Source organism: Paramormyrops kingsleyae, chromosome 22, assembly GCF_048594095.1.
Source record: "Paramormyrops kingsleyae isolate MSU_618 chromosome 22, PKINGS_0.4, whole genome shotgun sequence".
Taxonomy (NCBI): domain Eukaryota; kingdom Metazoa; phylum Chordata; class Actinopteri; order Osteoglossiformes; family Mormyridae; genus Paramormyrops; species Paramormyrops kingsleyae.
In genome coordinates, this window is record NC_132818.1 from 12,180,062 (window position 1) to 12,244,882 (window position 64,821).

The following is a 64,821-nucleotide window of genomic DNA, read 5'->3' on the forward strand; positions in this document are numbered from 1 at the left end:
TGCTAAAATAAATAATATAGAGAACCATCGCTTCTTCTTATGACAGTTGCAGATATTCACATCAACACTGTCATCCCTTTCCAACTTCTCAACTTAAAATATCTGTACATTATGCACTTTACTGCTGCACTGAATATCCCCGTTTCAGTATCAATTACTCACGCTGCTTTGTAGAAAAAAAATGTGACATATTCATACAAGGTAGTAGCTAGATATCCCCAACCGCCTGAAAAAATGTTGCCTATGGCCCCCTACTTGGGTTTGGCACTTTCAATCAATCAGTTGAATGCGCTGAGGAGGGGGATTTTGGAGCCCCTTCAAAGTACTTGGCCCCCTGAATCTATCATGATATCCATGTTAATTCCTTTCTATGCTCCTGTACACATATTGCAAAATTGTTCCACTGCTCTTAAAATTCTTGCACTTCGTTGAGTTGAGAGATGTATTTTCAACAATTAATTATAAAGAATAATTAGGAATCATTGTATTTTTACAATTACTTAAAAATCGAGTTAATATTAAACACATTTTCTTTTTCTCATTTTCTTTTTTTTGTATGGTGCTATGCCATACAATAGCGAAAAACAAAGTTTATTTATTTTAAGTATTTTGTATTATAATATGGGCAGAAATGTGGCATTGTGGCTACGGCTTCTAGAATAACACTGAGAAATACGGCTGTAGTGCGGATTGGCAGCCATGTGATTGCGTTCCAATTTATGACAGAAGAATCGCTAGGTTAGAGATGATTATTGTCCCATTTCGGACACCGTGCGCACCCTTTCTTTGAAACGTGTTTCTATGACAACCTTGTCCGCGGAGCCAGCGTGCTGTTTAGTAGATACGCGGCCTGAACTTCGTTATAAATATAAGTAAACTATTCTGTTATCTTTAACTAATAGAAAGTAAGGTTGTTAAATTGAAGAGGTGGTCAGTATATACGATAGCAGAACGACGGCGTTGTTTCTTGTACTTTATTATGTTGCAACGTGTAAATCTTTGTGAATTTTACGATGTAATGGGCAATGATTCTGCCGTTTGTTTTTGTGCTGCTTTCGTCTTCGAGTATTCTCTGCATGTAAAATATTTGTATTAATGCACCAAGTTTGTGCGTAATTCCAGTCGGATTGTTAGGTTACCCGCAGTTATTTCCATCGAGTTTCTGTTGTCAAGCGTCAATGTAGATGGACCGCAATACAGAAGAGACGAGGATAATGACGGTAAGCTGGATAACATGTTGCTCAAATATACGGTCTTGTCTGTGAAGTACGCAAAACAAACCATCCACTGCAGCGTCATTTCTTGATTAGCCTTGTGGCATTACAGTTTATCGACGCAGATACTGAGCAGTAGGGGCTTCCGTAGAGAGTAGCTTTATTTGTTCGATTCACTTCATGTTAACAGCTGATGATCCTTATAGTTGCAGGTAAATTGTTTTTTAGCACAAGACACTACTGTGGTAAAACTCGATTACTGCTTTACCACAAGGCAGCAGTAGTCTCATCTTACCCATAAGCAAGGCTCTGAAGAGAAGAGCAGGACACTACAATGTCAGCCTGGTCCTCTAGAACCCCCAAGCAACCCACGTTTTTGCACCATCCAACTCAAAACACACTCTCAAGAGGCTACCACTACTGCTTATCCATACTGCTGATAAATTTGCCACAATGCTGATCAGGAAAGGATACTGCTGTGTTTGGCTTTATTCTTACCTAGTATGTGATGCTTAGTATTTGTGCTGCTATACTTTGAATGCAACCACTCAACTGGGAGCAAAAACATGGGCCGTCTAGAGGTCCCCGTGGACCGGTGTGATAAACACTGGTCTGTGTGATTGTCAGGAATGTCGCATAAATCATTAGATAATTGGTGTCCTTATGATATGTACATGATATATTCTGACATTTTTAATGAGATTTTATTATTTATGCTTAGTGAATTTGTGAGTGCATTAAGTGTATTGTTGCAAATGTCGCGTAAATAAATAGCTGTTTTCCCTCTCACCCTGGCAGGCAGTGTCGCCCCAGTGGTCTCTTTCGCTTCCTCTTCCTGCAGTATTATTGATTGCAGTGAGCATTTACATGGTTCTCCTGGTGGTGGCACTGTGGTGTCGACATTGTCTCAAGGTACAGTGACTGTCAGGCTTTCTGACAATCCCACAATAACTAGTTTGTTCGGAATAATGTGCCTAATATGCATATGATTCTTGTGCATGTGGACCTCACACTACCCTACTAATACCTGTGGGCTATTGTGTTTGTATTTTTCCTATAACTCAAAATTCAAATTCAATTGAAATCTGATCATAATGTGACATATTATTATTGTTTTGATAGATTACTTGCTTATACTTAAGACAGTTACATTAAACATATTTTTGTGCGTGAATGGTGTGCATCCCCTGCCACGGGTTGGCCCCCCAATCTGGGTTATTCCATGCCTTGCACCCATGGCTTCCAGGATAGGCTCTAGACCTCCACAACCCTGCATAGGACAAGCAGGTATAGAAAATGGATGTGATGAATTGTAAATAATTTATAGTTCTAAAACACTGTTTGCTAGAGTGACAGTAATTACTCTATTTCTAGTTTCATGTTGCATTTTTAACTTAACTATCCATCCATCCATCTTCCAATCGCGTATACAGTACAGGGTTTTGTTGGGCTACAGCCTATCCCAGGCAGCACTGGGCATAAAGTCCACCCAAGATGGGATGTCCGTATGCTTATATCATCTGTTACAGAAGTGTGCCTCTTATAGCATCGTAATTTTGATGCTAGATGCTACAACTGCTTTAGTGTCTCAAAAACCATGGGTAGCGCTGTTTGTCATGTGTGCTTTCTGTGTTACAGGCTCAGTGCTCGTCACAGTGCAGCGCCTGCTGCACCAGCACCAGCCCCTGTGAATACTGTCTAGTGTGCGCCGAGACATGTGATTGCCGTCTGCCACCGCTGCATATGTGCCTCGACCAAACCTGCCCCTCCCCTTCAGTGAGTCATCCCTCATCCCTTCCATTCCTGTGCCCTTTTTAGGCTGTAGCAAGCATGAGTAGGATGTGATATCGTCAGTGTTTTGCCACAGGATGTTTTGTTATTAAGGGTACGCATAATAGTGGTGTTCAAAAGATTATACTGCTTATAATACAGAATTTAAAGATAAAGATGAACTTAATTGATCCCAGTGATAATATTTTGTTTGGTAGTAATTATAGTCATGCTCATTTTCATGGCGACATTACTGCAGTGTGTGTGAGGTGCAGTCCGACCCACTGGTCTGTGTGAGGTGCTATTCGCCCATTTGGTCTCTGTACGGTGCCATCCCCCCAGTGGTCTGCGTTAGGGATGGGCGATACATCGATATTAAATTGCGCGTGCGGAATGAATACCAGGGCTTCCGATGACAGGTGGAACATTTGGCCGGACATCAAATTTATACAGATTACTAACTTTTGGGTGTCACAAAACACATCTCAGTAATATTTTAGCTGTACCACTAATCTGCTTACCAAATTATGGGCATAAATAAACTTGTATAGTACCAAAAAGCTGGTGTCCGGCCACATGCTTTGCCTGTCATCTGAAGCCTTGGGTTTATTGCACATGTGCGATATAATATCGTTATATCGCCCAGTCCGAGTCTGTGTAAGGTGCCTTCTGCCCCGGTGGTCTGTGTAAGGTGCCTTCTGCCCCGGTGGTCTGTGTAAGGTGCCTTCTACCCCGGTGGTCTGTGTATGGTGCCTTCTGCCCCGGTGGTCTGTGTAAGGTGCCTTCTGCCCCGGTGGTCTGTGTGAGCTGCTGCCCGGCCTGGTGGTCTATGTAAACTGCCATCCACCCCCCCACACCGGTGGTCTGTGTGAGGTGCCGTGTGGTCTTATATGAGGTGCCTCACCCCCCTCCCGGTGGTCTGTGTGAGGTGCCACAACCCCCCCCCCCCGGTGGTCTGTGTGACATGCTCACCACTCTCCCTGTCTCCCTCAGTGCTCCATGTGGGACTGTGCCTGCACCTGCCAGCCCCCTGACTGTGACTCTATCAACTGTCTCTGCTTTGAGATCAAGTTCCGGTAGGACAGGACTCAGTCCACCTCCAGAGGCCCACAGGCAGCCAGATCTGTTGAGTTGGTTTTACTGACCTCACTCTGCAACCTTGGTGTTCCCACAAGCATCCTTATGTCAATTCCAGTACCACCCTTCTGTGACACCACATTTTTCCATCTCCATCTGCAAACTTCACCAATGGTATGCCTGGACTTCATCTTGCAAGACAACAGAGAAATCCTCTGGAAAGTTGCCCAAAATACTCTACACACTTTACGCTACGCTACAGGTACACCTTAAGTTATTTTTATGAAAGAAGCTTAAACATGATTTACATTAGTGTGTAGTTTCAGTGATTTAATTTTTTTTGTAAGTTCAGAGCCTCGTAACTCCTGCATCCTTTCAATTTATTTTTTTAGTTTCAAACCTAGTAAGGACTATTTTCTTCCAAATCGAGTGAAAAAATTTTACACCTCCCCCACATGCCTAAAAACGGAAACTTGTACAATTTTGGAGGTCAGTATTGTACAGCAGTACACATGCATGTGTATTTTATTATAATAAATATATTTATTTTTTGCAACCTGGGGGTGTAGAAAAGGCCCTATATCTGAGAGATTTTTTTTTATAAAAATGTATGTGAAATTCACATGCCAGACTTCATCAAAATCAAGAATGGTGAATCAAACTCTTTTTTGGAAATGTTAAATTGAAATAGAATGACTCATAGGGAAACTTAAGACATCCTCTGTTTTTCTATGGGTTTTTCAGAAGACGAGGCCTTCATAGAGTAGCTAAGAACAGTCTGTTTATGAGCAGAACAGGCACCTGCCAAGGCAGCTTCAAAACAGGAACATGTCTGATTGTCCTGTAGATTTGAACTATTACACCCACCGCTAAACATTTGTTTGTTCAACTTTCTGACAAGATTTTTTATCAGTTTTTATCATGTTATTTCATTTTTTGTGTCATCTGTAGCTTGTCATTTTCATGTATTTATGTCATTAATGTTAAGTGCCCAAATCTGTACTTTTTTTGTTTTATTGTAAATGCCTGTTTTTTTTTTTTTTAAAGAAAAGTTTTCCTTTCCACGTGTGCTGGCTGTTAGCAGGATGTTGGTTAGCACTGTTGCTTCATACCTTGTGGGTCGTGAGTTTGATTCCTGCGAGAGACTGACATCCCATCCAAGATGCTGCCTTTTTTTAGTACCCTGTATATCCTGGGATAGGCTCCAGTCACACTGCAGGCTGGCCCTGGTAAAGTGAGATCTGCTCTATGAGCCGAAAATGTATTTGGTGAAAAAATAATTGTGCAACCTAGCCATTAAGAAGAGAAAAGCATAAATGATTAGCACTAATGGTGTTTTTTGTAAGAATCAATAAAATGTTATTGTCCCTTGTACAGAGTAATAAGGTGTATCTGTTACTTCTTGCATTCTGCCTGGTAATGATTCGGATCCATTCGGTGTATAAATGCATCTTGCTGAAATTGGGCCGCCCTGCTAAGCATTAGGAGAGTCTCAGCAGGTGATCAAAGTGCCTTCCATGCATTTCCTACATTCTTTTCCACATTAATTCTTTGCTCTACCATCCTCTGGTGCTGTTTTCCTTTTGGCTTTGCCCTTTGACAGTGCCTGACCGCCCTTACTGTTCTCCCTGAGAATTTCTTTGTGAATGTCACAGTCCTTCTCCGGTTGCTGGCTGGCGCTAAGATTAGCCAAGCCGTTCAAATGTGAAGGGTCAGAGTGGGAGGATAAATACTGGCCACGCTCAGCTGCCTGTTGCGGGTGTCTCTTCTGGATCTCCTCCTGCTCTGCTTTCCTCTCACTTCTTTCCCAAAAGCTTGCCTGCTCTCCTCTCTCTTCACTCCTCAGCAAAGGTAAGTCTCAAAGAAGACATTTTTCAGGCTCTCGCTTCTCAGAAAGGAATAACATTGATATATGCTTTAATACTCTTAATAATTACTTTCAACATACATTCAAATGTTTCTGAGTCACACAGACACAGTCGTGATAAATCAGGTCCTTTTTGATTATTATGTAGTGTCTATGTGCTGTAACAGTTGTGTTTATTAATGATGCAGTTAAGCCTGACCCATGATCTTTAAAAGAAAAGGGCAAAGAGCTAAGAAGCACGTGGGTGTAATGCAGAAGAAATATCCACAGACATGACCAAACATGAGACGATATGTGAAATGAAGCAAAAAAGCCAGATGATACTGCCATTATCCATGAGTAGTAAAGAAAAATTAATAACGATTGATCTACATACTCTCCCTACTGACAAAAATAGCCTAAAGGATAGTACTTCCACATTTCTCGGACACCACAGAGGTCACATCATGAGCTGCCGCATTTTCAAGAATCTATATTTACACCTGTGTTAAAAATGGGACTGAGGACCAGGAACTTTAGGAATCAATACTATATGGAGATCACCATCATCCTTTATTTGCCATTTGCAGAAGCATGAGTACAAGTACATTGAAGTTCTTTTCTTTGCCTACCCCGTCTTACTCTCCATAGCTTGGGGGTCACAGTATAGGGTAAGCCACAGTACAGCACCCATATAGCTGGGGGTTAAGGGCCCTGCTCAACAGCCCACAGCATGCAACTATTCAGCCTATATATATATATAGCTGTGTGTGTGTGTGTGTGTGTGTGTGAGAGAGAGAGAGAGAGAGAACAAATGAAAACTACGTTTATACCAAATGGAAATGGAGGTGTAGTTGAGAGTGTTGCACTATTAGTTTTTAGCCTGCGACAAAGTAGCGACTTTACATGACAGTTTAAGGTTCGGTTTATTGAGCATAATTCACCATACTACCAAGTCTTTTTGTGGTTATGTTGTTCATGAATACTTATTGTCTAATCTATAATTAGCTATCTATAGCTTAAACAAGGTTGCGATTGACTTATTGTAATTATAGTGCTCATCTTCACGTGATGGGATTGTTCTGGAAAAATAATTCCGTTTATTTTATATTCTGTTGTTGCGGGTTAATAAAGGAGGGTGACGTGCGTCCCCGCTTGTGAGAAATTGTCCGATTTTTCCTTCCAATTTCCACATTTTGCATAATTTCCAATAATCTCTATTGCAAGTTTGGTAACACTTTGCTTGGCAGGGCACAAATAATGTAGTATTATATTATTACTTGTGTATTAATTAAGCACAAACTAAGTTTTAGTTACATACTGCTGTCACGTTAATCCATCATTAAATAATCGTGACGTTTTATCTCATTTAATATAATTATAATTATATCTGTTCATTCTGTAAACCTTCGTGAACTACGGAAGTAACTACTGAAGGAACAAGTGACGAATAACACAAGTAAATATCTGATCTCATGTTTGTTCGACATTAATGAATCGTGACGCATCTTTTATCTCTGAGTAAGTTTCTGTGCTCCGTCAAGTGTTGTCACAAGTTTTATTCCCATTTTTACACACACCCATCACAACCAGTTTGTGGATCACATATTAGTGTTGGCAGCGATAGCCCATATTGGCTCTTTTTTAAAATTGTCATTATAATCATTATCAGAATCTGATATATTCGCCATGTACAATCCGAATTTGTTTTGGTGTAATTGGTCACACTGAAGTGTAACAGATAGTTTTTGCTGTAAAATACCATTATAACACGTCCCTGTCACGTTTTGCAAATGGAAAATGTAAAAAAAAAAAAACTATACCGTCATCCGCTTAACCATACCATGCACGTACCGAAAGTGTGCGGAGAATCACGTACTCCTCATTCCGTATGTAATGTACGCCCCCCCTGCTCGCCCCGCCCCTTGCGCAATCTAACCCACCCCTCTGCGTTTGCCTTGTCAATCGTAGACCTCACGTCCATCATCGTGCGTTTGCTCTGCGATTGAACAATCCACCTAAATCGCATTTTAACTGACCAATAAAATCTTAAAGATGGTGACAAGCGCCCTCCCTACTTCCCGTCCGTCTCTCTTTGGGACCATGTGAGTTTCTTCCATATCGGTCTTAAAGCGATTACATTTCACTTCCTCTGTTCTCTTCGGGACGCTACATCGACGTTTCCTCTTTGAGCAGCGAGTTTATTGGTGAGTCTCGGCATCTTTTCGTACGCATAACTGTTTTTCTTTCTAAAGGGCGGCATCTTAGGTAAAAGCATCTCAGTTCGCTGAGAAGTGTTACTGTTTTTCCACGTCTTTTAACTAACGGTTTCAAGCTTCAACTACCGGAACAGGATAACAAGGTCATACTGATGCAATGCCAAGGGCAGAGGCGTATTTATTTTAAAAAAACATCCATATGTATAAATATATATATATATATAGTAAAGACATATAGCAAAAACATTAATACACGTAAGACCAAATATATGTTTTCCACATCCATGGAATTAGATAATGTTCGTTATCAACACAAAAAAAAATAATTAAGAAAATTCACATTTTAATATAACTTTAACATACAATATGAATATTTGCAGCGAAATGTAATTCAGTATTGTACACTTAGGAAGAAAATAATACCTATACCGCCTCTTTAAAAGATTTAATACGTTTAAGCCGAAAGAAATCGGGACTGTCCCACATTAATCACCTGTTTCGGTATGTAAAAGTTCGTGTCATTCACGAAGTCATACAATAATCTTGCCCGCTGTGCGGTCGACCAGGCGCTAACGGGGCATCATTCCCACCCTCAGGGTCACCATGCCGCACGCCTACCCCTTCCTGAGCACTGAGCAGAAGAAGGAGCTCAGTGACATTGCCCAGAGGATCGTGGCCCCTGGGAAGGGCATTCTCGCCGCTGATGAATCCACGGGTAAGCAGGCGATTAACACTGGTCCTGGATCCGTCCATTAATGATGCCATAACAGAACGAATGCAAATAAAAAAATTAACGTGAAATCTTTTTAAGAGTAACTTGGATGGCAGGCAGTCTTTCCTGATTTGAAACCTTATTTTCCCACAAGGAAAGACACTGACTCAGGATGTGGCAGCAGATTAGGTTCTTTATTTCACTGCTTAGTCTTTGCATTTTCCTCTAAGTGATTTAGAGTTTGATTTCCAGTCAAATGGATATTTTGATGGAGCAGCTTCCAGCAGCACCGCCCCCCTCTGGCCGTGCTCAATTCAGCAGTCAGACGTGTTTAAGCACTCCACCCCCCCAGTATCCTTGTCACATTTCAAGTAGAGATACCATTGATGATGTGCCCCCTACAGGCAGCGTTGCCAAGCGCTTCCAGAGCATCAACGCCGAGAACACGGAGGAGAACCGGAGGCTATACCGCCAGCTGCTGTTCACCGCCGACGAACGCGTCAACCCCTGCATCGGTGGGGTCATCTTCTTCCACGAGACGCTGTACCAGAAAGATGACAGTGGCAAGCTGTTCCCCCAGCTCATCAAAGAGAAGGGCATGGTGGTGGGGATCAAAGTGGACAAGGGCGTGGTCCCCCTGGCAGGCACCAACGGCGAGACCACCACCCAGGGTGAGACGGACCGTCTGCATGTCCACACTTCCTCTCTGCTTACGTAACTGTTCCATCTCTGCTTAGTCATGCATGCGAAGCCATGCAGCCGTCATACGAAATGTGGTGATGGTAACATCTCGGCTTCTCCTAGGCCTGGACGGGCTCTATGAGCGTTGCGCTCAGTACAAGAAGGATGGCGCCGACTTCGCCAAGTGGCGCTGCGTGCTGAAGATCACCCCCACCACACCGTCCAGCCTGGCCATCATGGAGAATGCCAACGTCTTGGCCAGATACGCCAGCATCTGCCAGATGGTGAGTCATACATGGGTGGCAACCAGGCAGAACCCGACTGAAATTAATGTAGAATTGAGTAAGAAATTAAAAAAACAGCAGAAAGCATAAAGCCTTGACTGGTGGCCCAGCTGCTATTTCAGCCCAGAGACTCACTTGAGAAGGACATAGACAGCAGACATTGCCCCCTACTGGTCTTCCATGCCAAGGGCAGTGGAAAGACAGTCCAAACATCATAAACTAGTAGAGCCATCCGTTAACATATGCACCGTTCTGTGTCTGAGTCTGATGTGCCCAGATCTTGTGACCGTTGCTTCGATTCCCTCCTCAGCATGGCATCGTGCCGATCGTGGAGCCCGAGATCTTGCCTGACGGCGACCATGACCTGAAGCGTTGCCAGTACGTGACGGAGAAGGTCCTGGCTGCGGTCTACAAGGCCCTGTCTGACCACCACGTCTACTTGGAGGGCACCCTGCTGAAGCCCAACATGGTGACGGCCGGACACTCCTGCTCTCACAAGTTCACCTCTCAGGAGATTGCCATGGCAACCGTCACCGCCCTGCGGCGCACAGTACCCCCTGCAGTTCCTGGTGAGAGTCACACACAGGCTGTGCCTTCATACATTGACACACACACACACACAATGTGTAAAAGACAGAAGGATCAGAACTGCAGCAGACTGAACTGGTTTCATGCCTCTTTCCTGTTCCAGGTATCACCTTCCTGTCTGGAGGTCAGAGTGAGGAGGAGGCTTCCATTAACCTGAATGCCATCAACCAGTGTCCCCTGCGCAAGCCCTGGGCTCTCACCTTCTCGTACGGCCGTGCTCTGCAGGCCTCTGCCCTCAAGGCCTGGGGGGGCAAGAAGGAGAACGGCAAGGCTTGCCAGGAGGAGTACATTAAGAGGGCCCTGGTATGTCACACTCAGGCATGGGTGTCCAGGGTCACATGACATCTGTCAGCTGACAGATTGGCTCACCTGCGTCCTTCTCATTGTCCTCACCCACCTTTTTGTGTTTCACAGAGTAACAACCAGGCTGCCCTCGGGAAGTATGAGACCTCTGGGGACAAAAGTGCCGCAGCAGGAGAGTCCTTGTTTGTGGCCAACCACGCCTACTGAACCCGGAACATTCCACGTCCGAGTCCAGCCGCCACACTCCTCCTTGACTCAATTAAGTGACTCCTTTTCCAAAGCCTGCCACCCCATTCCCACTTCCTGTTTCATCCAAGTGTGGAGTCACTATAGCCTCTTCTTCCTGTTTAGCGGGAAAGGGTCAAATGTTTCACATTATGTATTTTTTGAGATAGCCACTTCCATGCGTCCTGTCTGTAAATGCGTCCAGGGTGTGGACGTGCTTTCTGCCAGTTGTGACGTTTCACTTGCAGTGTATGTAATTCCCTAAAGCATGTGCCTTCTTCTATTGCCCAGAAATCCATTGTGGGAATGTATTTTACCATAAGACATTGTATACTGTACACTGGAAAATAAATTATTCTTCTCCCCCATCCACTGTGTTTTGTCCTTTTATAATACTTATTTTTGTGGCATATTGTCTCTGCAAATGTGAACTCAAACCTCTCGGAATTTGCTGGATTACCCATTGATAGGGTGTACTCTTGCTTATGTTTGCTTTGGCAATTGTACCCCGTTCCACATTCTTTGTGTGTAATATATGGAATGATTATTGTTAAGCATATGACATTATTTGACGTAATGATACAATTGTTAGTTTTATTTCCTGTTTTTATCGCGTACCTTTTGGCTACAAAATTAAGCGGAACCAACATTGTGAGTGCAGCACTTTCGTCGGACGCATTTCGAAGATACGCCAACCCAAGTCAGAGACTGTTTACTAGCCGGATGACTTTATTTAATTTTCACTTATAAAAAACACTAAAGGAGAATAGGATAAGAAATGGGATGTACTAACACGATGCGTGAGACTTCCACTCAATATCGTATTCAGTTTTGGTGATCGGAGATTTTAATTTGTCGCTGCAGGGCACTGCGAGAAAAGGAAAGCCTTTTCAATCATGGACAGATTAGAAAGGCTCTTTGACGGTGAAGGTGAGGTTTAACATGTCTCTGGGTGTCATCTGGGTAATGTCAGTGCCTAATTTGCTGTCATGCGATTCTCACATGGATGGATGGCAAGGTTTATGTTTTTAACGTTTCACAATTTTATGTGTCGTTGAAAGGTCGCTGGATATCCTGGAGAAATATAGCTGGGTTTTGGTGAGGTTTTTGTATTAATATGTATATGGAAGCGAAGTGTGCTTGTTCACATATCGGGATTAACTTAATTACTTCGTGACGAACATGCATCGTTTCTGTGCAGGTGGCTCGGGCTGTGCAACAACTTCGCCTACGTGGTGATGCTGAGCGCGGCGCACGACATCCTGAAGCAGCAGGAGACCAACGGCACCGAGCCTGTACGCATCTCCGTGAACTTCACACGTGCACAGAGAAATCGCTATTTTATGGAAATTTCGGTTTGTCTTCTGTATCATTTGACCATATTTGTACCTACGTGAGATAGCCACAGTGAAGTGCTGTGGGAAGGACAACCTGTGTCTCATGGGTTCGTTGTCTTACTGATATTTCAGCAGGGTTGCCAACTCTCACGCATCTGTCGTGACACTCACGCTTCCAGACACTCACGCAAGAATCTATATTATAACATTATAAACCTAAAATTAGCTATATCGAAATCGTTGAGGTAGTTTGCAAACTCTGTAGAGTATTTACAATATAACGAGACTGTTACATACATGTAAATGTGTGTGCAGACTTGTCTTGAACAGAAAATCTTACGCCAGCCAGCTGACCAAAGTTGGTAACCCTGTTTCAGGATCTGTTTTTCTTATGTAATGCTTTGCTTAAAATACATGACACATACGTACATGTTAAAAACACGTATCTCTATTCTGGTGGAAAGGATTTAATCCCCACTTCTTCATGGCCTGACTTTCAGACAGCTGCGCATTCCTATCATCTGGATCGCGGAAATAGCAGCAGCAGCAGCTACGACTGTAACCCTGTTTCCACTGCGGTAAAACTCCTGCACTCTGGAAAGACATTGCGTTGAAGTTCCAGGGAGCTACACTGTGGGATCCATTTTCATGTCTGATTTATTCATTTCAGGCGGTACTTCTGGCTGACATTCTTCCCACTCTCCTCATCAAAGCAGTCGCACCCTTCTTTATCCACCAGCTCCCTTATGGGTAAACCGCTTTCCTTATTACCATTTAGCTTCCCTAATTGTTCAGTCAGTCACGCCTTGACCATAATCTTCATATTTTTCTTGAAATCTCTAATTCGACAGGTTCCGTGTGTTGATGTGTATTGCCACGGCAACCGCCAGCTTCCTGTTGGTGTCTTTCTCTTCCAGTGTGGCCATGAGCATTCTGGGTACTGTTGCTCTCTCTAACTGTAAAATTAACGCTCCACGATATCACATAGCAATGAAATATCCTCGAGTAATACTGCGACGTTTATGAAACGGAGCGAAATGAATTTACCCGAACTACATTATAGCCAAATAGAACTTGTCTACCAATAGAGTGTGTAAAATAACTTGGTGGTCTTGTCTTGAGTTGTGCTAATAGACACAAAGCTTCTGTGAAATGCGATGTGATTATTGCGCATGTGCACTAATTATCGCGCTGCCCTAAAAGTTATACCTGTAGTGAGAGTCATGTGCTCATGTAAGCCTGCTTTGTCCCCTTCAGGGGTGGTGTTTGCTAGCATTAGCTCGGGGCTGGGAGAGCTGTCTTTCCTCTCCCTCACAGTCTTCTTCCCCAGGTAGGTTACTGCACGTCATTTAATCTATCTAATTCAAAATGAGGCCTATTGGAAGAATTATGAGTGGTTCTAGTTTTTCTGAAGCTTAATTAGTAAATAGGTCTATTGATTGATGGTAGACAGGGTAGCTCAATGGGTAGCACTGTTGCTCAGTACCTGTAGGACTGGGGGTTCGAATTCCCCCCTCTGTCCTATGTGTGGAGTTTCTTGATTGTCATTCTCTCTGCTTCTCCCTAACGCGTCCGTCCATACCTTCCCTGTCAGGTTTGTGCTGGGGGGCTGGGGATCCGGTACCGGCGGAGCAGGGGTGGCTGGGGCACTTCTGTACGCAGCTTTTACTCAAGCTGGCCTCTCGCCGCGGGAAACCCTGCTGGTTATGCTGGTGGTCCCCATTATCATGGCTGCCAGGTGAGCTGCTGATCTTAGGCTTGTCACCCACATAGAATGTGGGAGCATAGAGCAGCTTTCCAAGATCACTCTAATGTACTGATTTCTGCCCTTCCTATATCTTTGTCTCAGCTATTATTTACTGCTGGTGTTTCCGGCCTCGTTCCCACAATGGCATTGTGTGGTAGAAGAGGGTCGTACGCCGAACACAGACCAGGAGAGACGCCCCCTGGTGAGTGGCGAGGAGAACGAAGAGATCAGGGATGGGGAAGCACCAGGTAAGTGGGGCTCTCAGGAGGTGGGGGGAGTTTGAAAAGCTCTGAATCATCCTGTGACCTGTGCTTTACCCCCCCTCCCCCCATAGCAGAGGACAGCCGGGGCCCGCTGACCTACAAAGACAGACTTGCCATCTTGAGAGTAAGTCCCCGCGAGGATGTCTGTGCCGTCTCGCTTTGCCGGTTTGGTGCACTGAGCCCTGCCTCTGTCTCCCGCAGGGTCTGCTGCGGTTTATCATTCCACTGGGTGTCGTCTATTTTGCCGAGTATTTCATCAACCAGGGCCTGGTGAGTTTGCCGTTCAGCTGCTGTCTGCGTTATTCCGTTCGGGCAGGATGGTGTCTCATGAGGGACTGGGGACATACAGTGAAATGTCTGTCTCCTCTTGCAGCTGGAACTGCTGTACTTTCCAGGCTTTTCCCTGTCCCACGCTGAGCAGTACCGCTGGTCAGTACCGGTAGGCCTTCCCACTCCGTTTGCTGGATGCTCTGAAAAGGTCCATTAGTCACATCGCCGATCTCTGTCCCAGGTACCAGACTGTCTATCAGATCGGTGTGTTCGTCTCCCGCTCCTCCCTGTTTTGTGTGAAGATCCGCGGGGTGTGGCTGATGTCAGTGCTGCAGGTGAGACCGGTAGGCTCCTCCCACTCCGTTTCCCATGTGCCCCCAACGCCATTAATCTCCCCGTCCGCCTGCTCCCTTGCAGTGCATCAACGCCTTGCTGCTCTTCTTCGCGGTTTATTACCACATCCTGTCCAATGCCATCCTCGTCTTCGTGATAGTCGCTTACGAAGGACTTCTGGGGGGCGCCGCGTATGTCAACACCTTTCATTTCATCAGCAAGGAGGTCAGTCTCTTTTTCCCCTCCCCCATCAGTTACTTTATCAGCTACTTAAGGTTGCGTCTGTAGTTTGAAATGCTTGTGGGGACTGTCTTTTTCCCACCGACTCTTAGGTGTGTGTGTTTGTATGTGTATATATATATTGCTGACTTGAGGCACTTCAGTGAACATTTATAAAACCAGGCATGTAGCTGGTGAGTGGTTTTGCATTAAAATGCCGGCCATCTTTCCCAGTGGGCAGAATGGTGGCTCTGAGAGTAGGGCTCTGTTCTAGCAATCGGAAGGTTGCTGGTTCGAATCCCTCGAATGTCAGGAGTGATTTTACTCCATTGGGCCCTTAATCTGCAATTGTTTTGTCCTGGGTATGACGTTTCTCTACATCCAGCCCTGCAAGGAAGTCCTTTCGAGGTTGATGGTAGGATTGGGACTCCAGCCCTCAGAAAAAGAACTCACACTGGTCCATTCGGACTAGTGTAGTGCTGAGGTATCACCAACTGCCCGGCTGCACTCAGATTCTCATGCCTGAGGTGGTTCATCATGTGGTGCGTGCAGCAACGTGCTGTAATCAGCGTGTGCTCCTTACCTCTGCTCCTCAGTTTTTCCCCGTGAGTTCATTTACCGGCAGGCTGTAATTCCCCACAGCGCTGGTTACATGAGTGAGCTGGGCCCAAAACTTAAGTTACCCAGGGTGCCAGAGGCTCGGTGGCACCACATGAGCAGCCGCAGGTGAAACTTGTGGAATGACCTAACATCATTTATATTCTCTATGGAAAATGAAAGCTGGATCGCTGGCCCACATATGCTAATGAGTTAGGAACATGCCATTGGCTGGTACTCTGAGCTCCGCCCCTCACTGATGCCCGGCAGCATGACATCGATCATGGCGTCAGTGTTCACCCTCACTCTAATGGCACCGCCCTCCCCCCAGACTGGAGACCGGGAGCGGGAGTTTGCCATGGCCGCCGCCAGCGTGGGGGACAGCTTCGGCATCGCGCTCTCAGCTGCCCTCTCCTTCCCCGTCCACAACTACTTCTGCTCGCTGTGACCCGTGGAGTGAATTTACCACGCTGTCCTGCCATTTACTGTTTACGTTCTGTGCAGCCAATTGACTAGCAGGCTGCTCCCTGTTACCCACTAACATGCTGCTGATTCTCGATTCTCTGACTAATTAAATTAATGTTCTCTTAGCACTTTGAAGCATTTTTTTTGAGGATGGGTGATTCCGTCCGAGTCTTTTATGTTCAAACAAAACTCTGATCACACAATATAGAGAAAGGTCTCTGTTGTGGAATAAAACGGCTGTCTGTTCCCACTAATCTGCCTTTGCTGGTGTTTATTACTCTCTACATCAGTCTCCCAACAGCTGAACTCTGCATTTTGGAGGTGAACAGAACTGCCCAAGGTTGGCTCTTCCTTAGGCAACATTTAAATTTATTGGAAAGGACTATTCCATTTAAAGACGATCCATTATCCTGCCCTTGCCATTTATGAACAATATTGCCCCCTCCCCCATCATGAAATAGCGGAACATCTCAACTAACAGTGATGGAGGTTAAAAGCTACTACGACTGAAGATGGTGAACCAGACAAACAGTCAGGAAAATGTCTGTATTCATCCTTTATTCATTATTTTAGCCGGTGACTGGTAACCATCTTGAGCAGGACGAATGTTCACATTAACCAGTACAGATTACAAACCATGGAAACAAAGACGTACACTGTCTACATGCACATGCACACAAATGTTTGACAGGCGCCTGTCTATGTATCCACATATACCCAGTTATGTTGATCTCAATATCAATTTTGCATCTGGTTTGAATGATGGAATGTGTGAGGCTTAAATGGCCGTGACATTCATCACATCTAACCAATTAGCAAAATGTCCTGATTCCAAAAAGCGGCCAGTAGGGGGCAGCTCGAGCATGGCCATCACACAGGGTTACAGTTATGCTGCTTACAGGTGGACACACACACAACCTGCCACATTTCCCCGGTTCTGACCTTTGTCACTTTCACAGTGTCTGGGCAGTTACCAGTGTGCTTGTCTTTCCTTGGCAACCATCTCCAGGAAATGGGAGTGACTGGCATAGTAAGAAAGGGTGGAGTCAAAGTCCATCCAGGTCACCTGACCTGCGTCATCCCCAGCTTGTAATGGTAGCTCGCTCACACTGTCCCCTGGGAGGTGACAATGACAGTCATTCATTAATACAGCATTAATAAGTAGCTTTATAAACACAACAGCAAATTTCTTGGACTTTTTTAGAAATCTGTACTTTTTACGACAGTAATCCAAAGTCAGCCATTATTATAAAAAATATATACATATAATCTAATGACCTGTTTCATCATGAAAGTTCACAGCCACCGTTTCCATCCAAGCATTGTCTGTGTTTCGGGGGTCATCAACATAACCTTTGTAGACCTGTGATGGATGGAACAGAAATGTAACAAGTGCAGATGTGTGTGAACATCAATGGAAGGCGCACACGAGGCTCGCTGCCGCCACCTGCAGGCCCGGGGAACTGAAGAGCTTGTCGATGCGCTGGCGCAGCAGCGCCCTCTGCTGGGGGCTGGCAGCCAGAGAGTTCAACGCTTCCTCTGAAAACTCACGCTGCAGAGTGAGGGAGACGCGCTCCCCCGGGTCAACCATCCCCTGGAAGAGAGCCAAACATCAGCACGGCGCTATGATCAAGGCTCAGTCTCACTCACACAAATCACACAGCCGGGGTCAGCATCGACCACAGGGACCAGAGCACCGCCCAGTCCCCTGAGGCTATCCGTCATATGCGGGCGGACGCTCGTAGCGGCTGTCATCCCCACATGCACAGTGACAGAGGACAGGCAGACTGACCCCAGGAATAGCCCATTCCCCGCAATCCTTCCTCATGATGGAAACAAACTGAAGAAGCGGGAGCCCAGAGCGGGGATTCACCACGGGCTGGCCACCCCCATCCTTCTTCCACCTGTCAGACACAGAGCATCGCGGTCAGCGCACTGTTTTCCCATCAAGGAGAGTAGGGTTAGGGGGAACGGCGCCTCCACCTGGTAACTATCGGGTCAGCTGCATGGTTTGGACCCCAGCGTCCCAGCAAGCCTCTCCCAGTCAATCCAGTGCGGCCATGCGGGTTTCTGCAGAGGAAAATTAAGAGGAGCTGAGACTGGGCGGCCATATGGTGGCGCTATGCGGATGTATGAGTGCAGGGAGTACGGCACCTACAGCGGCTTTCCGTCCAGCACCCTGTACTCTCCCTCGTGGCTCCTGCGCTCTACCGATCCATCCAGGATGTTGAACTGCGGACAGAATGATCTATGGCGAGAGAAGCAGGCTAAACTATGGCTGATCATCAGCCGCCCCGTGAAATAACAGCCGTTCCCCTGGTGCTCACCCTACGTCAGGGTCAGCCCACTCCGGTTGAGCTAGCACGGCCGCGGCGGTGTAGACGGTCGGCCGGTACTCGGGCCACTCGGTCTTCCACTTCACTCTGTCATCTGGCACTGGGAACCTGGAGGTCTGTGAGCCAGGATACACTGGGCATCTGGATTTGATGTGTAGGGTGGACGACATGGAAACCTGAGTAGGCGCCCAGGCGCAGTCACTTGGGACGGTAGTTACGAGGCTCTTACGGAGAGATCCGGGGGAGATGGCACACCAGAGAGCAGGGCTGATTCGAACAAAGGGCGAGAAAGAACAGAATGGTACAGGTACGCCACCGGTTAAACGAGAACTACGCGTACGGGACGCTGTCTTTAAGACAGATCAACAAACCAGACATTTCAGAACTGGGTCGATGATCTGTACCGAAACGTTAACAGATATAATGGTGTCATAAATTACAAGCAAAGCATCGATTAAAACAACACAGCTAAACGCCTTGTCAAAAACACACGCAGAGGTTTGTGCTACCCGTGTTGAAAGGGTTCAGCTCGGGTCGGTCGTGTTGTTCTTACCTGCCTCCAGCCGAGTAAGCAGAGCTCCGCAGGGCAAACAGTGTCGAAAGAGCAAGTCGAACCGAGCCGGCCCACGACGCGCTGCCCCGTATCATCACCCACCAACACACACTATACGAGCCGCCCCGCTTGTTTGCATTCACTAAGGAAGCTGAGCGATGCTGTTCAGACTACGCCTCCATTAACGTCATGTCAACGCGGGAGGGCGCTTGAGCAGCGATAGCGTGCGCTTATGGGTAATGTAGTTCTGCAGTAGTTATTGCCGGATGTAATTTTGTATTTTGCTAGAAATGTGTTTTTTCTCATTAAAGTTGGAGAGGACGTTTAAATATGAATGGCACTGTTACAAGAGACTTATAGGTACAGCGTATCAAATAATCAGAGAGATGTACAGCCATAGACTAATAACATCCGTAGTGCCAAGGTAAACTTCATCATTACAGAGGCCCAGTGCACAAACATGCTCCATACAAATCCCTAACATTTGTTGTCTGCTGCTTTTGTTTAATACGTAAGATGATGAGATCTGTAGGTGGCATAGTGGTTACGGATGCAGGTTTGACACCTGAATGGGGCTCAGCAGAGCCAAGCCAGTACAGCATCCTGTTTTGGAAGGAGGTGCGTTTTCTCAGCTTGACACCGTCTATTCCTGCTTCCCACCAGCTCAGCCATGGGCATTATTAACAAGGTACGGATGGCCATCAAGAAGACCAGCCCATGTGAGCACCATATTTACCGCCAGTGCGCACTCTGGGGGATCAAGGTCTTGCTGCCTTTCACACACGAGCATGAGGGATGTGTATCTTTCTGTGTCCACTAGGTGGCAACAGTGGCCCTGTTCAGCTGCTCTCTGTTCAGCGACTTGTGTACATTACGGCCAGGCTCTCTGGCAGCCTTTAATTCTTTATTAATATCCATTTCTAGCCATCTTTGCAGAGCACTGATCTCCGCGTTATTGATTGTTGTTTCCTGGTTGGGGGTTTGTTTCCTTGACTGAAAAACTCATCCAGCTGTTTCACATTAGCATTAGTGACACATGCATGATTATAGGAGACTGACCAATCAGCACGCAGCAAGAACTCTGTTCTCAAGTGAAATCCAGGTCCTTTTAATTGAAATGGTAATTTATAATTCCTGTCCTAGCTCAGAGTGTCCTCCCTGACATGGATTATCTGGTCACCCTATCTCTCAGCAATGGCCCCCACTCAGGGTCCGCACAAAATCTGTCCATTCACAGAGGGGGCTCAGTCGGTTCGTGCAGGAGAGCCTGTCTATTTTTCCAGGTTGTTGGGGGGGGGGGGAGCGATCAGATTTCCGAGAATTATAAACAATTGCCGGTTATTGCACAATACCTTTGAGTACTTTCTTTTCCACTTTCATTCTTGGAGGAAAACAGATGCTTGTGTTCAGATTTAAAACGGAGTTTGTTTTGAGAAAATGCATGATGATTCTGAACAGGAACACAAGCGTTTCACAAAAGAACTGGAACCTTTTAGGCCCGGGAAAGTGCAGAAGTGGTGTCATCCTCAGGTCTGGGGCTGGGACTGGGACTGGGACCTCCTCTTCCTTCTACTCTTCCTGTCCTTTCTCACAAGCTCTCAAGCTCTCATCCCAGAACCTGCGGTTGAGGCGCAGCCTCTTCCCATCGGTCTGTACTTATCTTGTTTAAAATGTGAGAATATCAGTATGATCCAAAGGCATTAGTGATGTAGTTCTGTATGAGGTGTACGGCTGTAACAGAATTGTACAAGTACACTAAATAAAATGTTACACGAAAACGTTTTTTTTTTCTCAGTTGTTAAATATTTCCTGAACCAGCAGAGCTTTTGCCTTCAGTTGCAATCTTCTCTTTCAGCTGGGTGATTAGAGAGCTGCCTGTCAGGTTCTGTGAGGTTTCATAACATCAGTTATTGAGAGTGGGGGCCTGGGTGTCACCCCCCTTTCTGGTTTTACTGACGTGTGAAGTCATTGTTTTCCTCCCTGGATGGGAGGTAGTCATCATTGCTCTACCTACATGCTCCTCTCTAGCCAGCTGCTGTTCAGGCCATTCAGGCCGAACTCGCCTTCTGTCCTCCCCTGTCCTGCTCTGTGCCTCTTGCATTCACTATTCCCCTTTGTCCCCTCCGTCTTGCTCTGCCCCCCTGCTCTGTCCACCCTGTCCCCCATCCTGCTCTGTTCCCCCTCCCCGGGGGAACTGTTCTGTCCTCTGTCCCCCAAATCTTGCTCTGTCCATCCTATCATGTTCTGTCCTCCTAGTCCTGCTCTATCCACCCTGTCCTGTTCTGTCCACCCTGTCCTGTTCTGTCCTCCCTCCCCAACACCCTGCTCTGTTCCCCCCGTCCCCCAGCCCCTCTCCCTCCACATGGCAGCGTTTTTGCAGCTCTCAGCATTACCATTCATCCATGAGTGCCGTTACGCCCCATGCAGCTGACAGAGCGGCTTCACCTCCCTCCGCTCCTGCAAACATGCTGGTGGGGGGAGGGGGGGGTTTATGTTTCACACTGATACTTTATAGTGATCCAGTACTTATTGTGATAAGAGCATTTCTCTAAACATTAATTTCTCATGTTTCAGTTGCTCTGTCTAGTTGTCACTTTTACAAGCGCTAATAGCAAGAATGTAAAGTGGGAACATTATGGTGGAACCTGACCACACCCCCCCCACACACACACCAACGGAGCCGCCCTTGGTTGCACCTCCTATAAAGGCAGCTTCTGATCAGCTCCAGCCCACTCGGAGGCCTGCAGCCATCCAAAGCAGCAGCACTGATTGGCTACATAGATCCTGGGATCAGACTGCGCTTAGGTCCATGCCACGCTCATCTGCTGTCTCTCTGTATGTATGCATTGTTTACTATTTCTTAGTCCATTTTTACCGTCAATAATTTATGTCCATGTATTGTTGTGTGTTTTTTTGTTGTGGGGGGATGTTTGTGGAGTAGTTCTGTTTTTGTTTTGTTCACTCCCACATATTTTATTTCTTTACTTTTCTTTAAAAAGGGAGAAAGGATGTAGTATGTTATAGAGGTATAGAGGTAAGAAGCATGCACTGATTACAGCGCATTGCCACACCCACCACACAACAAACAAGATATTTTCTGGTGGCTGGACTGCCAATCCTGCCACCAATCCCCAAGTTTTTCCCTGTAGGTTGGAGGACCTCCTTATAGTGCTGGATGTAGATTATCATCATACCCAGTATGAAGCAATTGCAGGTTAAGAGCCTTGTTCAAGGGCCCAATGGAGTATGTTATAGTTAATTATTACTTACATATTGCCCAATAAAGATACATGTGAAAGAGAAATGCCATCAGGTGAGTGGAAGTAGGTGTGGCATCACTGTTCCCATCACCTGTGCAGGTGAGCCCTAGATATAGGGTGTGTAGTTTCTGGCCTGTTTGTTCATGCCTTGTGGACTTACTCTCACCTCTGCCAGCTCACATTCCTTTGACGAGTCATTGACAGGCATCCAGGTGGGAGGGAGTGGTTTTGTCGGGCTGGAGGTGTGTATGTGGGGGGGGGATGTGGCAGAGGGGGCTGCAGGGGGAGAGGAACAGGGCAGATTGGATGATGGAGTTGCATGCACATGATACTGTCCAGAAGGTAGACTTTCCAAATGGATCACAAAATTCTAATCTTTGAAAGTTTCTACATATCACTAAAGCACATCAGTATAGATTGTATATAGATGCATTATATAGACTTGAGAGTGATGGTTTCATTGAGAGCTTTATGATCATGGCTGCTGCACTGAGAGAGTCATACAGGCCTATTTCCCACAGAGTACGCAGTAATGGCCAGTTCCCTGTACTACATAATCCCAGCCTTGGGGGGCTACGCTCTTGCTTCCTTCTACCTGCTGAAAAACCCCCACATCCTGCACAAGAAAAAACGTGTGGCTTTCTACTGCAGGCATATCTCTCACAGAGCGGGTAAGACGGCCGAGCATGGGGCCCCAGGCTGTCGCCAGCGAGCTGGAGTAGTACCCTGCACCATACTCATTCACATTCCTACTGTTTGTTATCAGTGTCCTGTGTTTTACCATGTTTCATTGCATGACAGGTTCAGGAGAGAGAATCGAGAGCACAATGGAAGCCTTTAGACAGTGAGTAAAACAGCCACCACCTTCACCTCCGCATCAACTGGACATGGAAAGTCAGTCTAGCCCCACATTTTTTTCCCTCTTTTGTCCTGCCCTGTCTTAGTGCTGAGGAGGCAGGAACACATATGCTGGAGATGGACTGTCACATGACCAAAGACGGTCATGTGATTGTATCACATGATGAGAATCTCCTGCGACAAACTGGAGTGGATGTCAATATCTCCTCTGTCAACTTGGAGGTTAGAAGTTAGTGCGTCAAACAAGGTTCAGCAGTTCAATGTAGTTCCCTGTACATTCTTACCAAACTAAGCTTAAAAATAATGCATACAGTTGCTTGACAGAATTTGCAGTTCTAAGTAGTAGTTGTTAACAGAGATTAACTTGTGTTTTTTTTTTCAGGACCTGCCTCTCTATAAAGAAAGGTTAGAGGTCACTTTTCGTGAAGGTTAGTAGCATATGCATAAGGAAATAGGATTGTTATGTGACTTGCAGATTTTATTCCCAGAACTGTATTTGTATAGTTGAGATGAAAAATCGCTGTAGTGAATTAACACCAATGTGGAAAAATCAATAAAACTGATAGCTAGAAGAAGATGATGCGGCGTTTTTCGTCAGCATTCGCCCCCTTGTGGCCAATATTGGAACAACTCGCTTTGTAAGCCACCGCGTTTCTGGCAGGCTATTTCAGCACGGGCACAGACAGAAAGTTTGCCCTGTTGGAAGACGTCTTCCGGAGTTTTCCGAAAATGCCAATCAACATCGAGATTAAAGAAGACAACGACCAACTGATCAAGAAGGTGAATATATGGAGATTGATTGGCCAAAAAAAGAAACCATGAAAATGAGGTTATCCTAGTTCTATGCACAGGGGGTGGCTAAGCAGGGAATGCTATATGTACCCATAACTGTTTCGAATGTTGACTGAGTTTTACCTACACCATGCCTGTAAAAGTTATGTAAAAGTTTTTTATAACACTTTTTAACCGTAAGTTGGTATGGTAGCACGTTGAGTTTCCCCCATTAATAGGATAACATTATTGACCATTTTAAAATACATTAAAGACCTTGTGCCATTTGATTCTGTACATTAGTCACCCACATTCTCTCAGTGAATCTGGGTTTCCTTGACATTGTGAGAACACTGTATCCCAACCACAGGTATCCTCGCTTGTGCAGCAGTATGGTAGAGAGGACCTCACGGTGTGGGCCAGCGTTGAGTCCGGCATCATGAAAAAATGCCTCAAAGAGGTGAGAGCTTCCAGTCACTGTCTAGAACCACACTGTCCACTGTGTCTGAGTAATGTTCACTGGAAGAGCTGCAGTGTTGGCATGGTGATCCCTAACTTTCTATTCCCACCCTCAGTAGGACAGTCATTCAGCGAGGAAGATGCTTCTGACTGTAGCTCCAACCTGACAACACACTAGCTATTTGGGCACCTAGTTTATGGGATGTTTAAGGGATGGTCAGTGTTTAAACTGCATGGATTCCGCTTTAATGCCCACTTGTTTAAAAGAAAGTTTTGTTTAAACTACATGCACATTCTTCTGATTTCTCCTTATCCTTAATGCAATTTATAATAAAATGTCTGAAGAGCAATGATGCACATCTTACATATGCACCTCATTTATCACGGTAATCAGTATTCTAGCTGCCTCCCACCTCCCTCCCTGCAGAACCCTTCCATGCCGTACATGTTCACCATGGTGCGAGGCCTCCAGCTCCTCCTGCTGTACTACACCGGCCTGCTGCCCTTCATTCCACTAGGAGAGAGCTTCCTGCAGAGTTACCTGCCCCACGTCTTCAACCGGTGAGGGAGGTGTGCCCCCACACACACCTAACCCCAACCATAACCCTCATCTGCACACACCTAACCTTAACCATAACCGTAATATGCACAAATCTAACCTTAAACAAAACTCTAACCCAAACGACAACCTACACACACCTAACCACAACCAAAACCTACCAAACACCTTTTCAGAGTGCCAAAGACGAAAGGTTTCTGCATTTAAGTTTTGCTAAAGCAAATGCACTTGGTCCCCTGTGTAGTAGTTTTGGATATGTTTGTGTGTTTTATGTCCACATGTTCCATAATTCTGTTCAGATTTAGACCACCTTGCTGAATTTGCTTTGCAGGACATACATTCCTGATTCTCCAATTCTGAGGAACAGATTTGTCATCTTTCTGATTGAGAAGTAAGTATTGCCCCCCCCCCCCCTGCTGGTAGGCTCGGGGACCAGAGCGGAGCCGCTCATTATTATTGACCTTTCCCATCTGCCAAGGCTCCAACCCACTTCACTCTAGTCGAAGCTCAGTTATACTGACTTCACATCAAACTGTGACCTGCTGGCCCTCAATGGCCAAAGCCCCACGTATCTTATTTACCTCCTTCCTGCTCCCACCCCCACGGTCTAATCAGCGGCACAGGACAATCGGGAATGATCGGGCTTCCCTGAAGTTCTTGTTCATGTGTGACGGGGCAGGGGGTGGGACACTCATATGAAGCCAGGAGAGACAGGGAGATCCTCTTACTGGCCTCTTGGGGCAGGAGGTAGGCTTGCTCCACACCCCCACCCCCCACACTAAGCATATTTCTGACTGCCAACATTGTGTGTCATGGCATCTGAGCCATACTGAAAACAAGTCTACAGATAATTGCCCGTCTTGTTCCAGGATAATGATGAGGAAAAGTCTGTTGAAACACCTGGTGGAACGAGGCATTCAGGTACGACCCCACACCCTGCGAGTCTCCCTTACCCCTGTCCACACACATGCTCTTGCTCTCTGATGATGTAACGTCTGACTGGAGGCTTTTCTCCAGCGTGGTTAGGGTTAGGGTTAGGGTTAGGGTTTGCCATCTTTCTTAAACATGGCCAGTGGGTCCTTACAAATAGCCTTTTCCCTCTTCAGCAGTGACTGGTGCACCCTTTTTGATGCATCTGGTGTGATGGTCTTCCTGGCATGGCTACACCGAGCCCCTGACCCCATGACTTTTTCTTTCCTCCTCAGGTGCACCTCTTTGTCTGTAATGAGCTGACAGACATTGAGGAAGCCTTTGCTCGTGGAGCGACAGGAGTGATGACTGATTACCCCACGCTCCTGACAGATTACCTCCGCACTCATCCGCAGATCACTCCACCCTGCAGCCATTAGGGAAAAATCTGCCAGCGAGGAGGAGCCTGACCTGCCCCCTCGTGCCAGGAGAGAACAGCCTGTAGCGTATCGGTCTTTCATTTCAGCTGAACATCCTTAGCTGACAGTGAAAGGAAGCACTATCATCCTTCCAACACCAGGGGGCATCAAGCCCCAGTTTTCAGCAGGTTAAGCCTTTGTAACTGTGAAGGTCGTCGGTTTGAGCCCCGGCCTTGGCGGAATAGTCATATCTTCATCAGGCATTTCAGCAAAACCCTTAACCCACTGGAATGCACAAGTATATTAATTTTGCAGTGTCCATTTTTGTGTCATTTCTTTTGTTGTAACACGTAAGTCTGTTGATGTTCAGGGTTAGACATGTCCAGGTAAGTACATAAATAATTAATAATTACCACTCTCACTGGATCCAATAGACATCAGTAGACCCATTTGCCATGTTACCTAAGTATTTTTTCATAATAGTATTTTATGTAAAATTTGTTATCTTGTTTCAATGTCAAAAAAAAAATCTTTTGGTGCACGCAAGAGGATGCCATAGTACATTGAATGTGATTCGAGTCTTGCAAACTGTGGACAAATGGGTGTCTAGCTGAGCCTTTTCTTGTTGTACAGAATGTATCAAATAAAACCTGCCATTTTGATGTAGTGGGGACATTTTTCCTTTTTTTTTTTTGGATCCCCAAAAGGGGAAATTCAATTTTATGAAAATCTGTGACTGCAATAAAAAAACTAAAAATGCCGAAAGACTTGCTTAGTTTGGTTACTTAAGGTTTGTGTGTTTGTGTTTGTATGTGCGTGTGTGTGTTTGTGTAGTTACGGCGCTTTAAGGCATTAAGTCCTGTAGTGCATGCCCAGTCTGCTAGAGGGCGCTATACTCAGCGCCAATACGAAAAACAAAAACATGTTCAACACGCAATCCGAACCTGCGAAGGCGATTCGCTGGCTGACGTTGCGTCGTGCTTCCGTCCTCTGATTGGCGGATGTTTTGGGTTTGTTTTTTTCGGGGTACTGGTGGCGCTGCGAATTGAGGTCGCGTTTTGAACAGACTGCACATTATTTTCGTCACGACTGCGGCCGAAACAGATCTGGGAATCCGACAGTCGTATGAAATTCTTACTCTGGATGTGTTTCATGGTTTATATAAAACCGCCGAAATTCTAGTGTGGCTCCTGTTTAGTGTGGGCGTGACCTCCCATGCGGCAGCTCCAAACCCCATGCTGGGCTCTAGCTGACGTATCAGCGTTTCCTTCGGGTTAAAGCAGTTAAACATCTGTTCGCGATACATTAGGCCTGTCGGTAAGAACACAAATTATAGGTGAACATCGGTGTTTGCCAGATAGTGGTTAATAGTTGTCTGCAGTGATTTGTGTGCTTTGTTTCGTGTTGCATGCGAAACTCTGCTTGTATATTTTTCTGTATTTTTATTATATATAGTTAATATGTATTGTAAATAGTCAATGTTATCTATGTTCTGAACAGTGCCTGATATGTAGGTCAAATGCGTTTTTATTCTATTTCAAGATTTAAGCAGCATCGACATTGTCGGTTTCTTGTGTTTCAAAGCTGTGCTTCGCCTAACGTGACTTTTCTTGTTTCTATTTCTGTAATATAAATAATGACGTATTATCTCCTATTTCAGTTACTTCCGCCCAGATGTAAGTCCTGGTTGATATTGCCATGCAGGATATGAAGTGTTTGGAAAGTGTATGGCAAAACTGAGCGAATTTTATATTAATCGGTTTCAGACATGGTGAAGTTGTCGAAGGTTAAAACTTTCCAGGCATACCTGGACTCCTGTGAGCGTAAGTATAGCTGTGTCCATTGCCGGGCACACCTGGCCAGCCACGATGAGCTGCTTTCTAAGGTACGATATACTGGGCTTCTCTTATTTTACTGCTCGAGGACCACAGGAAGCTTGTACCACTGAATTCCTGTTTTGTTTCTTCTAGTCTTTCCAAGGCAGCCAGGGACGGGCCTACTTATTCAACTCTGTGTGAGTCCCTGCCCTCTCAAGGCAGCTCTGAGTGGCCGTTCTGTTTGGGCAACTGCCGCTCTGGCTTCACCTCTGCGCCGGCTGTGATTTCAGGGTGAATGTGGGCTGCGGGCCGGCTGAGGAGCGCCTCCTGCTGACAGGGCTGCACGCGGTGGCGGACATTTACTGCGAGAGCTGCCACACCACCCTAGGCTGGAAATACGTAAGCTGCCCCCTCCAACTCACCGCGGCTTCTCCTTGAGACGGTCGAACGGCTAATGGTCTCTGGCATCTTCGCTGGCGTCTGGTGTGCCGTTGGCCATCTTGTCTCCACCAGCACCTGGCTGTAGGGGGAGGGTCTGAGATCGTGTATCCTGCCAGTTCCCAGACCACTCTAAGCCCCAAAACGTCATTCTGTAAGGTGCTCATTAAGGAATAGTGAGTAGAGCCCCGTTTCTAAGGTGCTATTGCTTTTTTCACGCTAAAAAGCTGAAAATGAACATGTTGACATGAACAATTTGTTTGGAGCTTGTTAGCGTGAAAAAAATAATAATATATTTGACCCCTTTTGAAGGAAGTTCCGTGTTTCTGTACAAAAGAGATACTGGGCTTCCCAGAGGCTGTGCTAGACCACGTGCAACACTTATTTACTAATCAGTTAATTTAGACTTTGGTCTTATTTTTAGTCGGTTAGTTTAGAAAAGTGTGGTCATATCAACTCTGTGAAATAATAAATAAAGAGTATTCTGCAGATGGACAGAAATGTTTAATATGAGGTCTTTGTATGTGACCTACAACTACTCGCATATACTTAAGGGCAAAGATGTGTGGTTTGTAGTTAGGAGAGCTGTTTGACACATGTACATCACAAAGACTGGCACAGTAACGAAACGTAAACAACGGATCCCGTCGTAACGTCTTTACGTCTTTGGGAATGATGTATTGGGGCCTGAGAGTGGGAGATGTGCTGTCAGCCCCCCCCCCCCCCCCCTCGGCTTGACTCTGGTCCTGTTCCCTCGTCTTTGCAGGAACAAGCTTTTGAACTCAGCCAGAAGTACAAGGAGGGGAAGTTCATCATCGAGGTGTCGCACATGATCAAGGATAATGGGTGGGAGTGAGACGGTGCCCCATCACTCCCAAAGGACTTACAGATACAGCACAGTGTGTGTAAATGTGTGTTTTTAAATGCCCCCCCCCCCCCCGTGTAACTTGGACTGGTATGTATGTGTGTATTATGTATTTGTGTTCAAAGAGAAATTAGACCCTTCAGATTCTGTGGTTTAGTAGAATACATGGTTTATTGCAGGATTCTTGAATTGCAGATTACATTAATAAATACTCTCTTTGTGTTTCTAAGCTAGTTTGCACAATAAATTCTGCATTTGTATTTTTTCCCACAGGTTGAATAATGTGAAAGCAAGAATAGTATGTAGATGTAGAGGGAGAGCATGTGAAATGGCTGGTGTGTCTGTTGAGACTGTAAATACTTTTGTCAGGTTCAGCTGATGTGTATGAAGTACATTCTGATGGTGTGACAAGTTTGTGTGCTATGCGTTTTGGGGGAAAATGTCTGTAAATATGTATAGAATCGAAGCATTGTGTACAGTGTCTCTGTCTCAGAAATGTCTGACTGTATAGTGTTAAAAATAAATAAGGAAACTGATCCTGGACATTATTGTAAAATGATCATAATAAATTATTTATAGTACCTGGCATGTCAGTGTTAATGTTCTGGTTTCCTTCCAAATTGCATTTAATCACATTACGTAAGGGTTCATTAAAATTTACGGACCCTGAATCAAAGCACATCACTTTAGGTAATTCTAGATAGGTTTGGCTGTTGTAGATGTAGTTTAATTACCGGTATGATAGAATTTCATTAATTACGGAGGAAAATGCAGCCAATCGTGGCGGTGATAACACGGCTGAGGTGCAAGAGAGCGGCTCCCTCGGTAATTTTCCGAGTTCCACCGCTGTGATGGGACGCGGCCGGTCAGTGTGTAGCGCAGAGGCCGGTCTTACGGAGCACTTTCAGCGTGCAGCGCCGGGTCCGGCCACCCCCTCCTGCCCCACACCGCCGGGTCCTGCGGCCCCCGTCCCTCCCCTCGCTCGCCGCTCCGTGACGCTGGGGGAGGGCGCACGTTCCGTGTTTCCGGCGAGCGAATCTCGGCGCTGGAGCTGCCCGGTCCGACATGGTGCTCATTAAGGAATAGTGAGTAGAGCCCCGTACTTAACGGCGCCGCCGCAGCTTGCGCGGTATTTACGGTGTTAAGCCTCGGGGTGACGCTGGGTGTCGGTGCGGCGCCGATGCCGCGATCCGGCCGGCCGGTAAACGGCTTAATACCCCTGTGGGCCGCCGCGTCAGCCGCTTTATATTCATCTGTTTCTAATGTCCGACTGGCTATCGATCTGTGCGAAACCGTAGTGCAAAATCCGGAATAAATACTGTCACCATCAGAAACCACCAGTCATTGTTATTAGTGATGATAATAACAATAATGTCGAAATCGCCTGTTTGAATTTCTGTCTTTTTCAGCCAAGTGCTCCTGCCATGTTCTGTAGAAGAGGTAAGCGGGCGCATTGCCGTGCATCGCCATTATCATCTCCCTTTTTTAACCTCACTCCGTTAATTAGAGGCCGTTCACTGGAGCATGCGGTTGTTCCGTTTCCCCCAGTATCAGGTCGGCCAGTTGTACTCTGTGGCCGAAGCCAGCAAGAACAACACCGGTGGAGGGGAAGGCATCGAGGTCCTGCGCAACGAGCCGTATGAAAAGGACGGGGAGAAGGGCCAGTACACGCACAAGATCTACCACATCCACAGGTCTGCCCCTGCATCCAGCTGCAAACAGACAGTTAACAACCACAGGGTGACTGAACTTATAGCCGCTTTGATCGCAGCTACCTTGAATGTAAAATTTAGATACGCAAAATTAGTGTCTGTATTTACGGATTTCCGTCTCGCTTTCATGCAGTAAGGTGCCCAGTTTCATCCAGATGTTTGCCCCTGAGGGAGCCTTGATCTTCCACGAAAAGGCTTGGAACGCATACCCATACTGCCGCACCAGTCAGTACACACCCTGCCAGCCTCCAGTCCCAGTCTGCCATCCGCTGCCTCATTAACTAAAATGCTGATACATTTTCCCTTTCCCCCCCCCCCCCCCCCCATGCTGCCTGCCTTAAAACTGTGGGATGCAGTTGTGACTGTAAGTATCCTTATGTGATTTAGTAACATGTACAGCTGCCTCTGTCAGAGAAGGTGCTTATAATGTCCATCTTGCCCATTGTAATACCCTGATATTTGCAGAACGAATACATGAAAGACGACTTCTTCATTAAGATCGAGACCTGGCACAAGGCGGACATGGGAACCACGGACAACGTGAGTGTGCAAGTCGCTCGCTTGTCTGGCTGCTCCCCAGCGCCCTTCTCTGACACCGTCCTCCTCTCACTGTGTCCCCGAAGCCTCACGGCTTGACTCCAGAGGAGTGGGAAGACACGGAGGTGGTGCCTATCGACATCGCGGACCGCTCGCAGGTGGATGACCTGGTGGGTTCGATGAGTGCAGATCAGCCGATTCTCGTTACCCACTGTGTCCTGAACTGGGATCAGCACAGAGCTCTGACCTGTTCTGTGCATTGTTTCTGAACCAGGACTACAAGGCTGATGAGGATCCAGCCATCTTCCACTCAGAGAAAACTGGCAGGGGTCCCTTGGGTCCAGGCTGGAAGGTATGGTGATACCCTCTCCAACCATTGTGCCCCAGGTCCGTGTGGGACCAGACCTCCCAACCTCCTTTATTGCCATCAGTGTGTTTTCCTCTCTTGTGTCCAGCTGAGGCTTTTATGTGGTCAGATGAGATCATGCATGGATAGACACCCTCTCTGTGCTGTCCTGTGCAGACAGAGCTGCATGGAAGTAACTGCCCCTTCATGACCGCCTACAAGCTGGTGACCGTTCACTTCCGCTGGTGGGGGCTGCAGGGCAGGGTGGAGAAATTCATTCACAAGGTAAAGCACACGGTGGAGCAGTACAGGCTGAGGCTGCGACATTCATTCCAGTGATGGCCTGTTTCTCCCCCCCCCACACTGTCACCAAGCAGCAGGAGAAGAGGCTCTTCACCAATTTTCACCGTCAGCTTTTCTGCTGGCTGGATCGCTGGGTGGACCTGTCTATGGAGGACATCAGGAGGATGGAGGAGGAGACGCAGCGAGAGCTAGACCAGGTGCACATTCAAACTCCCCTCTCTTGTGTGCTTCTTGTGTTTCGTTTGGTTACTGCAGCCCATAATGTAATATCAATAGTTTACACCCACCACAGTCATTTAATGCATGTTTTTTGGTTTAGTCAAATTAATTGATAGTACTGCATGAAATTAAATGACATCATTTTTGGCTTTAATTATTTCGATGGTGCATCAGATCTTTGATAATCTTGTGTGTTTTTTTTTTAAACCCCATCTCCTATTCAGATGCGTAACCAGGGACCGGTTAGAGGGATGAAAGCAGGTGAAGATTAGAAAATGAAGAAGGGGGTGGGATTATGGGACTGTTTGCTCAGTCTTTATTTTTACCTCAGAGTCCCACACAATGCGCTTCGTTCTGCGGCCAATCAGAATGTGCCACATCACCAAGTCCTTTCACACAGGAAGCTGTCACGCCTTCTTCAGGATTTGAATATCCTTTTTCATGTATCTTCGTATTTCTCTGTCCATTTACATGTTTTTTTTGCCCACTTAGCCCGTACTCACACATGGCCCCAGAGAGGCATTTGTCACTCTGAATGATCGAAAAGTGCTTGTTTGCTAAATGCTGCTACGAAAGTCAGCGATTTTTAAGACGACCAGTAGGAACCTCCCACACATTCCTGGCACATTCAGCCGGCCTGTGAGGCTGCTTCTCACTCTGGGTTACGACGTGAGGGTGATGTGGAGAGGCCTGGATCCCAGCTCTCCCTGGCTCTGTTTGTGTTGGGACTTTTCCAGGTTCTTTGGTTTTTAGCCAAGGACCCTGAATAAATACAACTGAACTTTCATTTTATGTTATTTTTGTTCCATTTTGCACCATTAGTTACGGTAAGGCAGCGGGCCAGTGGGGCAGGTGGGTGAAAGGTGCATGTCAGTAATACGTCGATGGCAGCTGAATCGGCCACTTGATATAATCTATGTGCTACAGGGCACAATGGTCAGCGTTTTAAATGAGCATTTCTGAATAAAATGTCTATTACATAAACAACTCTGTGTAGATTCCTGGGCACTGAGGTTGTGGGTGTTCCAGATCTTCACTCATTTTCAGGTATCTATACATCCAATCATGGACCATGGGGGGATCCTGCAGCCTATCACAGAGCACAGACCCAGCAAGGTGCTGGTGAATCGCGGCCTCGTAGCCAGTGCTGTGGAAAAGTGCATTTCACACAGTTACAGTGATTTTCTACATATTTCTGGATTATGTAGGAACTTTGAAATGCATAAGGATTATGTACCCTGCATATGTCCTACATGCGCTCAGTTAAACTTTGTTTGCAAAGTTTACTTACTTGCTTTATTTAACACCACATACAAATAAAACAAGAGTGACACAGCGGTGTCACAGATGAGTGTGTGGCTGGTGACAGTGCATATTGTACAAATTGTTTCCTTCCAAAATTTTTGGAGTCCTTTGGTAAAATCTTAAAACTTTTCGTTTTGGATACAAAGGCAGAGCCACTAAGTTGTACTGAGAGAGGCACTGCAACATAAGTCATAAGACAGGCAAAAGACGAAGTCACTACAATGCTAGTCATAAGACACTACTCATACGAATAAGAGGCACTGCAACACGAGTCATAAGACAGTGAGAGGCACTGCAATGCAAGTCAGACACAAGTCAAGAATGTTACAGGCACTGCAACTTAAGTCACAAGACAGTCAAAAGACAGAGTCAATGCTAGTTATAACAGTCATAAGACAGAGGAACTGCAATGCAAGTTATAAGACATTAGTTATAAGAATGATAGGCACTGCGACACAAGTCAAGACAGTGAGAGAGGCGCTGAAATACAAGTCAAAATGTTATAACACAGAGTCACTGCAACGCAAGTTATAAGACATTAGTCATAAGACTGAGAGAAGCACTGCAAAGTCAAGGCATTGACTTTGAGTTACTACAACACAAGTTATTAGACAGTGATAGCACAGTGAGAGAGGCACTGCAATGCAAGTCATGAGATATTAGTCATAAGATTTGTCTTCTTTATGTATCTTTGTACTGGCGTAATAAAGGGTTGGGTTATATCCAAAATGATAGAAGTTATGTAAACATGGCTGTTGTTGAAAGCAAACAGTCCCACAGAACATGAGGATTGGACCACGTTGTGCGATGTTATTATTAGACATTTCGGGAAGGCAAACCAGTTGTCGCTGATTATTAACTCTGAGCACAGGCTGTAAAAAAATGGTGGGGGGGGGGCAAATATATAGCTGTTAGTAAGTAGCAATGAGGCAGAGAGGGAGAAAGACGTGGGCATGAACAGGTATGCTTGGCATGGTGGGAAGGCCAGTAGTGGCAGTGGGATGGAGGAGCTCAGTCAGCAGCTATGGTTCATTGGTGTCTGCAGGGCCCTGACCAGTAGGGGCACATGACTACACCAGAGGGGAGTAACTATACTCTGGCTTGTGGGATTGCAGGAAGGACCTGATTACGGCGTTCCACTGGCTGCTTCTGTGCAGAGCGCTGCTGCTGTCACTTCTTCTTGGATAGTCGCTTTCTAAATGGCCATCTGCCATTATTCATAGAAATTGGAGCCAAAAATTTGACACACAAAAATATCTTGTTTTTTTTTATCAACAATGTATTAACATTCCATCACATCTATACATGCATTAGTGGACACATTTTATATTCTCAGTGTGAATATATGTTTCAAAGATATGTGTTAAAATACATCTTTACACAATTTATGTAACCACATAAAGCAGACGTGTTTTGAATACAGATTTAGACAAGCACTCAGGAATATGTCACAGTATTTCAGAATTACTTACATCAAAACTGTTCAGGCACAAAACCAGGAGGAAAGGTGCAGACAATGTGTTCACTCAGGTAGGAATGCACCTTATTCTACTTCACAGTTTTAAGGAGGTGCTATATTCAGAGTCCATAGTGTCTTGTACAGCGATATATCAGACAGATTCTGAAGTAAAACTTTGCAAACCCCGAGAATCTCAAAGTCCAGAACACCTTAGACAGCAGGCTTTTGTCTGCCCCAAAGGTTACAATGTTTGTGTAACAGCACAGTATATCACAAAATACCTCTTCCTCTTAATAAGGAATGGGCAGTAAAAACAGAGCACTCTGGGAGTTGTAGTTTATTTCTCAGGTGAGAATATGTAGTCCAAGGCTTGTCTTTCAGCTGCAGCAATGTTTGGATGCCACAGGTCCACACTGAATATCACTCTTGGTCCATCTTCTGCTCCACCTGCAGTTGGAGATATCAGGAGGCACAAGATAATGGACTTGAGCTACACATGTGCAACGTGCAAATAAAATTAACATATCCTCAGTATTAAAAACCAGTCCCACTGTTATGATGACACTCAACCTTCACAGCAAAATTGTGAGGTTCTGGTGCATTTGGTTACATTGATTCTATTTTTAAAAATCTGTGTTTATCTTGCAGTTGATTTATTTTACTTTGAATTTTTACACTGCCATGCTCTGTGACATATCATGGTTAATCGTGACCGATCTGAACAAACTCAAATAAAAATATGATAAAAACAGAAACGAAAGGCTGCGGAGTGGCGCCAGAGCCGCAAAGCATTATGGGAAACCTGTGTGACTCACCATTGTGTGACACTGTGTGCAGGAAAGAGTCGTCCACCAGGAGGCAGTGTCCCTCTGACCAGCACTGAGGCTCCCCCCCGACCACTAACTCACACTGTGGAGGAGTCTGCAGCCCTGGGGGTGGGGGGGGGGGGGGTTGGAGAATGCTGAGGTTTTACTTTCCACAGATTTTTTACGTCACCGACTGTCTGTATCACTACAGCCCTGTGGACGCCTGCATTCACACCCCGTCCTATCATGTGAGAACGCCCCCCCACTCTCTCACCCAGATGGCAACGCAGCCGAGTGTTGGTGGGCCCGTAGCCCCCCCCCAGCACGGCACCAGGTCGCAGGATCCAGAAGCCAGCAGCGCCCAGCGAGTTGCTGCCGATGAAGGTGCGGAGGGAGAGGAGGGTGCGGTAGCTGTAGGGGCAGGAGCGGCAGTTCCTCACCACACAGACACCGGCGTTGTACAGCGGGAACACAGCCTGCCCCTGCGAAGGGGGGGTTACAGCGAACCGCGTTCAGCATTCGGATATGTAACAGGATGGACTGAATCCCATCACTGTGTACTGCTCTCCGCGCTTGGATGGCATTATTTGGAGCAGTCCATGTGACACAAGAGGGGGAAAGAATGGCGTCTGCATTTAGTCGCTGTATCTATAGAACAAGGGATGTAAATTTCTGTTTATGTTTGGTTGAAGGAGTGCGTAGTGTGTTGTACTTTTTAATTTATTTTGTTATATTTTATTGCTGAGTCAATATGCTGCACCCCTGTTCGTTTTTTTTTTTTGGTTTGAGTGGCAGTCGGTCCTCAGTTGGTCAGCACGCTGACAGCCAGTATATATTTTCTTTTCTCATGATAAAAGGAGAAAAGACAGTGTTAAAATACTTATATTTATTGTATATAGTTCTCTATTGTATTTCAGAATAATTTAATTTCTTCTGATTATTAAGGGCTGCATGTGTACTTGCTGTGAAGCATTACCCCTACAGCTGTATTGTCCTATTTTAGAGCACATGTTTGGCCAAGACTGTTATTGTCTGCATGCCCAATGCTCATGAATGAGAATTAATACACAGCCTGACAAGCTGGTGCAACTGTCATCCTCCTACCCCCTTACAGGTAAACAGATAAATACAATTTCCCCCTGAGTGTTTAAACAGTGATGTTTACATGCATCCTTCACTGGAATCTGAGACATGGGAAGGCACACATGAGACAGGCATGTGACACGCGGGACTCTCGTACCTTTGGCCCTACATAGGTCCATCCTAGCTTGGTGTCCACACCCCGCTGATACACTGCCTGGAACTCCGCAAAGATGATGGGATAGTTGGCCTCTAGGACCTCGATGTCGTGCCGGTGGGCATCACGTGGATAGAAAGGGATGCTGGGAACATCAGGGAGATGAAAGAGATGGGGCTTCTGGATAGATGAGCGATCGCTGAGTTGGGCCTGCGGGAAAGGGAGAGAAATGGGGGAGAGGCATGATGAGAGAGACAGAGACAGAAAGACCGAGCTGCTAAACTCCAGGAAATACACTACAAGATAAATATCAAGAAGTCTTCTTAGCAAACGTGTCAAACACTAGCTGTTAGCTTGTTAACCTCAAGGTGTAAGATACTGGCCTGGTCCCTCAGTCCTTTGTGAATCCTCCCCATGCCTGCCCAGCTGTAACGTTTGGCATACTCCTGCAAGGCGTCATACAACTTTTTGCTGGCAGGTGCAGCTTGAGCAGGGAAGAGTGTGTGACTCAGCACAGGCGTGAGGTAACCACGACGACGCCCCATCTCGGCATCCTCCTCTTCCTCCTCTTCTCCTAGCTCCATGGTGATGCAGGGGGAGCCGCTGGTCCCAGAGGCTTTAGACACCCCCCCTCGGCTGCCTGCCCTGGCCCCACCAGCTGTGCCCCCAGGGGATCGAGGTGTCCGGCTAGAGCGAACAGAGCTGGACTTCAGTTTTCCTGGATGGCTCCTGCCTGCCACAGGGGGGTCAGAGCCCACCCGATAGCAATACCAGAGAAAGAGCACCAGTAGAGTCCACAGTATCCCACTAAAAGGCTGGGCCCCAAGCTCAGGGCAAGGGGGCAGAGGTAGGAGCTCCAGCGTCCAATGCATTCTGGGATCAGAGGGCAGAGCTGGTGGGCTGGGGGAGAGACATAGGATGTCAGGGCCAAGAATCATCACAATTCACGTAGAGCGCACAGAGACTGAGGCATCTTCAGGATTCACTCAGAGCGCACAGAGAATGAGGGATCAGCACGATTCACGTAGAGAGCACAGAGACCGAGGCATCATCAGGATTCACTCAGAGCACACAGAGAATGAAGGATCATCACATTTCACTTAGGGAGAACAGAGATTGAGGGATCATCACAATTCACTTAGCAAGCACAGAGAATGAGGGATCATCACAATTTATTTAGGGAGCAGAGACTGAGGGATCATTACAATTCACTTATAGGGAGCGCAGAGACTGAGAGATCACCGCAATTCACTAAGCAAGCACAGAGACAGAGGGATCATTACAATTCACTCAGGGAGCACAAAGACGGAAGCATCATCACAATTTACTTAGGGAGCACAGAGACTATTTGGGGGAATTTCAGCCACTCTATTTTTTGTCTCGCCCTCCTGAAAAAATTATTATTCTAAATACATTTAACGATTTCTTCATGTATTTCTGGAGGCTGAGCCCCCCAAATCCTAAAATTGCTCCTGCCCACGTATTAGGGAGTGTGAAAGATTTAAGAATTTGTGCTCCTACCACTGAAATAAAACAACTGATTTGTCACCTCAGATTAGCGCGAACCATGACGTAAGTACACCGTCACTGACAGAAACACTCCTGCGTATCAATCCTCTACAATGTACTGTATTCTGTACCAAGCATGAAATGGGCATCTCCTTTGGTGCACAGCTTCTGCAATCACTTCCTTCATTTCTACTTGTCATTGTTTCTTAATACCTGTTTCATTCCTCCACAGAGGTTAACAGTAAGTGCCTCAAACAAGACCAAATTATATCAGATTCGAGATCAAACAGGCAGGATCAACTACAGACACCACTAAATCTTATTTTCTGACTTACGTTAAATACGTGTATTTACTTTTGACTTTTCAAAATTTTGTTTCTCGAAACAAGTACGCAAAAAGCATTATTTGTTTCCGTAAATTATGCGCGTATGAGGGATCGAAATTGTCGATTTCGTCAAACGTGATGGAGAGGAAGAGTGATGGAGAGAGTTGGAGACACACAAACACGGAAATTATCATGTGAACACACGGGCTGAAAACGGGAGCGACGCCATTTATCTTCCTTCCTTTGCGTTCGCTGGGTCTCCTTTTTGTATGTTTTTGTTGTAGGTACACATGAACATATATGATTAAAATGTTACCCTTACCACTGTTTTCCGCTTTTCTGTGCCTGCGTGTGGATTGCGCCTCTGCGACTCACGTATCTGTTCCGCATTCGGTGTTTCCGGAGTACCCCGAGTGCGAGCCCCCCGCTTACGGAAAATCCCGAAGTTCCTCGTTGTTGGGGTAATAACGCGCGTGTCATCCCTTACCTGTGTATCCGTTCTCGTTATTCTGTGCGCTGATGGCCGGCGAGCGGTGCCCCTGGCAGCATACCTCTGGAGGGATGTATTTCAGCACCGCGGTATTGGACAGCTCTTGGTGCCGAGCGGCAGCTCGCAGACTCCACGGTGTGGCGCTGTGCAGTGCGGCCGCCGGGTGGCGCCACCGAGCCTTGTTCCCTGCGCAGAAGACACACATTCCCTAAGCTCGCACATATTGACAGTGGACGCGTCAGGCATACGAAAAGAAGCCGCAAGCTACACTTGTTCCACCCACCTGGCCGTGCGCTCCGGGGCCTAGAGACACGGCAGGACGGAAAGACGGATGGTCAGAGGCGGCGGCCAGGCGACGGACGAACGGACGCATTTGCCGGTGTGAGCTGCGTCGTGATCGGTGGGGCGGCTCGCGGACCGGACGACATTCCAGGGCACAAAGGCGGCGCGGATACATAATTACGCGCGGTGCTCTCTCTCTCCCCCATGTTAGTGCGGAGCCGAGGGGCAAAGGTGGCCGAAAAGGGAGAGGAGCCATAAAAACAGCCAGCTTTAAAGGACGGAAAATCCATTTAACGGGCGGATTATAAGCAGAGTGGGAGAGGGGGTTGGCGGTTCGTACAGGTACGTAATAGCGCTCTATCCCCTATTCCTTTTATACGGTCATTTCGTGATTGAAACTGCGTGTCTAAACGGTGTTTTTATCGTCAGAGCGATGAGGTGCCCGGTGGATGTCATTGCATATTTTTGCACCATATTTATGTTGAGACGCCAGGTCTCTGTGGGTGCAGGGGGAGTGAGCTGGTGGTGGCCGAGGGGAAGAAATCGGCAAGAAAAAGCGGAAAACGCAAAGCGGACGGACGGGGGATAGATGAACGAAGGCTAATGAAAAGGACTAGCGCACTCGGGCCACGGCGTTAGTCTGTTTGTGTACATGCGTGTGCTGATGTTCCTGTCTTAATGCCATCGCTTTTCCTGTGATTGGTTTATTATTGTCATGTAATACAATATTATTGTTGTTGTTATCATCATTATGTTTAAAATCATTATTATTATTATAACATTTGTTGTACAAAAATCCAAACATATGATGCTAGATAACGTCATTAATTCTTTTCGTTTTAAGGTAGTTCTTCAGTGATTCGTACGTTAAACTCGGCAAACATGGGTTAGGGGGAGGCCATGCTGCTAGCGCACAGTGTTTAAAATACATGTAAATACAAAGTGTGAAACTGAGGCAGGACCCTGACGTTAATTACTAAACCGGTTAAGGATCCAACAAGAGGTCATGTGATATTTTCTGTTTCCCGTTTCAGGTTATGTCTCCTGTCACTGCCCCCCTGGTGTCTCTCTCATCTGTCTCCTTGCTCGCCCTCTTACATCATCTTCTTTCCCCTCTTAGGTAGCAGACTCTCTCACCTTAAACCATGGTGTCCACAGTTCTTGCTGTGACACTGTCTGTCACCTTACTCCACCTGTCCTCAGGTAACTAGCCTGTGTTTCTGTGCTCCCTCTTGCTCATTTCCAATGCCTCAGTCTGATGCAGTCGCAGTTTCCGTGCTAAATGGCTAACCCAGCTAACCTCATCCACATCCTCAGGTCAGACCGCTGTGCCAGGTGAACCGGGGGATGATGTCATTGGCGAAAGCGCTGGCCCCTCACGGAGATGGCCTCCTCGCCAGCCAACATCGACGCCGCAGTCACTCGGGGACCTTATCCATGCAGCTCTTCTCAGCAAAGAGCATCTTGGGCGAACCCTGAGTTCTGCCGGTGAGAGGCAGGCGCATGTTAGCACTTATAATCTGTTTGTCTTTTGTATTGGTTCCACTAAACTTAGTGTGTCATTGTCTTCCCTTTAAAACCAGGAACAACCACCAATCCCACGCAGGCTGTGCCTCCTGTCCACCAATCAGGGCCCTCATCCACCATGATGTCACCGGGAGTTCTCACCACGGCTGCCACGTCGTCAGCTGGCCAGCCCCGTGCGTGGAGTGCTGTTACATCATCACCCTCGGAGGAAGAAACCACAACGACTCTAATTACCACGACAACCATAACGACGGTGCACACACCTGGTACATACTGTTCCCTTTCTCAGATATGTAGCATCTGGGCCAGAGGTGACCTCAGGCAGAGTGCTTTTACTGTGTGCTTCTGTGCTGTAATTCAGGCTCACCTCCCTCAGCTTCAGCTCGTCTCTGATCTACCCTTGACCTACAACCTACTACATGCCCTTATTTTCTTTCCTCAGTGCAGTGCAATGCCAGTCTGTCAGAGATGGAAGGAATTGTGGAGTCCCAAGACATACACTCTTCTTCCTCTCCTGTGTACGCCCCCCTGGAATGCACCTATACCATCACCGTCTACCGTGGCTACGGGGTGGAGATCCAGGTACAGTGGTCCTGCCTGACCAGCCTGGTGTCCACAGTACTGCCAAGTCAGGGCTTTGTAGGTGCTTAGACTCCCTTGTCTTCTGCCCTAAGGTCAAGAAGGTGAATCTCTCCAAAGAGGAATCCCTGACCATACTTGGATTGGGTGGTGATGGTCCAGAGCTCCTGGCCAATGAGACACTGATGAGTGAGGGTCAGGTGATACGCAGCTCAACCAACCAGGTGCAAGTTTACTACCGCAGCCTCCAGCCAACCAACCATGGTGTCTTCAGCCTGCATTATCAAGGTACTGTTATCCTTTTATGCAGGATGTGCATTCGATTAGTGTTATTGCCTAGGTGAAGATCATCTCTGTTCCCCCCCCCCCACCCCACCCCACATCCCAATCGGCCTTATTGGAGATATTAGCTTGTCTAGAGTATTATTTACACCTAAGACATCATGGAGAGCAGGTCATGGAGTTTATGACCTGTAACCCTGTTATGTCACATCCATCTACAGGCTGAGTTCAGGCCTATCATGTCTGTCCAGTATAGAGAACCAGGCACTGTTTGCATTTGTGGAGTATGATTCAGCAATATCAGACAGAATGCAATCTCTTTTTTTCCCCACACTCTTAGCTTTCCTCCTGTCCTGTTCATTCCCTCGCTCTCCTGAGGGAGGCGGTGTAACAGTGACAGATCTTCACCCTGGAGGCCAGGCCCACTTTCACTGTGACCCTGGCTTCCAGGTCAGAGGTCACGAAGTGGCCACCTGTCTAAACTCTACACGGCCTCACTGGAGCTCTACGGAACCGCAGTGTGTTGGTTAGTGGCTCTCTTCCTCCTCTTAGTTTCTCACCATTTCCAGTGATACTTTGTTGCCATGGTTTTGCTCAACCGAGTGGCTATAATCTTTTCCAAGAGTATAGACCTTCTCTGCACTCAAAAATTCTGCAGTCATTCTTTTTGAATCCACCTATATTGTTGAAAAATTAATAGCACAACCTTTTATATGCTAAAACACAAGTATTACATTATTGACCAATCTGTCCATGCCCCAGCTGTATCATGCGGAGGATGGATCAGAAATGCCACCGTGGGCCGAATCCTCTCCCCTGCACCCCCCTCTGCCAGTAACCATAGCACCACCAACAACCTGAGCTGTCATTGGCTGATTGAAGCCAGAGAGGGGCATAGGCTCCACCTCCACTTTGAGAGGATGGCGCTGGATGAGGACGATGATCGGTGGGTCTCCATTAAAATGTTTTCAGCACCTTGTTGCTGTTATTGGCAATTTAACGTGTAATTATTTTGTTGTTTTTTTGAGTGGAGGACTCACTGTAATTTTTCACTTGTGTATGAATAGGTCTCAAGTAAACGCGCATGTAAATGCTTCATCAACTGAATAGCATAAAAACAACAGTATTTTTGTTTCACAGATGGTATAAATTGGGGTCCATGTGGCACCAGCTAAAAACCCCAGATTTGTACAAACATGCTTTAATGATGGAGTAACTGCTGATTAACTGAAACAAACACTTTTAATTTCCCATTATTTTTTTCACTTCTAAAGGCATAAAATATGCAATTATGAAAATGGCCAGATTGTGTTTCACTCTGCTGATTGTGTAATTAAAGCTCAGTATCTATGCCCCCACCCACCTCTCCTTGCCCCCCAGGCTGATTGTGCGTGGGGGGAACAGTTCCTTGTCCCCGGTGCAGTTTGACTCGGACCTGGACGATGTCCCCGAGCGTGGCATCGTCAGCGAAGGCTCTGCGCTCTACCTGGAGCTGACCGCCGACTCTTCCAGCATCCCGCTGCTGCTGGCTCTGCGTTACGAGGGTGAGGGGAGGCCCGCGACCCCCCCCCCCCCCCATCCCCGCGTTCTGAAGCTGCCATTCCATCATCTGAAAAGGCTGTTTTTCCGGGGAATGTTTCCTGAATATACCTGTCTTGTAGAAGCATCACCGTGTAACAGAAACACAATACATTCATGCTAGGAGAATGTAAAATGCAGTATTTAAGCATCTAGGGCCCTGTGGCCCCCCTCCCCCCCAGGATGCTTGCCCTCACTCTCCTTTCTGCCCCCCAGCTTTCGATGGTGAGCACTGCTACGAACCCTACCTGCCCCATGGTAACTTCAGCAGCAGTGACATCACCTTCCCGCTGGGTACAGTCGTTAGCTTCTCATGCTCGCCTGGGTTTGCCCTGGAACAGGGCCCGGGGGTCATCGAGTGTGTCGACCCCAGTGACCCTCACTGGAACGAGAGCGAGCCGCTGTGCCGAGGTGCCTGCGTCGTCCATGCCACTCACACCCCTTGCCCCCCACCTCACCTCTGAGACGCACGTGCCGGTCTGACTCCATCCCTTTCTTATTTCAGCGCTCTGTGGGGGGGAGCTGACAGAGCCCATGGGCACAGTGCTCTCTCCTGATTGGCCGCAGAGCTACGCCAAGGGACAGGACTGTGTGTGGCAAATACACGTCAACGAGGACAAGCGGATTGAACTCGACATCCAGATGTGAGTGTCAGGAAAGAATAAAACACTTTTATCATCTGGTAACACTGATGGAAAATTCTAGATAAACACCCTTTTACTGTGCATTATATAATATTATATAATAATGTTCATGAAACGCTTTCTGTTCCCCTTCAAGCTTAAATATTCGCCACAATGATGTCCTCACTATATTTGATGGTCATGACCTCACCTCGCATGTGATTGGCCAGTACCTGGGATCACGGGAGCGTTTTCAAGTTATGTCAGGGGGGTCAGATGTCATGGTTCAGTTCCAGAGTGACCCTGACGATTCCACCTTCATCCTCAGCCAAGGATTCCTCATTCACTATCGAGGTAAGTGCTGAAAACCAGTGACAGCCAGTGTGAAATCTACCCATAATACACCCATAAACAGGAACGTGGTATCACAATAATCTTGTATCATTTCTGTCAATTAGAGGTGGAGCGTAATGACACATGTCCTGTCCTCCCTCCGATTGAATTTGGGTGGAGAAGCTTCTCCCACCCATCTATGGTGAGGGGCAGTGTGCTGACCTATCAGTGTCAGCCTGGGTATGACATAATTGGTTCTGACATAATCACCTGCCAATGGGATCTCTCCTGGAGTAACAGCCCGCCCACCTGTCAGAAAGGTAAGCTACTGAGGTTGTACATTAAAACACCCCGTGATGGATCCCCTGTACAGGACTTTAGCTGATAAAACTGTGGTAGCAGCAGAAATAAAGAGTTGTCCTTCTGTCTTGAGTATGTATGTACCTGATACTTCTGCTTTACATGGAGGTGTATTGTGATTGGCTGATTCACTGCCCCCTCCCCACACACACAGCTCAGCAATGCTCAGATCCAGGGGAGATAGTGAATGGGGCACGCTCCGTACGCCCCGAGCCTGGCTTTGCCGTCGGGACGGTAGTGCGCTTCTCATGTAATCAAGGCTACCAGCTGGAGGGCCCTGTTCAGATCTCGTGCCACGGTCGTGACACTGGGACCCCCAAGTGGAGCGACAGAAGCCCAAAGTGTGTCTGTAAGTAGGGGTTGGGTACAAGGTTAGGCCGTTACACCTGCCATTGTGCCCTGTTTGCTCTGCGTCTCAGTCTGTAGATGTGCCTCGGTCAGGGTGATGTAATGCCTCCATCTTGGGCCCCCAGGGAGTTGTGTGGTCCTCTGACCTGCTCTCCCTTCCATTCTCTCCATCTCTGTCCCCCACGCTGTAGTGAAGTACGACCCGTGTCCAAACCCAGGCGTGCCCGATAACGGCTACCAGACTCTGTACAAGCACAGCTACCAGGCGGGGGAGTCACTGCGCTTCTTCTGCTATGAAGGCTATGAGCTGATTGGTGAGGTCACCATCAGTTGCATCCCTGGTCACCCGTCACAGTGGAGCAGCCCGCCACCTTTCTGCAAAGGTAAGCAGGACGTCACTGAGATGATCTGCACCCATAGAGTTTCCACTCATTACAGTGTTTGCTGGGTGTGTTGACATGGACCTCTTTGTCTGTCTTTTTTTATAGTGGCTTATGAGGAGCTTTTGGATGACCACAAGCTTGAAGGTAATGATCTCTGTCTACATGTTGCTGCAGATTAATAAAACATAATAAATTAAGCTGCATTCATGTCCCAAAATCTCCCTGCAAAAAGTACTTCCACTATTATTACTTAGAAATATGAACAATAAACACGGTATTCTGCTGTAGTATCCAGGACCACTGACCCATCACACCAGATGGATGGTGAGAACATTGCCTTGGCGATCTTCCTGCCAATCATCTTGGTCATCTTCCTGATTGGCGGAATATACATGTATTACACCAAGTAAGTTGAAGTCCTGCAGGCCTGAGATGCTCCTTGTCTGACACCTTTTCAGCACGAATGTCGTATTTACGTCCCATCACTGTGTCCTCAGCATGTGTAGGTTCCAGTGGAAACCGCTGTTTTGGAAGTCTCTCTCACACACCCACTCCTACAGCCCCATCACAGTGGAGTCGGACTTTAACAACCCTCTGTATGAGGCTGGGGTAAGACACGCTCCTGTTGGGGAACCCGCATTCATTTTGGTCACCCCACCACCCCTGCCGTAGCGTGCTCCCCCCCCCCCCCCCCCCCCCATCCCACCAGCAGTGGGCGCAACCCCCGTGTTCGTTCTGCTCACCCTTTTCTTTTTGGTTTCTCCAGGACACACGCGAGTACGAAGTATCCATCTGAAAACATAAAACACAGAAATGACTGGAGCGAGCTGGAGGAGTGAAGCCTGAATGAAAAAGAGAGGGGAGCACTTTTGATCTCTTCACGCCCGCTACCTTCGTCACATTCATCGCCCCGCCTCCCTGTCTCTGCCCTACTCCATGTACCTCCCCAACCCTCAGTCTGTGCTCCATCTGTCTCATCATATGAATGTGTATCTTACGGTCTCTTTGCCCCTGAGCATCATGTTTCTTGCTGTCCTGTACATAACAATCTCCCAGCACTGTTGTTTTCAGTGTCAGACTTTCAATCTATAATTAGGACTGGTGCCTTAGAGAGAGGGGGATGAAACTGACAAAAAGCGGGGAGGAAGAACATGGATGCAGCAGTACAGCTAGATTTTGCGAAAGGCACAGACAGGCAGGAAGGTTGCCACACGAACGCAGGAACTAATGAATGTAAATATTTTGATTAAATATCGGGGCTTAAATGCATACGTAACACGTGCCAAAATCCCATTAATGTGATGTCACTGCACATTTCACGTTTGTAGCCATAGTAGTTTCTCCATGAACTGTAAAATACAAAGACAATGATGCATTTTGTTCATAGCAGTTCCTTAAAAAATATTCTGCTCGATCTTAATTTTGGAAAAAGGAATGAAAAGCAGAGTGGCAGAATGTGATCACTTTTGTGAAATTGGATGAAGAGGAAGTGCTAGAATGTTTTCACTTTTAAAGCACGCAATGATTGTATACTCTGTTGCTTCTGCTAAATCATATAATTACAATTATTATTAATATTATTATTGTTATTATGCTATTGGTGTTGTTGTATATGCACATGTTGAAAAAAAAAGTATAAAACTGGTTGCTTGCCGTGATACCGTACTGAAAAGTATTCTTTTTATTATATTATGGTTTATTTTCAGTCCAGTGAGTTACGGTTCTCTCACTGTACCAGCATACGGGTTTGGAAAAAACATTGTCATTGTATTATTGCTATTATTTATTGTCGTTTTTAATCATCAATGGCAACTGTTTATGAATTTGTTGAAATTTAAGATGAAATTAAAAAAATCTGTTGGATGGTGAAAATTGCAGTGTGTTGTGTACTGACAGGCCGCTGCAATTAAGAGCATAAATATTGCAAACAAAGCGGATGACGTGGCTCCTCTGGCTCGTTGGGATATACAAATTAGAATAATATGAGGTTCACTACCAAAGCCAGTTGGAAATATGTATGCTGTTAGAATAACACACTCGCGTCAATACGCAGCCCTACAAAGTTATGATGGGTGATTAAGGTTATTATTTGGTAAAAATCAATGCAACCACATAAACGCAATTGGTCGAGAATATCTGTTTTTTGTCTGAATCTTAGGGCTTCGTAATGACACGCTCAGGTCAAAATTCTCATATCGGCAAATCCGATGGCCACTGGCAACCGAATGAACGATGAACCTTGGATGGATTTTCTAACAAAACAAGCGCTTGGCTCAGAATTAAAAATTCGTCGTGTTTTACGTAGTTTTTAATTAAACTGAAGGTAGCCTACTTGTGTTAAGATCGCACTGCGTGAGGCTTCGGCAAACCAATGGCGACAGTGTGTTATGCAGCGGTGCTCTGCCACTGGTTTCGATTGTGAAATATAAAATTCAGATACTCTGCAAGTATTTATGTGATCAAAGTTGCATGTGGAAAACAAAAAAGGCGATTCATGTGCGTATTGGTATTAAAAATGCAGGATATGGGAAATGACTAGTACAGAAAAAAGGTTTAGCACCTTTGACGCAGAGAAAATCTGATACGGTTGATAAAAGGCGATAGACACCACAACGGATCGCTTGATTATAAAAACAGAGAACAACGTTCATTAGGCGGGCCTTCGCGGATGTCATCCAATCTTAATCCAGAAAATTCTGAACCACTGACCAATCATGGCAAGTCTGTCCAGAGTTCTTCAGGGGAATGTGTTTGATTGACGGCTAGTTCGGCCAATCAAATTCCTAACTAGCCATGGCAGTGGGTGGGCAGCCATTGTAAGTGTTCGAAGTGCAAAGAAAGAGGAAGACGTATTCCGTAAGGCTGGTGTTTACCGTTTATTGATGAGATGGTGATGTCCTAGGGGGGATTTCTTTTTCCTCCATTAGATTTTCGTCTTGTGTTATTCTGTTGTAGATATTTATTCTGCTGTAAGATAAGGACAGCGGAGTATAAAGAAGACGACTTTTAAGGCGGTTTCGGTGAGTGTGTGCGGTGGGGGAGTCGGGCGGTTAGCCTGCTAGCTTGGCTAGCTGTCCGTCTCTGTGGGCTCAGTCAGCCGTAGCCTGGCGTACCCTCATGCCAGCTTATAGTGAGAGATAGTACTGGCATCCGGTTTCTGTCACAGATTATCGTCACTGATCAGTTAGGCTCCCGGGATACACTTTTACTGTCCATCCTGGTAGAAGTGCACTCTGGGCTGTCACTTACGTGATCGCGTTATCCAGTCTAAAAGCCTGGACGTAGGGTACACTATAAATCCTGCATGGACCTAAACAATGCCTGGACATGTACCTGAGCTCGCATTTGAAATAAAAAGGTTGTCTTTTGCATTGCTCATTAGAGTGACGGTAAATATGGTGGTCCTATGAGGATGCTGTGTTTCCTCCCCCCCAGCGCCTCTGCACGCCTGATGTCTGCTGAAGCCTCCACGGGGAGCCTAGCGCTGGAGTCTCTTCCTGCTTTGCCATCCCCAGGTGGGGCAGGCGAGGACAAGGCGGGGGGCGGCTTGGCTGGGAGCAAGTATGTGAAGCTGAACGTGGGGGGCTCGCTGCACTACACCACTGTGCAGACGCTGAGCAAGGAGGACAGTCTGCTAAGCCGTATGTGCAGCGGCGGTATGGAGGTCGCCATCGACCAGGAGGGTGAGCACCACACCCTCTGAGCTGTCCGCCTTGGGTTCTAGGACCTTCTGAGATGTGATGTTAGGCAGTACACACCAGCACAATATATGTCACTTCACACTCAGATTGTTGAACTAGTTTACCTCCTTACTCGCCTTGTGTGACTTCTGAGTCACCTGAACACAGAGTGACTCTAGTCGTACGTGTGTACATCTGCGAGCACGGCTGTAAATCCAGGCCTCCTCGGTTCGCTCACTCTTTCTCTCTCAGGCTGGGTTGTGCTGGACCGCTGTGGCCGCCATTTCGGAGTAGTCCTCAACTTCCTGCGTGACGGTTCCGTGCCACTGCCAGAGTCCCAGAGGGAGCTGGAGGAGGTTCTGATGGAGGCCCAATATTACCGGGTCCAGGGACTGATCCAGCACTGCCTTGCAGCTCTCAAGGTTGGGCCCATTCGCCTCCCCATGTACTTTCACCATTAAAAGCATTTTGGCATCATGATCTGAGCTGAGTGACTCTTAACCAATATTTGATTTTTCAATAAATATTTAACCAGGCTCTCCAGTGTCCTTCCCATTCCACTCACCTTTAAGTGTGTAATGACGGTGCAGAGGTTAGGTGGCACTGACTTTAACGGCCAGGCTGCCTCTCCAACATCATGATCTTCCATGATGCATTAGTCCCTGTTTGTTTGGATGGTGGTTATGAAACTGTGGTCAGCTGTCTCGTAATGATGGTAAGCGATTACATGGTGCTGCCCGCAACCCCACGAGGTCACTGTGCTGTCACTCCTGCCTTTCAGAGGAGGTCTGAGTGCTTTGAGGGCCTGTGCCGCATCCCCATGATCACGTCGGCCAAGGAGGAGCAGCGTATGATCGCCAGCTGCCGCAAGGTGAGGTGGGAGATGGGGGGGCGGTGAGGGGCACTCAGGACCTTGGGACATTTCTGGCCTGGTCGGGTCATCGAACATGGTAACCAGAACCATGGCAGCACTGGAGAGCCTATCGTGGCTTTCCTGGAATAGTCCTGTGCTTTCATCACGCGAGGAAGCAGCAACGGGGATTGCCCAGCCTGTGTAACTGCACTTCTGTTTTTCAGCCTGTGGTGAAACTGCAGAACAACAGGGGGAACAACAAGTACTCATATACCAGGTATGAGTCACAGCATGTGTACCTCTAGGCCACGTGTGTGTGTGCGTGTAAGGGCTAGCCTGCTGGGGTGTGTGTGTGTTAGCTTTAGCTTGCTGGTGTGTGTGTGTGTGTGTGTGTGTGTGTGTGAGCGGGCTTACCTATCCTTATGGGGACATAATGTCCCCATAACGTGATAAATATCCGTTTTTTTTCCCTTATGGGGACTGGTTTCCTGGTCCCCATAAGGGAAAACTCTATTTTATAAAAATCGGTGACTGCTATGAAAAAACTAAAAATGCAAAAACTCTTGTATTTTGTTAGGTTACTTATGGTTATGGTTAGGGCAGGGTAGGGGTTAAGGTTGTCATAGTTAGCGTTAGCATTTTTCCCATTGAAATGAATGAGCGGTCCCCATAAGGATATGTTAACCCTACGTGTGTGTGTGTGTGTGAGGATTAGCCTGCTGGTGTGTGTGTGTGTGAGGGGGGGGGGGGGTTAGCTTGCTGGTGCATGTGTGTGTGAGAGAGAGAGTTAGCATTAGCCTGCTGGTGTGGGCTAACCCTCACACACACACACTAGCAAGCTAACACTAACGCTCTCTCACACACATACACACACCACACATATCCCAGCAGGCTTTAGCATTAGCCTGCTGCTGTATGTATGTAATATGGATTACAGGCCGTCAGGTGGCGCTTCTCCTTCCCTCAGCAACTCCGATGACAACCTGCTGAAGAACATTGAGCTGTTCGATAAGCTGGGACTGCGCTTCAATGGCAGGGTCCTGTTTGTTAAGGATGTGCTAGGGGATGAGATCTGCTGCTGGTCCTTCTACGGCGAGGGCCGCAAGATCGCCGAGGTCTGCTGTACCTCCATTGTCTACGCCACGGAGAAGAAGCAGACCAAGGTGCAGATGTGGCTCTGGGATGGGAGGAGGGAACACAGAAGGGGATGGGACTTAACATCATTAGTGAATTAGGATTGGGAGCACGCACACAAATGGGCATTGGGTCTCAGCAGGGCAGCAGTCGGGCTCAGGATTGGTAGTCAGGCCATGTGTGGGATCCCACTTTGACACATCACCCGCCCACAGGTTGAATTTCCGGAGGCACGCATCTTTGAAGAGACCCTCAATATCCTCATCTATGAGAATGGGCGTGGCTCTGGCCCTGGGGGCCTGGCCCTGCTGGAGTCTGGGGCGGCAAGCTCCTCGCCGGGCGCCGGCCAATCAGAGGAGGATGGTGGTGGGGGTGGAGACCGCAGGGTGCGGCGAATCCATGTGCGGCGGCACATCATGCACGACGAGAGAGGGCATGGCCTCCAGACCGTTTACAAGGACTGAAGGCAAAGGGACGAAGGAGGAACAAGCGGAGAATTCACACAAGCACTCAGACTGTGGCAGGGAGGCGCCACAGAGAGAAGGAAGCGGTTGACAGCTTCTCCCTCAGAGGGAATCGGGCATGAGGGTGGGCTGCTGCTTCACTAAGTACATGGGCAGAGACGGTGCATTAACTAGGACCAGGCTAAAAACATCTCAAATGGAAATTTGTTTCAAAGTTTAATTTTATGTATGTTTACATGTGTATGTGAGTTCATTTCGGGACATTTTATTCGTGTATTTATTGTTTTTATTTATTCTGATTCAAAAAAATAAATAAATGCACATTACAAATTAATGATAATTTAATGTCACTGTAATTTTAGCGTTTCTACGGAAAATGTGCAGTTTTTTCTGAGGTACGGTGTAATTTTATTGTCGAACCAAAAAAACGACCCTAACCTGCCAACAGTGACCTGCGCTCACTCTGACTTACCCGCGTTTCGATGCGGAAACACTCTAAATAAAAAGCTTTGTAATAGTAAAATCTTGTGGTTTTTGAGTTTAAACCCGCTGTCATACCTGGACGCGGGACTCCTGACGTGCAACGTCACGCCTTCCTGGAGCTCGTGGCCCGCGCATGCGCGCTGTAGCCATCTGCGCAGCGCGGGAGTGGGGACGTAGCTGACTGCCGGGCCTGCCGGCGGCTTTTATAGAGGCGAGCATGGCGCCCCTCCGGCTCCACATGCGAAAGTTCGTCTCCAAGCAGTTGCGCAGCTGTCGGGATCTCAGGTACGACAAACTGTAATTTCAGATATTTGTTTGCTTGTGTAGTATTAGTTACTGCGACAGCCTCAATGTACAGCAGCCTCGGAATGGATCTCCGCTATGAAAGCGCGACCGAATCCACATATTATTTTATATGCAGGGCTGGAAATTAATCAAGCCCACTCACCATTGGCGAGTAATATAGACGAAGTACAAAAAACTGAACATTAGCCCGCTGGCTATTAAAAAAAAAAAAAAAACTGCAGGTCGAACTGCAATTTTTTTTTTTTATGAATTAGCCGAGTTAACAAGTAGGAAATAAATTCTTAAGTTCCTGCACTGATTATATAGTTTCCCAATTAGGGAGTTATGGTATTGAGACGTGTGTTTTTGTAAAACTGTGAAGTGCCAATGCGTCGGGTTTCGCGTTAACGTGGCGAATGATGCTGGTCGCGCTGATGTCTGTGATGTTTTATGGTTTTTGTCTTTTACCCTCCAGCAAACTGAGCCAGCGCATAATCAAGCAGCGGTATCTGCAGCATGTGGGCCGGGACTCGCTGAGCAGCGAGGAGCTGCAGCTGCTGAAACGGGCCGTGGAGGAGGAGCTGCTTAACATGGAGGTGGGAACCGCGTAACGTCACTCTCTAACCAGGGTGGCTCAGGGCTTGAGCTGGCCTGTGTTTCACATCCCTGGGACCGGCCTCCTTCAAGGGCCTCTTTTAAAATTTTATATATGTGTGTAGACACACGAACCAGCCAGGGGGTACATGCATATTTCAATCACAACTGTCACATTATAGAACATCATTTTGCTTCCAAAGACAACAAAAAGTAGAGCGTAAAATTGTTTTGGGTCCCTTTACATTCTCAGAATTCTCATTTGTCTCAGTATTGGATGTGCTCTTGTTTCGCATGACAGAAGAGGGGTTTGGATTTATTAAATTTACATATGTGGAATTTAGCCAGCATACAAAGCAGTTTAATTACACTGTTTATATATTTTTCCTCTCATCACCTGAAAATGCAAAAAAAAAAAAATCTTGAAAAGTAAATCAGAAGTCATTACACACATTGATTTCAGCAAAGTACCTCAGGCTAATATTTTACAGAGTGATTACATGACCAAAACAAATGCACAACCGATTCAGGCAAACGGTCACAAAAGGAGCATTTGGTATGACGGTCCTTTTTAAACTATGCAGGCCATACTTTAACTGGGTAAAACTTATGGAGTAATTTAAATGTAACTTTTAAAAGTTAAGTACCATACTCCGTTTCGAGGAATATGTTCAGCCACACCACTCTTCAGTATGATATGAGGGACAGAGACAATATTATGCTGAAAAAGTGCCCTTTTTGTTCTTAGAGGAGCAAGCTGAAAAACATATTTCGCACACAGCAGAATTACAGGGGTAATTATCAATCGATGAAGGAGCACCTCTTAGTAACATGGCATCAAAAACAATCGCGTATTCCTTTGGAGATATTGGAACACCATAAACATTAAGGAACTCTGAGTAATTATACAGTGGACCACTGGAATTAATCACCAAGGTTTCTAAATATTGGAACTGTATTGAAAAGTAACGTTGCTTGTTAAAGTTTGCAAATAAGAAACTCAAGTGTGAGTTTTGTTGTACTTTGTACACTATATTTTGTACATATTTTTGTACATAGAGCAAGCTGGCTTGTGTGGGGTATTTGGCTGGATGGCTCAGGGTTTGAGCTGGCCTGTGTTTCAGCATCTGCTTAAGAGCAGGAATTGTGAGGTGCACATCTTCATGGACACTATGTAGCTGTAGAGTAGTGGCAGTAATTAGTGATATACACCTGTAAGCAGTGTTTCACCGCAACTTTTTGTAGGACAGCAGCAGTGACGATGAACCTCTCAGTAGGAAGGTGTCTAAAAGGAAGAGACGGGAGGATGAAGAGGAGGATGAGGAGCACGCAGAAGAGGTGGCAAAGCTGAAGAAGTCTCGACTAGAAGTAACGCTTCCAGGTAGGTCTGCCCCCCTCTTCCTGTCCTGAGGAGGTGCGTGCTCCAGTGCTTCTGTCCATGATCGTAGTTACCACTCCAGCTTTTACCTTCACAGACTCTCCAGATTCCGGAATAGAGAGAGCCGCCAGGGAGCCCCAAGGTGGTGGAAGGAAAGAGAAAGATGAGGAAGAGAGCAGTGAAGCTGGGAGTGAGGAAGAGGAAGAGAAAAAACCATCCATAGCAGCGGCTGCCAAAAGGAAGGAGAGAGAGAAGGTACGACACAGGATTACCAAAAAGACAGGCACTGGGAAGAGCACAGACGGCCAGGAGGAGGAGGGGAGTGAGGAAGAGGATGTCAAGAGGAGGAAGAAGAAGAATGGGAGAAGGCGGGATGAAAGAGCAGCGGACGAGTCCCACAGTGAACAAGAAGAGGGAAAGAGGGATGGGGATTCAGACACTGATGACATGAAAAGTGCAAAGGAGAAGAAAGGAGGAAAATGGAAAGGGAGGAAGGCTCCTCCGGCGAGTGAAGAGGAAGAGGACCCTCCGGCAAAGGGAAGTAAGGGGGCGGCAGAATGGGAAGAGGGGGACACTGAGAATGAGGGGCATGGGCAGAAGAAGGCTGCAGGCAAGAATCGCTCCAAACAGTCAGAAGGGAGTGATGATGAGGAAGAGCACAGGGGAGAGGCGGGTGCAGCAGAGGGGGCTTCGCAGCAAGACGGGAGCAACCTGTCTTCAGGAGAAGATGGAGAAGGTAAGGGAGAGGCTAAGCAGAATACTCCTCATGTGGGTGCAGATGTGGGGAGGGTGGAAGGGGAATGCCCTGATCTCTGCTTGTTGAGTCTGTTTTGTCATATTTTCCCCCTTTCAGAAAAATCTGGAGCAGCGAAGGCGGAGAGTAGAGGGGATTCAGGGTCAGATTCTGACTCTTCATCACTTCCTTCCCTGGAGGAGGAGGAGGATGGTCAGGGCAGTAAAGTCAAACCCCAGCAAGTGAAGAGTCAGAAGAAGTCAGAGGAAGGACGTGGTACCTCCAAAGGAAAAGGGGTAATTGGACCCATCTATGCATCTCTTTGTCTGTGTGCTTGGAACAGCTGTGCTCATGGGATGCCTGTAAAAACTAGAATGACGAGGACCCAGCGGTGACCAGGTTGAAGCGCTACGTTGCCCTCTGTGGTGTGAGGCGGAACTACAAGAAGCTCCTCGACGGATGTCGGTCTGTCAAGTCAAAGGTCGCTGTGCTGAAGCGGGAGCTGGAGGAGCTAGGGGTCAAAGGTCAGAGTACCCGTACACCTCCCCCCCCCTCCTCCCCCACTGGGCCCAGTGACCCACGCAGCTGGCGTTCTGACAGTGATTCCGTGCTGCAGGTCAGCCCTCGATAGAGAAGTGTAAGCGAGCACGGCTCAGGCGGGAGGAGGCCCAGGAGCTGGCAGAGCTGGATGTGTCCAACATCATAACCACACAAGGTAACGCCCCTCTAGCAGGAGGGATTGGGGAGGGGCTGTGGCTGGGCTGACGCCGACGTCACTACCACATACTCTGCTCGCAAATCCTCACCTCCCCAAGAAAGAATTACATTATGTGTAGCAGAAACATGTTAATATGAAAACACCAGCATCATTACAGTAGGAAAGGTATACTGTCCACCTGTACTTATGCAGAGTTAGTACACGTGTGATGCGTTTTGAAACCAATACATAGCCTGACGTTGCAATCGGAGGAGTAGAAGCATGTTGTTTTGCATTTTTTTTTTAAATAAATAAAAAATCACTAGATGGCAGTGCTATATATCAGATCAAACCCGGATACTCTGAGTCTCTCTTTGGGTTAAGTTTTAAATAAAAATCCCAGGCCGAGGCGCATTCAGAGAACTCCAGGGGGAGGTTAACTGCAGTCAATTAACCTAGCTGCCTTTAGGTGGCACCAGAAGTCGCTGCTGTGTTGGAACAGGCAGTTTATGTCCACTCTGACGGGAGCCACAAGATCACTTAAGGCTGGTTCATCGCCACACAAGCGCAACACTCGTGTATCCACTCTGCGTATGCGTACATGAAAACTGTCATAGTTCTGTGGTCAAGCCACATACTTTGCACATGTGCATAACGTGTTGTATTTATATTTTTATTATTATTATTAATATACATTATTATTCTGATGTTCCCTGCACAAGTGCCACAGCAGTCAGGGTTGTGCCCGCTTCTCCACGTCTTATAAATTCTGAGAGCCAACACACAGGGCTGCCAGCTTTGGGCAGCTGGCTGGTGTGAGATTTTCAATTTCAGACTAGTCTGCACTCACACCCACATTAAGGTGTACGTAACAGTATTATTACCTTGTAAATAGTCTGCAGGGCTTCCAAACTACCCCAACACTGGTTGAAAGCGTCCATGCTGGTATTTAAAGTGGACGCTAGCGAGTTGGCCTTGTGCAGTGCACCCCGAAGCCGCCTTGTGCACTGCACCCCGGGGCCGCCTTGTGCACTGCACCCCGGAGCCGCCTTGTGCAGTGCACCCCGGAGCCGCCTGTGCAGTGCAGCAGGCCGGAGGAGGTGCACAATGATGGCAAATGCGTCATAAATGTTTGAGCGGGCAAGTCCACTAGTACGCATGCGGAGAAGTATGAACCAGCCTTTACACTGTATTTCAGTCCCTTGCCTCTACATATTGTCTACTTGTGCTTTGTTCTGGGGCACTGTATTCAGGTGTGTCAGTCCTGCTCCTCTGAAGTGCCTGACCTCTGGGTCTGAAAGAGTCACCCCTGCACACCTGTTACCTTCCCCCAGCTTTGATCCGCTTTGGACTCACTGGCTTGGTTCTCTTCCCCGATTGAAGCCGCCGTGGGCGTCTCTCCAGACCGCTTTGAAATCCCACATCAGCCTTTAGTTTGGCAGATCCCATGTCCTTCCGATAGCCATTCCCCGCTGCATTGAGTCTCGCTGAACTTGCCTTTGTGAGGACAGGTGCTTCTCACGCTCTGTCCCCAAACATCATACCACGTCTTTTCACCTTGTTTGTTTGCTTTGGAGTGCCTGTTGAGGCCAAGACGGCCGTGGGTCAGGTACACGCGTACGACCTGCAATGCGCTGCACAGGCGTTTTCCTCCTGTGGCCCGACCACACGTCGCGAAGCACATTTAAAGGTGCTGTACGTGTGGATGAATCCTACTGTAAATCCTAAAGCTCATAATCAGATTTATAATGGCTGTGATATAAAAAGGGTATATTAAACATTTTGTGAAACGCATAATAATCCCCCATAGGATGGATGGATGGATGGGCGGGCGTGCATGACGCATGTTTGGGGGGGGGGGTCCCGGGTATAGATGGACATAATAAAATAGAGGAGCGGTGGTGTGACATTGTCAGCCTTGTGGCCTCGTGTCACTCGCATTTTCAGCCTTTTCAGTGAGCTTTGGCACGTGGACTCTGTGTGACTCCGCTGAGATTTTGCTTTTCCCGTCAGCCTCGTCTCTGCCTTTGGCCTCTCCGGCTCTGAGCCGACGCCTGGCTTAAAGCGGCGCTCTATCCTCCTCCATCTTTGAACCCCCACGGCTCTCCATTGCCACCCCACTCTGCTGTGGTTTCAGCCCTGCGTTCCACCATGTCCCCTCACAGGACGGCCCCGCCGCGGAGCGACGTCCCACTGGCCACCCCCCCAGGTACCCCTGTCCCCAGCGGCCCCCTACAAACCCATGTTGGGCTCCAGCTCAGACAGTGAGGAAGGGGCCCCAGCAGGCGGACCGGCCCGGAAGAGAGGCACCGACTGGAGCAACCTGCGAGGAATAATCAGCGATGATGCTGAAAGCGAGTGAGCAGCAGGGGGCGCTCTGGTCAAACCTGTGCTGCTTGTGCTTTTGTACTTCTGTTGCTGTTTGCTGCGCTTTAATAATTTAGAGATCTAGTTTTGTATAACATTTTTTATCGTGTTTCATGAGGAATAGCTCGAATCAAAGAGGATTACATAGTGAAGACGACCGAATGCTCCTCTGAGGCTCTGTGTTCCCGATGCCGCGTTCGTGTCGTTTTCTGCTGCTTTGTTCTTCCTGTTTAAGCAGCCTGGGTGTCAGATTTGTGTCCATTGTCCTCCTCTGGGGCCTCACATGTCCTTCATGGCCCTGCTGTGATAAAAGCATGGACCATGTGCTGAGACCACAGGAGACGCTGCTGTCATAATGACATAAGGGCACATCTCTTCCCACCACACTTCTGTCTGTGTTTCTCATTTCGTCATTTTAACTTAATAGAAACGGCGAATTAAATAAAGTTTGTAAAAAAAAAAAAAAAAAACTGAACGTCACATTTGATGGAGCTGAGGTTGCACAGTGCTGCCGCTATGCCCCAAACTTGCTGCTGCTTCCTGATTCAGGGACAGGAATTCAACCTGCAAGTCCAGTCGTCGTCGGGGAGGATGTGAGACTTGGGTTGAGACAATAAGCTCATTGAGTGGTGAAGAAATAGTGTCTTGTTTTCTTGTACAAATGTTAAAATAGTTGTCATGGAAGTTTGAAATAATCTTTTGTTACATTTTTTTTTTTTTTTTCACACATAGAATGGCATTTCAGACGAGCTTCAATATCACCACAGGTTTTTGTTTGTAAGGCTTCAATCTAAAGGCCAGGTGTGTGTGTGTGTGTGTGTGTGTGAGAGAGTGAGAGTGAGAGTGGGGGAGGGGGGGGGGGAGCCTGACCTCCACCCCCCCTACTGAACTTCTGAAGATAATTCTGTAAGAAATTCTTTAGCACTACTAAGAGATTAGTAGGCACTTTTTTCTAAATAAGCCAAGTGAAGCTGTTTGTGGTTAAGGGCCTTGTTCAGGAGTCTGACAATAAACCTCCAGTCTTAGGCCACAGTGCACTAACCTGCTGAACTGCGTTCTGGCCCACGCGATGTTCGATGTGTTGCCATGTTGGCAGAAGGTAGGAATACAAGTGATATCTGATATCCAAGTGACCCGTGACAGCCACTATGCATTAGGCAGCCTCCCTAGGAACTGCACAGTGTGACCTGTTTTGCTGATGAACCCAGCTCTACTTTTCCACCATCCTCCTCCTGTGATCGTTCACAACAGTTTGAATGTTGGCTGTCCTCTAATTGTTTCTAACTTAATAGTAATAAAACAAGTTCTCCTAATTGGTACTAAAACTGCTTTAGTCAAACTTGACAATTTTTCTTTGATAGATGACAATTTCAGTGTTTCTCCATCCCCCCAGGTTACAAGTCTGGGTGTCATCCTGCATAGTATGTTATATTTTGAAGCTCATATTAATATTAATATTACTCCAACCGCTCTCATTATATCTTGCATTGATTACTGCATTATCCTCCTCTCTGGTATTCTACATAAACTCCTCCACAAACATCAAATGGTTCAGAATCCAGCTGTCCATGTCATTAGCAGAACCTCTTCCACAGAACGTATTACTCCTGTCCTCCGGCAACTTCATTGGCTACCTTGTTAGATACTGGATTGACTTGAAGATTCTGCATCTCACTGTCAAGACTCTGCGTAATCTTGTACCTCTGTATCTCTGTGTTCTGTTTCACATCTGCATACCCTAAGGCATAGGTGTCAGACTCCAGTCCTGGAGGCCCGGAGCCCTGCACATTTTTGGGTTTCCCCTCATTTAACACACCTGATTCAACATCTTGTGCTAATTACCACATAGAATCGTTTGTGGTGGAACAGGGAAAGAACTAAGTTACACAGGGCTCCAGCCCCCCAGGACTGCAGTTTGACACCCCTGCCCTAAGGGGAGCTCAGCCCCCCAGAAAAGGGCACAAGCTCCCTTGAAAAAACATTTAGGGGGAATACTAAAAATCGTCCACTTATAGGATATATTCTGTTTTCCATACAATAAGGTTCCTGAAATAAAGTAGTAATAGTATAAATATGTCAGCGTTGTATGTTTATTCAAATTTTACATTACATTTTCCAAACATTTCTCTCTACTAATTAACACAATTCTGTGTCTGTTCCTGCTGTGGTCACTGCACTCATTACTAGTTTTAGCCGCCTGAACTCATTACGTGGGTGGGGTATTTGAATGAAAGAAACCAAACCGTTTTTATTGTGTATTTTGAGGTGGTTTATGGATAGTCAGAATGTCAAAATGTCAAGTAGACGTAATGTGAAATGATGATTAGCTTTTTTTGATTAGCAAGTAATGTGTTGTGTCAACACATGTTATGGTTCACACCAGAAAACAGGACTAACCTGAATGACACTGCGTGATCTGAACCCTGTACAGTATATACCCTACAACTAATTCCACCAAATCTAATATTTTGTATATCCGCCATGATTTTGAAGCGCAGCACCAGCTCTTCTAGCATGGATTAAAGAATTGGTGACATACCACCACGTTTGCCTTTCTCTACTTTTGGGAAATAGGCTCTTTCAGAGCCTGGATGCTGGACGGAGAATGATGCTCAACCTGTCTTTTCAGAACGTCCCACAGGTTGAGGGTGGGGGACATGCTTGGCCACTGAATAATGTTCACCATGTAGCACTGACTTTGGATGTATGTTTTGGGTTACAGAATATGCTTTCGGTCGTTATGTTGAGAGGGTACCTGCCGACCCAAGGCACAGAGAGATGGTAGCACCTTGTCTTTCGGTATTTCCCAGTACATCCGTGAATTTGCAGTGCCATCAGTGAAGTGCAATTCCCCGACATCTGCAGCACTCACACCCCCACAGAAGAACACCGCCACCACCATGCTTTACTGTGGGTAGCATGCATTTTTCGTTGTATTCCTCGCCCCCTTGTGACGCCATGCAGTTTGGATGCCAGTAGTTCCAAATAGATTTATCTTTGTCTCATGAATGCAAAGTATAGAGTCCCGATACCTTTCACCATTGTCAACATAAGCCCTGACAAATGCTATACATGCCTTTTTCCGCCTGGGCTTTGGAAGTGGCTTCCTTTTTGAACAACACCCTTGCATGCCATTCCACTGCAGAGGAAGCCGCATTGTGTGACGGCCAGGGGAGTGTCTAGTCATCCCAGGTCCCCTGGAAAAATGTCACCTTGGGCTCCCTGCTCAGGTTGGGTGGATTTTGGGGTCCCTGCAAAGTACTGGACCCCCTGAATCTGTGATAGTATCCATGCCCCTCTGATGCCCCTGGTCCCAGGAAACAGTCACCTGACTTTCTACTGCTTTAGCTCACTATGATGAACTTGTATGGCAATTTTCTCTTCTGTTAACTCTTCTTATCACAAAACACTCAGGTCTAGATGTTACCTTCTGTAGACGGTCCGGACATCTCACAGAGCTTACAAGAAGTTAATCCTTTTTGAATTTCTGATTAATTTTCTTGTAGTCTTGACTTTTTTCTGTAAAGAAACTGCTTTCTTTCTCGAGACATTTCTCTTTCATGTGGTGCCATTATTGTCAGCATTCATTGGGAGGGGATTCTGTTTGTTGATACATCCTTAACTGTCAGGTGGCCGCAAGAGTAGAGTCGTCTGTTGTTGAATTCCTGTTAATTAGCATTTTATCAAGTTTTATTCCTAAGACCTTGTAAGACCTTGTACTCATTTTTGCACCATGATCATAAATCATTTTATTAAAGAAATTCCAATTGTGCTTTTTGGGCAGACAAATCTCATTTGCGACGAATAAACCAGATTTGCTGGAATATTTTATGGCATATGATCCCATACAAAGTATTAATTCTAAAGAGAGACCGATGATTTTCTCATTCATGCTAGGTATTGTATGAAGTCTGCCTTCCAGTCACCATAAATGTCCATGGTGCTTAATTTGACAACCACCCGCTCAGGATTACGCTGAATACACAAAAGTCTGGTTATTCTTCCTGTCATTCTTTCCATTGTTCTCCTTTAAAATAACAATAAATGCTCTGCTTTGGTGATCCTAAAACAAGCAAGCACCACCTGAATGGAGAAATTGATTGTGTAAAGCGATATTTTGATTCACCATGATGGGTTTTTAAACCATATCCTGGTCTGTTGTGGCTCTCGCTGGAGATAACAGAGCAGCCTCTCTGTGAGCTTCCATAGCCCCGCCTCTGATGCCCTTTGTTAAACACCCCATTCCTGTAAAATCCACGTTGTCATTCGCTTTGATAACCCTGGTCATTCTACTGAAGTACACACCTTAATGTGGCATTACTAAGGTAGCTGTTTTGAAAGAGGCCCGTGTCTCAAAATCCAGATATTCCAGTTTTGAAAGTGACAAAATGCAGCATAGAGACATAAGGGAAACACAGAAACATTAATCTTGCCCTTTGAACAAACAGGCATTGCAGTTCATATTGGTGAGTCACTTGTGTACCTGTATCACCTGCGTGACTTCTGAGCCATCCTGAGTCTAAATCCAACAGCCTCACTGATCCCAGGAGGCCACCCCACTATTGTTTACATTCACATGCACAAGAGGAGTATCGGTGCAAAGGTCAGCTGATGGCACCCAGGAATGGGAGGAATGGCTCTCTGACGTGCCAGGCAGTAAAAACTACCTTTTGACCATCTCTGTCTGTGCATCAGGGCAATCTGTCTTCGCAAGCGGGTGAAATTCGAAAAGAACAATTGAGCACAAAAGAACGAGAGCAGAGGCCATGAATGGGAATGTTTGTGGGAATTTGTCAGTTCTTATATAACAGTAGAGAATATATGTGTAGCTTTGCCATGATTCAAGTTTTGCAAGTTGAACAAGGCTGACAGCTGATATACCAATGAGTGCTTTTCAATTACAGAAAAGAAATTCTGTCTGGTTTTGTATTTATTTGTTTACAGTGCACACTGTGCGCAATGCTCACAACACAATGAAACGCTCATTTTTAAATGTAGAATGCAAAGTGGTGGCATTTATGTGGAAGTCTTCTACTAACTGCGGAAGTATTGCTGGTGGAATTATTATCATTATTATTGTTAGGTGCTGTCCAAAGAAGGCCCTGGCTGCAGATCCATGGTGAGGCAAATCCACTGACAGACCGGAAGTCTACTGTCATGTCAGTTGCATTTTATTGTTTATTCAATATAGCAAATTTTTTGGTATTTGCTATGTTTTTTTTATGCATATGTTTATTGACTTTTATGTATTATACAATGTGTCAGCACAACACAATAAAACAGAACAGAATGACATAAATTCATAAATACAGGCATATAGCTCAAGCTGGACATGGCTACTGAAGCAGATTACACAAGAATGAAGAATACCAGAAGCATCAAAACCAAAATAGTACATAAAAGGTTCCCATGTTTTATAAAATACTTTATCTTTGCAGTATAACACACACATATTGAAATACGACTTAAGCAAAAGCTTTTTTGATGGGACTTTATCTGATATCCAGTTCAAAAGAGTACATTTTTTTGCACAGAATGTTAATATACTGTAAAGTTTTCCCTTATATTTATCCGCGATAAAATCATCAGCATGTATGAAGAATCACACTCTACAGAGACAGATAAAATTTGGTTAATTTCTTGCCCAATAATGTGCCAGGTTGCTGTATTTTACGGCAAGACTACAGACAATGAGTGAAGCTGCCTGTGTCTATTTCACAGTTAGGACATTGGTGGGGGGGGGGGGAGTTACTGTCGACCTTATGGCATGGGCAGGGGGATATGTGAGCTCTGTGCAGAATCTTAAGTTGAGTCACTTTAACTCTGTTAGAGACACCTAGTTCTTACTTTTTTCCAGACCTCATTCCATTCATCATCTGTAATCCCAACAAGTTCCCTTACCAATGTCCCCTTTAAGTGAAGAGTGCTTGCAGCATTATACCCTTGAGTCATAGAGATAACTTATGGTATTGCCGGATTGAGGCAGTAGGAGCTGTCTCTCTATATGCAAGACATTTTGGATATTAAGGACAGTAGTGTCCCTCCTGGCAAGATCCCATATTTGCAAATAACAGGGAAAAAATCCTGTGGTATAATATCATATTTCTGGATCCATCTAATAAATCAGATGCTGTCCAAAGTTGGCTCCTGGGTCTGGCTGCAGATCCACTCTGAGGCAGATCCATTGACAAACAGGACAGGAACAGACAGCGATG

At 46.5% G+C, this 64,821-nt stretch overlaps 10 protein-coding genes across 22 annotated transcripts; 8 read left to right on the plus strand and 2 right to left on the minus strand.

The window, feature by feature from the left end:
• The first annotated feature begins 5,753 nt into the window (after nt 1-5,753).
• LOC111833758 (fructose-bisphosphate aldolase A) lies at nt 5,754-11,287 on the plus strand. 2 transcript variants are annotated; one of them, XM_023792345.1, is made up of 7 exons: nt 5,754-5,912; nt 8,723-8,841; nt 9,243-9,509; nt 9,643-9,803; nt 10,114-10,372; nt 10,495-10,694; nt 10,806-11,287. In XM_023792345.1, exons 2-7 carry the CDS (start codon nt 8,730-8,732, stop codon nt 10,899-10,901), a joined length of 1,095 nt encoding a protein of 364 aa, XP_023648113.1. In that variant the 5' UTR covers nt 5,754-5,912; nt 8,723-8,729; the 3' UTR covers nt 10,902-11,287. The 2 variants fall into 2 exon arrangements, with proteins under 2 accessions (XP_023648113.1, XP_023648114.1); XM_023792346.1 differs by lacking the exon at nt 5,754-5,912 and adding an exon at nt 7,962-8,114.
• A 306-nt stretch (nt 11,288-11,593) lies between these two features.
• Nucleotides 11,594-16,404, plus strand: cln3 (CLN3 lysosomal/endosomal transmembrane protein, battenin). Of its 2 annotated transcripts, none has more exons than XM_023792292.1 (15): nt 11,594-11,849; nt 11,981-12,017; nt 12,121-12,214; nt 12,757-12,834; nt 12,927-13,006; nt 13,108-13,193; nt 13,514-13,586; nt 13,851-13,994; nt 14,106-14,251; nt 14,338-14,390; nt 14,468-14,536; nt 14,640-14,695; nt 14,778-14,871; nt 14,954-15,094; nt 16,017-16,404. In XM_023792292.1, the coding sequence occupies exons 1-15, from the start codon at nt 11,816-11,818 to the stop codon at nt 16,131-16,133; spliced, it is 1,302 nt and encodes a 433-aa protein (XP_023648060.1). In that variant the 5' UTR covers nt 11,594-11,815; the 3' UTR covers nt 16,134-16,404. The 2 variants fall into 2 exon arrangements, with proteins under 2 accessions (XP_023648060.1, XP_072561127.1); XM_072705026.1 differs by having other exon boundaries at nt 14,341-14,390.
• A 287-nt stretch (nt 16,405-16,691) lies between these two features.
• On the minus strand, nt 16,692-19,244 carry nudt9 (nudix (nucleoside diphosphate linked moiety X)-type motif 9). Its single transcript, XM_023792294.2, has 8 exons — nt 19,040-19,244; nt 18,478-18,753; nt 18,309-18,398; nt 18,134-18,220; nt 17,943-18,054; nt 17,598-17,744; nt 17,429-17,513; nt 16,692-17,266 (listed from the first exon to the last, which is right to left on the minus strand). The coding sequence occupies exons 1-8, from the start codon at nt 19,132-19,134 to the stop codon at nt 17,121-17,123; spliced, it is 1,038 nt and encodes a 345-aa protein (XP_023648062.1). The 5' UTR covers nt 19,135-19,244; the 3' UTR covers nt 16,692-17,120.
• A 2,523-nt stretch (nt 19,245-21,767) lies between these two features.
• gdpd3a (glycerophosphodiester phosphodiesterase domain containing 3a) lies at nt 21,768-27,039 on the plus strand. Of its 3 annotated transcripts, none has more exons than XR_002835826.2 (11): nt 21,768-21,874; nt 22,821-22,970; nt 23,101-23,143; nt 23,244-23,379; nt 23,540-23,585; nt 23,819-23,937; nt 24,299-24,388; nt 24,815-24,948; nt 25,278-25,337; nt 25,562-25,693; nt 25,816-25,860. XR_002835826.2 is itself a non-coding variant. In XM_023792293.2 (11 exons), exons 2-11 carry the CDS (start codon nt 22,832-22,834, stop codon nt 26,293-26,295), a joined length of 963 nt encoding a protein of 320 aa, XP_023648061.1. In that variant the 5' UTR covers nt 21,768-21,874; nt 22,821-22,831; the 3' UTR covers nt 26,296-27,039. The 3 variants fall into 3 exon arrangements, 2 of the variants coding, with proteins under 2 accessions (XP_023648061.1, XP_072561175.1); XM_023792293.2 differs by lacking the exon at nt 25,562-25,693 and adding an exon at nt 26,152-27,039 and having other exon boundaries at nt 25,816-25,867; XM_072705074.1 differs by having other exon boundaries at nt 25,562-25,824.
• Nucleotides 27,040-27,254: 215 nt separating this feature from the next.
• Nucleotides 27,255-29,980, plus strand: LOC111833741 (protein yippee-like 3). 4 transcript variants are annotated; one of them, XM_023792312.2, is made up of 6 exons: nt 27,256-27,591; nt 27,935-27,950; nt 28,041-28,159; nt 28,245-28,288; nt 28,382-28,490; nt 29,296-29,980. In XM_023792312.2, exons 3-6 carry the CDS (start codon nt 28,043-28,045, stop codon nt 29,383-29,385), a joined length of 360 nt encoding a protein of 119 aa, XP_023648080.1. In that variant the 5' UTR covers nt 27,256-27,591; nt 27,935-27,950; nt 28,041-28,042; the 3' UTR covers nt 29,386-29,980. The 4 variants fall into 4 exon arrangements, with proteins under 4 accessions (XP_023648077.1, XP_023648080.1, XP_023648079.1 ...); XM_023792309.2 differs by having other exon boundaries at nt 27,255-27,950; XM_023792311.2 differs by having other exon boundaries at nt 27,935-28,159.
• Nucleotides 29,981-30,236: 256 nt separating this feature from the next.
• LOC111833740 (phosphatidylinositol transfer protein beta isoform-like) lies at nt 30,237-33,498 on the plus strand. Its single transcript, XM_023792306.2, has 11 exons — nt 30,237-30,479; nt 30,804-30,834; nt 30,943-31,088; nt 31,240-31,331; nt 31,463-31,470; nt 31,572-31,646; nt 31,730-31,813; nt 31,918-31,995; nt 32,167-32,274; nt 32,367-32,489; nt 32,736-33,498. The coding sequence occupies exons 1-11, from the start codon at nt 30,460-30,462 to the stop codon at nt 32,781-32,783; spliced, it is 813 nt and encodes a 270-aa protein (XP_023648074.1). The 5' UTR covers nt 30,237-30,459; the 3' UTR covers nt 32,784-33,498.
• Nucleotides 33,499-35,072: 1,574 nt separating this feature from the next.
• asphd1 (aspartate beta-hydroxylase domain containing 1) lies at nt 35,073-39,794 on the minus strand. 3 transcript variants are annotated; one of them, XM_023792303.2, is made up of 6 exons: nt 39,641-39,794; nt 37,702-38,218; nt 37,322-37,528; nt 36,356-36,563; nt 36,091-36,204; nt 35,073-35,722 (listed from the first exon to the last, which is right to left on the minus strand). In XM_023792303.2, the coding sequence occupies exons 2-6, from the start codon at nt 38,188-38,190 to the stop codon at nt 35,613-35,615; spliced, it is 1,128 nt and encodes a 375-aa protein (XP_023648071.1). In that variant the 5' UTR covers nt 38,191-38,218; nt 39,641-39,794; the 3' UTR covers nt 35,073-35,612. The 3 variants fall into 3 exon arrangements, with proteins under 3 accessions (XP_023648071.1, XP_023648072.2, XP_023648070.2); XM_023792304.2 differs by lacking the exon at nt 39,641-39,794 and adding an exon at nt 39,476-39,628 and having other exon boundaries at nt 37,702-38,005; XM_023792302.2 differs by lacking the exon at nt 39,641-39,794 and adding an exon at nt 39,476-39,627.
• Nucleotides 39,795-39,858: 64 nt separating this feature from the next.
• sez6l2 (seizure related 6 homolog (mouse)-like 2) lies at nt 39,859-47,810 on the plus strand. 2 transcript variants are annotated; one of them, XM_023792300.2, is made up of 20 exons: nt 39,859-40,043; nt 40,137-40,267; nt 41,046-41,128; nt 41,243-41,413; nt 41,509-41,718; nt 41,895-42,034; nt 42,127-42,319; nt 42,654-42,839; nt 43,076-43,259; nt 43,694-43,857; nt 44,108-44,302; nt 44,397-44,535; nt 44,672-44,868; nt 44,973-45,167; nt 45,362-45,556; nt 45,747-45,938; nt 46,044-46,082; nt 46,227-46,344; nt 46,436-46,547; nt 46,705-47,810. In XM_023792300.2, exons 3-20 carry the CDS (start codon nt 41,071-41,073, stop codon nt 46,732-46,734), a joined length of 2,718 nt encoding a protein of 905 aa, XP_023648068.1. In that variant the 5' UTR covers nt 39,859-40,043; nt 40,137-40,267; nt 41,046-41,070; the 3' UTR covers nt 46,735-47,810. The 2 variants fall into 2 exon arrangements, with proteins under 2 accessions (XP_023648068.1, XP_023648069.1); XM_023792301.2 differs by having other exon boundaries at nt 39,859-40,022.
• Nucleotides 47,811-48,727: 917 nt separating this feature from the next.
• On the plus strand, nt 48,728-52,592 carry kctd13 (potassium channel tetramerization domain containing 13). Of its 3 annotated transcripts, XM_023792334.1 has the most exons (8): nt 48,728-48,794; nt 48,894-48,958; nt 49,374-49,621; nt 49,871-50,040; nt 50,400-50,489; nt 50,696-50,748; nt 51,439-51,634; nt 51,821-52,592. In XM_023792334.1, the coding sequence occupies exons 3-8, from the start codon at nt 49,390-49,392 to the stop codon at nt 52,067-52,069; spliced, it is 990 nt and encodes a 329-aa protein (XP_023648102.1). In that variant the 5' UTR covers nt 48,728-48,794; nt 48,894-48,958; nt 49,374-49,389; the 3' UTR covers nt 52,070-52,592. The 3 variants fall into 3 exon arrangements, with proteins under 3 accessions (XP_023648102.1, XP_023648101.1, XP_072560883.1); XM_023792333.1 differs by having other exon boundaries at nt 48,741-48,958; XM_072704782.1 differs by lacking the exon at nt 48,894-48,958 and having other exon boundaries at nt 48,772-48,794.
• Nucleotides 52,593-52,677: 85 nt separating this feature from the next.
• hirip3 (HIRA interacting protein 3) lies at nt 52,678-60,680 on the plus strand. Its single transcript, XM_023792332.2, has 8 exons — nt 52,678-52,837; nt 53,313-53,433; nt 54,677-54,812; nt 54,907-55,545; nt 55,663-55,838; nt 55,916-56,066; nt 56,159-56,257; nt 58,405-60,680. Exons 1-8 carry the CDS (start codon nt 52,770-52,772, stop codon nt 58,599-58,601), a joined length of 1,587 nt encoding a protein of 528 aa, XP_023648100.1. The 5' UTR covers nt 52,678-52,769; the 3' UTR covers nt 58,602-60,680.
• Nucleotides 60,681-64,821: the final 4,141 nt, after the last annotated feature.

Excerpts from the sequence above, each read along its gene's own strand:
- kctd13 (XM_023792334.1), top strand. The coding sequence starts at position 49,390 with ATGTCTGCTGAAGCCTCCACGGGGAGCCTAGCGCTGGAGTCTCTTCCT. Across the intron at positions 50,490-50,695 it reads TGATCGCCAGCTGCCGCAAG|CCTGTGGTGAAACTGCAGAA; the intron begins GTGAGGTGGGAG and ends TCTGTTTTTCAG. Across the intron at positions 51,635-51,820 it reads CGGAGAAGAAGCAGACCAAG|GTTGAATTTCCGGAGGCACG; the intron begins GTGCAGATGTGG and ends ACCCGCCCACAG.
- cln3 (XM_023792292.1), top strand. The coding sequence starts at position 11,816 with ATGGACAGATTAGAAAGGCTCTTTGACGGTGAAG. Across the intron at positions 11,850-11,980 it reads AAGGCTCTTTGACGGTGAAG|GTCGCTGGATATCCTGGAGA; the intron begins GTGAGGTTTAAC and ends TGTCGTTGAAAG. Across the intron at positions 13,995-14,105 it reads CCCATTATCATGGCTGCCAG|CTATTATTTACTGCTGGTGT; the intron begins GTGAGCTGCTGA and ends TCTTTGTCTCAG.
- nudt9 (XM_023792294.2), bottom strand. The coding sequence starts at position 19,134 with ATGATACGGGGCAGCGCGTCGTGGGCCGGCTCGGTTCGACTTGCTCTT. Across the intron at positions 18,221-18,308 it reads GTGCTGGACGGAAAGCCGCT|AAACCCGCATGGCCGCACTG; the intron begins GTAGGTGCCGTA and ends TTTCCTCTGCAG. Across the intron at positions 17,514-17,597 it reads TCAGTTCCCCGGGCCTGCAG|GTCTACAAAGGTTATGTTGA; the intron begins GTGGCGGCAGCG and ends CATCCATCACAG.
- hirip3 (XM_023792332.2), top strand. The coding sequence starts at position 52,770 with ATGGCGCCCCTCCGGCTCCACATGCGAAAGTTCGTCTCCAAGCAGTTG. Across the intron at positions 52,838-53,312 it reads CGCAGCTGTCGGGATCTCAG|CAAACTGAGCCAGCGCATAA; the intron begins GTACGACAAACT and ends TTTACCCTCCAG. Across the intron at positions 56,067-56,158 it reads GGAGGAGCTAGGGGTCAAAG|GTCAGCCCTCGATAGAGAAG; the intron begins GTCAGAGTACCC and ends TCCGTGCTGCAG.
- LOC111833740 (XM_023792306.2), top strand. The coding sequence starts at position 30,460 with ATGGTGCTCATTAAGGAATA. Across the intron at positions 30,835-30,942 it reads TGCCATGTTCTGTAGAAGAG|TATCAGGTCGGCCAGTTGTA; the intron begins GTAAGCGGGCGC and ends CGTTTCCCCCAG. Across the intron at positions 31,996-32,166 it reads CCTTGGGTCCAGGCTGGAAG|ACAGAGCTGCATGGAAGTAA; the intron begins GTATGGTGATAC and ends TGTCCTGTGCAG.
- sez6l2 (XM_023792300.2), top strand. The coding sequence starts at position 41,071 with ATGGTGTCCACAGTTCTTGCTGTGACACTGTCTGTCACCTTACTCCAC. Across the intron at positions 42,035-42,126 it reads GCTACGGGGTGGAGATCCAG|GTCAAGAAGGTGAATCTCTC; the intron begins GTACAGTGGTCC and ends TTCTGCCCTAAG. Across the intron at positions 43,858-44,107 it reads GCTGGCTCTGCGTTACGAGG|CTTTCGATGGTGAGCACTGC; the intron begins GTGAGGGGAGGC and ends TCTGCCCCCCAG.
- gdpd3a (XM_023792293.2), top strand. The coding sequence starts at position 22,832 with ATGGCCAGTTCCCTGTACTACATAATCCCAGCCTTGGGGGGCTACGCT. Across the intron at positions 22,971-23,100 it reads GCATATCTCTCACAGAGCGG|GTTCAGGAGAGAGAATCGAG; the intron begins GTAAGACGGCCG and ends ATTGCATGACAG. Across the intron at positions 23,144-23,243 it reads ACAATGGAAGCCTTTAGACA|TGCTGAGGAGGCAGGAACAC; the intron begins GTGAGTAAAACA and ends GCCCTGTCTTAG.
- LOC111833758 (XM_023792345.1), top strand. The coding sequence starts at position 8,730 with ATGCCGCACGCCTACCCCTTCCTGAGCACTGAGCAGAAGAAGGAGCTC. Across the intron at positions 8,842-9,242 it reads CGCCGCTGATGAATCCACGG|GCAGCGTTGCCAAGCGCTTC; the intron begins GTAAGCAGGCGA and ends TGCCCCCTACAG. Across the intron at positions 9,510-9,642 it reads CGGCGAGACCACCACCCAGG|GCCTGGACGGGCTCTATGAG; the intron begins GTGAGACGGACC and ends GGCTTCTCCTAG.
- asphd1 (XM_023792302.2), bottom strand. The coding sequence starts at position 39,543 with ATGCGGAACAGATACGTGAGTCGCAGAGGCGCAATCCACACGCAGGCA. Across the intron at positions 38,219-39,475 it reads CAGAAAAGCGGAAAACAGTG|CCCACCAGCTCTGCCCTCTG; the intron begins GTAAGGGTAACA and ends TCTCTCCCCCAG. Across the intron at positions 35,723-36,090 it reads GCACACAGTGTCACACAATG|GTGGAGCAGAAGATGGACCA; the intron begins GTGAGTCACACA and ends CTCCAACTGCAG.
- LOC111833741 (XM_023792309.2), top strand. The coding sequence starts at position 27,911 with ATGACGTATTATCTCCTATTTCAGTTACTTCCGCCCAGAT. Across the intron at positions 27,951-28,040 it reads TCAGTTACTTCCGCCCAGAT|ACATGGTGAAGTTGTCGAAG; the intron begins GTAAGTCCTGGT and ends AATCGGTTTCAG. Across the intron at positions 28,289-28,381 it reads GCCTACTTATTCAACTCTGT|GGTGAATGTGGGCTGCGGGC; the intron begins GTGAGTCCCTGC and ends CTGTGATTTCAG.